The sequence below is a fragment of the Vigna angularis genome, chromosome 3, assembly GCF_016808095.1.
Source record: "Vigna angularis cultivar LongXiaoDou No.4 chromosome 3, ASM1680809v1, whole genome shotgun sequence".
NCBI lineage: Eukaryota > Viridiplantae > Streptophyta > Magnoliopsida > Fabales > Fabaceae > Vigna > Vigna angularis.
In genome coordinates, this window is record NC_068972.1 from 6,782,928 (window position 1) to 6,855,016 (window position 72,089).

General features: G+C 31.4%; 8 protein-coding genes and 1 non-coding gene across 9 annotated transcripts in view; 6 read left to right on the forward strand and 3 right to left on the reverse strand.

The window, feature by feature from the left end:
- Window positions 1-3,257: 3,257 nt before the first annotated feature.
- LOC108325600 (uncharacterized) lies at window positions 3,258-4,130 on the forward strand. Its single transcript, XM_017558695.2, has one exon. The coding sequence runs from the start codon at window positions 3,379-3,381 to the stop codon at window positions 4,081-4,083; it is 705 nt and encodes a 234-aa protein (XP_017414184.1). The 5' UTR covers window positions 3,258-3,378; the 3' UTR covers window positions 4,084-4,130.
- Window positions 4,131-9,933: 5,803 nt separating this feature from the next.
- Window positions 9,934-11,274, forward strand: LOC108325097 (protein SAR DEFICIENT 4). Its single transcript, XM_017558102.2, has one exon. It carries the CDS (start codon window positions 10,025-10,027, stop codon window positions 11,036-11,038), a length of 1,014 nt encoding a protein of 337 aa, XP_017413591.1. The 5' UTR covers window positions 9,934-10,024; the 3' UTR covers window positions 11,039-11,274.
- An 8,640-nt stretch (window positions 11,275-19,914) lies between these two features.
- Window positions 19,915-21,656, forward strand: LOC108325518 (probable WRKY transcription factor 27). The gene is made up of 3 exons (XM_017558600.2): window positions 19,915-20,532; window positions 20,642-20,755; window positions 20,867-21,656. The coding sequence occupies exons 1-3, from the start codon at window positions 20,030-20,032 to the stop codon at window positions 21,210-21,212; spliced, it is 963 nt and encodes a 320-aa protein (XP_017414089.1). The 5' UTR covers window positions 19,915-20,029; the 3' UTR covers window positions 21,213-21,656.
- Window positions 21,657-24,652: 2,996 nt separating this feature from the next.
- On the reverse strand, window positions 24,653-27,579 carry LOC108325088 (pentatricopeptide repeat-containing protein At5g52850, chloroplastic). The gene has a single exon (XM_017558093.2). The coding sequence runs from the start codon at window positions 27,409-27,411 to the stop codon at window positions 24,757-24,759; it is 2,655 nt and encodes an 884-aa protein (XP_017413582.1). The 5' UTR covers window positions 27,412-27,579; the 3' UTR covers window positions 24,653-24,756.
- A 1,577-nt stretch (window positions 27,580-29,156) lies between these two features.
- Window positions 29,157-37,135, forward strand: LOC108324184 (SPX domain-containing membrane protein At4g11810). Its single transcript, XM_017557043.2, has 13 exons — window positions 29,157-29,356; window positions 29,491-29,536; window positions 30,778-30,946; window positions 31,114-31,172; window positions 31,246-31,366; window positions 31,554-31,865; window positions 31,993-32,106; window positions 32,251-32,705; window positions 33,452-33,753; window positions 34,555-34,727; window positions 35,738-35,928; window positions 36,181-36,314; window positions 36,691-37,135. Exons 4-13 carry the CDS (start codon window positions 31,120-31,122, stop codon window positions 36,927-36,929), a joined length of 2,094 nt encoding a protein of 697 aa, XP_017412532.1. The 5' UTR covers window positions 29,157-29,356; window positions 29,491-29,536; window positions 30,778-30,946; window positions 31,114-31,119; the 3' UTR covers window positions 36,930-37,135.
- Window positions 37,136-38,553: 1,418 nt separating this feature from the next.
- Window positions 38,554-38,627, forward strand: TRNAN-GUU (transfer RNA asparagine (anticodon GUU)). Its single transcript has one exon. It is a non-coding gene; the product is annotated as a tRNA-Asn (tRNA).
- A 1,244-nt stretch (window positions 38,628-39,871) lies between these two features.
- LOC108324975 (ABC transporter G family member 8) lies at window positions 39,872-41,904 on the reverse strand. Its single transcript, XM_017557940.2, has one exon. It carries the CDS (start codon window positions 41,804-41,806, stop codon window positions 39,986-39,988), a length of 1,821 nt encoding a protein of 606 aa, XP_017413429.1. The 5' UTR covers window positions 41,807-41,904; the 3' UTR covers window positions 39,872-39,985.
- A 16,163-nt stretch (window positions 41,905-58,067) lies between these two features.
- On the reverse strand, window positions 58,068-59,822 carry LOC108325296 (membrane-associated kinase regulator 5). The gene is made up of 2 exons (XM_017558345.2): window positions 58,518-59,822; window positions 58,068-58,425 (listed from the first exon to the last, which is right to left on the reverse strand). Exons 1-2 carry the CDS (start codon window positions 59,422-59,424, stop codon window positions 58,367-58,369), a joined length of 966 nt encoding a protein of 321 aa, XP_017413834.1. The 5' UTR covers window positions 59,425-59,822; the 3' UTR covers window positions 58,068-58,366.
- A 9,969-nt stretch (window positions 59,823-69,791) lies between these two features.
- Window positions 69,792-72,089, forward strand: part of LOC108325695 (reticulon-like protein B1) — a 2,533-nt gene continuing 235 nt past the window's right edge. Inside the window, exons 1-5 of the mRNA XM_017558791.2 lie at window positions 69,792-70,134; window positions 71,155-71,335; window positions 71,569-71,710; window positions 71,802-71,871; window positions 71,992-72,089. The exon at window positions 71,992-72,089 is cut by the window's right edge and continues 235 nt beyond it. Coding sequence (XP_017414280.1) covers window positions 69,939-70,134; window positions 71,155-71,335; window positions 71,569-71,710; window positions 71,802-71,871; window positions 71,992-72,089 — 687 coding nt within the window. The 5' untranslated portion in view covers window positions 69,792-69,938. The remainder of the gene's footprint in view (window positions 70,135-71,154; window positions 71,336-71,568; window positions 71,711-71,801; window positions 71,872-71,991) is intronic.

The following is a 72,089-nucleotide window of genomic DNA, read 5'->3' on the forward strand; positions in this document are numbered from 1 at the left end:
TTATCTATTTATTTAGATTTTTTTATAATAAATATAATTTACCTCTGTGTTGAAATGTTATCATGAATTTAGTATAATTTCATGTCAAATTATGATGAGTTTATTTTGAAAGTATATAATATTTAGTCTAGAATTATTGACTTTTATTTTAATTAAGAATGTAAAAATACTATTGTAAAAGTTTAGGAATATATCATACTTTTTTGTTTTAAAAATAAATTAATACCTGAAAATTTAAAATATTAGCTGACAATCAAAAAAAGTCTAGAAACAATTCAGCAAAATAGTTTCCAGAACATTTTCTTTTTATTAAAATAGAGATAATTAATTTTATATTCTTTAGTCTTGTTTATAGAACTGTTTATATATTATGTTCCTCTTCCATCTCATTTGGATTTCATTTTCTTCTTTTTCTTACTTTATTATTTTATCACAGAAGTTATTGGGCTATACCCATCACTTTTTTTTTCTCAACCTTCTATTCCTTTTTTTCTTCACCTTCGCTCTTTTTATTTTCTCGTTTATCTTCTTTAACTCAAATTCTCCCCAATTGCAGATAAAATTCATCATTACTCGTAAATTTTAATCATATGACAGAGTATATTCAAAATGATTTGGATCTTCACTAACAGCTGTCTCTTTATGCTTTCGCTATAAAAAAAAGTTGACCAATTAAAAAAGTTTATTAATTAATCTCACAATCTTATCAATCATCTTCCTTTAAAAGCTTACCATTAGAATTGAGTTGGATTCATTATTTATTATTTTTGTTGTCTTGAATTATTTGAATTAATAGTGTTTACAGCAAATAATATATTTTAGAATAAAAGATAACTAGGAAAAAAAGTGTTTTCTCCGAAGACTATTATGTTTGCATTTATATAAAAAAAATCATTATATTTTCCTAATTTATTTATCAAATGACTATCTTCTGAATTTCATTTCTGACTGTAACGGATATTTCATAGTTAATTAAGATTCATGAAGAGTAGTTAGTGAGTGGAAGCACCTTGACGTGCAAAGACGAACATGGTCTCCTTCATCTGAATATTCCACTTCCAATCGTTGAATTATTTTATCTCAAGTTTCTTTACAATAAAATACAAAACACACTACTTTAATAATGGAATCTTATCTCATGTATGTTGAAGATTTCACATCCATCAATTAACACATGATAGATCCAATAAATAATATTTTTTTTAGAATCATTCTCGTAATTTTTATTAGCATGTTATTCAGTATGTATAATCTAAGGTTTAAATGTTTTTTTTTAATCTTATTGTTGGAAGTTCTAACTCGATTAGAGATAAGGTCAATTCATAGTTTATAAGTGGGTGCAAATCTCACCTTACAACTGGTTTTGTTGGGTTGAGTTAGGTTTAAAATTCACTTCTAACCCTTATCTTTAGAAAACATATTAACCATCTATTTGGATATTATTTTTTAATTATATATGTATTTTCTTTGGAATCTTCACCACAAAAATTAAAATATAAAACTGAATTTTGAATGTAAATAATTTAGCATAACTAAATGCAAGTTGTATGACTTAATTGGTGAATACGGGGACCTTCATCAGTACGCAAGAAAGATCACATGCAGGTATATAAAGAATGAGTGTTTATTTATACATGTGAAAGCAAACTGAATAACGAGGAGAAAGAGAGATATTAGTTTATTTGATGCATAAGCATTACACCTTTTTAAGTATATATTCATTCACCAGACGTCTCCATCAGTATCATCTTTGCTTACAACTTGTTGACTCCTACAATAATCAATACAAGACAAGAGTCAGATTAATTGGATCTGTCTAGGTTAATGCATGATTTATTTAAATGCTCCAATTGAAAAGATTCTCATTAATGTTAATTAAGCTGGTATTATGAGATGTTGAAGGCCACATAATCTGGTTTGGATTGGCTTAATAAACTCCCAAGATATTAAATAGGAAAGATGGAGAAACAGCTAAGAGAAAGGATAAATGATGTAACAGTGGTCAAACAAAATAGAAGGAAGTGAATTAAAGAAACCAACACACATATTAATACTTTAATTAGGTAGTTGTGTGATCTATGAAAGAAAATAAACAGCATAAGCAACGCACACTTCTTCATTAGAGTTATGCAAGAGTCTAAGTATTATGTTGAATACAAATAAAAAAAATTGACTACGCGAATCTATTCTTTTAAGATTTTGAGTTAGAGAAATTATTATTATTTTATTATGAATTATATTCATGTCTCATTATTAAGATTTTGAGTTAGAAAAATTAATTTCTTGTTATGAATTATATTCATGTCTTATTATTAGTTTTACATCTCCGAATGAAATCGAGTCTAAATTTCTATTTCTAAAAAAATAAAAAATATGTTTTAATTTTTTACACGTTGACAAGATAGCGCTAACAAATTTATCTTTCTTACACACGTATAGTATTACTTTATGCATATACAAATGATATAAAGCAATTTTGTGCACTCTTTAATCACCAACAACAACTACCCTTGACTCTGATCTTAAAGAAAAACAATAAAAAAAAGGTGAATCTCATAATGGAATTGGGGGATAAAGACTACCCTGCTCTAATAATCCTCCCTACTGTATAAACTAAATGTAACTTAAAAGAAATTAAATCTCCACTAACAATTTTATATACTTGTTCTTACGCAATCGTTTGAAGTGTAGAGTTCTAAGTCTTTTTAATGCATGAGACCAGAAATTAAGTGTCTACTCTTGTTGCAGTAAGTAATTTCATTCCATAATCTTCGCAACTCAAAAACTGTCTTTGGCACCTTCAATATCGCACGACAAATATCCAAAAAGAAAAAGAAAAAGGCCAGTGAAGTGGGCCAAGTGGCAGGAAGGAACTGGTGCTTTTGCTTTCTTTCTCTTGGGCCGAGCCTAGTGGGACCAAAATTGATTTCCAACATCATTTTTCCTCTTTTGTGAAAAGTAACATACGCTGCTTAACTTGACCAAGTAAACCCCGTAGAAATGGTATAAACCAATATTTCCTATTTTCGCCTTCACACACATATTGTACCTTTGGATATTTTATTATTTCTATACCGTATAAACATTATTAATATTGCATAAAATTATGCCATATACAAATCCTTTACAAAAATATCATAATGATGATGGGAGCATAGACTACCCTTTATTTCTTTAATATTGTTCTTTACAAGCTTTTTGTCAAAGCTCAGAAGAAGAATCTAACCGACCACATGACAACCTTAACTTTTCTCCCGAACAAGTTTCCCGCTCTACAATTCCCTCGAAGGTATACTAGGCACTACCCACCATTCATAGCAAAACAACATCACCAATATATACTACTCTATATATCATCATATAGGTTTGAAGTCCAACATGGGAAACTGCTTCTTTGGGGCCATGTCAGATCCTCATGCAGCAATCAAAGTCATAACATCAAACGGTGGAATCATGGAATTCAGTGCTCCGGTAACCGTCAGTTTCATCACCAACGAGTTCCCAGGGCATGCCATATTCAGAAGCCACGACCTCTTTTGGAAACCACTCAGCCAATTCGAAGAGTTGGAGGCAGGTCAGTCTTACTATCTGCTACCACTCACCAACACCAACACCAACACCAACACCACCAACAACAACAACATAGACATCCCATGTGGTGTTGGTGAAAATGTAAACGTTGTGAGACAAGGGCATGTCAGATCTCACAGTGTCCCTACAACCTCCTGCCCTGCCTTGTATAGAATGTCCTTGGACTACCAGCACCACCACCAGGGAATGGGGTTGCTGAAGAGATCCTCCATTGAAGCCTTCTCTGGCAGAAGCAGTGGTAATAGTAGCTGCAACATTAATGGTGGTGTTGGTGGTAGCAGTAGGTTTTGGAAAGTGAAGCTGGTGATCACCCCAGAACAGTTGCTTGATATTTTGGCACAAGAGGCTCGCACGAAGGAGTTGCTAGAGAGTGTAAGGATGGTAGCAAAATGTGGGGATGCTTCAGCTGCAGGTATGATTTCTGATCAGTGGAGTCTTTCCAGCACCAGTTGGAGCATTTCCTCTAAGATTGATGCCTTGGTAGGCATTTAATTAGTACATACTATATCAAATAATTGTAGCAACTTTACTTTTTTTTTCTTCTTTTTGTCTCTTCTCTTTGGCTGCTTCCTTCCATTGCTATTTTTATGCATGCATGCTTTGTATTTTGTTTCTTTTGTCACACACATCAAACTGCAGAATTTCCGAGATTTTCTTGTATGTAAGTGGCAGTAGCACGTTCAAGACACTTGCTTTTAATTAGGTTTTAAATACCAAATCAACGAGATAATAACGATGAACACTATATTTTTTACAATAATATTCTGAGTTGAACGTTCAAATGCTTTGATCTCTTTTCTTCTTCTTTTTGTTGCCGAAAGTTGCATCATTTAGTTAAAAGTGAGATTATAAATCATTAACTTACCGTGAAAGCATAATTATTTCTTATTTCATACTCAAACCTGAACTAAACAATAGTTTGAGCTGATCAACCAGATAGTAATCATAGCATAATCTGTAAATTGAAGTCATTCACAACACCGTTTCGTTTCCGCAGCAGAGAACTTGAATGAAGATAATTGTTGAAATTTTCAGATATAAAAAAAGAAATTAAATGTGGTTAAGCACAGTACAAAAGGACGTCAAAGAAGTGGAAAATAAAGTGCTTTAATTTCATTCTCCACTTCACTTTTTCTCCTTAGAACACTTTACTTCTTTTCTGTTTCTACCAGAACCTTTTTTTCATGGGAAATTCAGTTCAACGGGAAATGTGCACTATTATTCATCAATACTGAATTTATTTGTTTGCGTATCAATTCAAACATCTAAGAATATATAAAGAGTAAGAAAAAGATTTACATTCATTTCACAAATATTATAGGAATAAAATAATTATAAAAAAATAAATTTTTAACTTTCAAAAAGTATAAAATAATACAATATAAAATAAAAATAATATCAAATAAATATAAAAAAATTATATATGTGAAAATATAATTTTTTTTTATAAAAATAAGTACGTATATACATAAAAAATAATTCAACATGATGATAAAAAATATATAAAAAAGTTGCTGATGATATATTTTAAAAATAAGTCTACGATTTAAAGTCCCAATCCAACATTATATCCGAATATCAGTAATATCTCATGTTTAATTTTTTTCTTTCTGCCAACAAATATCTCAGTAGAAGGACAATGAGTTTATCTACAGCCACGACAAAAACATATTTGTAAAATAATTTACCAGTTGAAAGATATAAAGTGACGAGACCCTTAAAAGTTAATAAAATATTTATATAATTAGTAAAAGTTAAAGGTCAAGCAGTGTTTAAGCTGGACAATAGATTACGTCAAGAAAAATCCTCGTAACATTATTGTCTTGTCTTTGTCATTTTTTTACTTCAAATACTTGCAACTTCATCTTAAAATAAATTTTTTATCTACAATTCGTCTGTTATATGAATGGATATCTATTTTAAAAAAAATTCAAAAAAAATTCGCAGATTGCAATACCATAAATATTAAAAAATATATATTTTATAATTAAAATTTAAATAAATTATAAAAAATATATAAAATTTAATATAAATGAAATAAAATATAAACAAAATTTAATTTTAATTAAATTTAATCTTAAAAATATAAATTAATTTTATTTTAAATTAAATTAAATTAAATTAAATATAAATTAAATTCTTATTTTTAATTTTTTAAGTGTACCCACATGTTAAGTAGTATAATACCCGCACTCGATTTATTTATAAGTAGATATTAAAATATCCGTTACTCGCAACCGGCAAATACTAACTATCGGTCATTAATTTTATTTGTGGATATTCGCATACACATATTTTTTATCATCCCTAGTTGTACATTACATCAATTCACTTCATTCATTGTTTTAAATAAATGGACAACTTTGGATTTCACCTTTAAGCACTCAAAATTTCAAGGCTAGTGCTTCAAGTACCCCAAAATTATCAACCGCAACTCCACATTAATAGGAAAAGATTCAAACACCTTTTACCATTGTGCTACACCACCATTGTTCGTGTCATTCTCATTGCTTCCATGATCACCACCATTAATGACGAAGAAAAAAGAAAAAACACTATTAAAAAAGAATAAGAGAGAAATTGCGCAAAAAACTTGTTTTGAACTAGTCTGTCCAAAACATATTTAACGTGTTTCATGAATTATTTTCAGAACACATAATGTAAGAATGTTTCAAAAAAACTCGTTTTAAATATATTATATATATGCATTTTGGAAAAAGTTTTAAAATTTCATTTAAGACAACTTATTTCAAAATGCATTTCATATCTTTTAATAATTTTGTTCCAAAAATGTTTGAAAACTTGTTCTGAAAAATTTAGGATACATGTGATCCAAAATTTACTTGTGTAAAGGATAAAGTGATTATTTTGAAAATTTGAGAAGTGTAAACAAAACAATAATGGGGTGCAGAAAGTAAAAGCCTATTTTGGTTCATCATTGTTCCTTACAAAAGTCAGAGGATATTTCATCTTATACCTTCAACCTCTCATTCTATACCTCCAACTTTCTAAAATAAATTCATTTTTCACCTTAATAAACACTTTTTTTAATTGTTTCTCTTTCTTAAAGTCATTCTCCAGTCTTAATATTAATTTAATTTAATTTAATATTTAACATTATTTAATATATATTTATATCTTAGTAGTTATTAAAATACAATTTTTATTATATAATAATTATATTAAAAAAATAAACATAAAAACAATTAAAATAAAAATTGTAATAAATTTATCGGATATCATATCCGTACCCTAAGTTAACATATATTCGATTAATAAATTTATTTAAAATTTTGTTTTTTTTTAATTTAAATAATTATTTAATTTAATTTAATATTTTAATGTAATTTAATAAATTTAAATATGTGATTTTAAATATTATTTTTATTCTTATTATTATTACTTTTATTTTAGTTATTGTTATTTTAATTTTTTTAATAAAACTATTATAAAAATATAAATCATAATTTAATAATTATTAAAATGTAAAAATATAATAAATAATATTAAAACGTTAAATTAAATTAAATATTTATTAAATTTTAAATAAAAAACAAAACTGTTAGCATGTTTTGCGGATATAAACAAGTTTTTTAAATTTTTAGTTTTTAATTATTTAATTTATTTTAATATAATTTAATATATTTAAATATATTAAATTCAAATTTAAATTATTGTTATTACTATTTTATTTATTATTTTTATTTTAATTATTTTATTTTTATTTTTTAATATAATAATTATTATAATATAAATCATATTTTAATAATTATTAAAATATAAAATTATATTAAATAATATGTGAATTTTAAATTAAATTAGAATATTATTAAAGTGTTGAGATATTTATTAAAATTAAAAATAAATTTTTGGAAATTAAAATGAGATATCGGGGTGTAAAATGAAACACACAAAAAGTCATATTAGGCCTACCTAGGACCCATAGAAACATAGATCTATTAAATTTTCTTCGAGTGTTTTCCAGTTTAAAATAAATATTTTAAAGTATGTAAAAAACAATTTTTATCTATATTTTACGTGTTTACTAGCCTTTTGTTTACTATTATGATAAGTTTTTTTTTTTCAATTTCATTCCATTATTTTGAACTTTTCTAATTTAGTTGTACTCTTTTTTTAAAATAAATCAATGTAACTTTTTTTATCACATTAACAAGAATAACACTGTAACAATTAATGAAATATTATAATTAAAATTGACTTAACAACATAAATGTCATATAATGATATGAGTAGCTAATGTTCTATTATCATATTATGAATTAGAAGAAAGCAATTAAACTTACTCGATTTTTAAAATAATAAAATTAAATTAAAAGCATTTAAAATAGTGGTATGAAATTAAAAAGATTATCATTATATAATAGATTAAAAATGTTATTAAATCCATTTTATAAAAATAAATAAATCTTCAAAGTTTTTAACATTTTCTTGCCATTTACGTAAGCAAATCAAAAGAAAAATTATGTTATTTATAATTTATTGTTATTATTAAGTTAATGTTCAAATTTAAATCATTGCCTGTTGATTTGTGAAAATGGGTTAGATCTACCTATAACCCCATTAAAAATTTGTTTGTAGAAGCAAAAGCCACGATATATTTCTATAAATGGATAAAAAGATAATTTAATTCTAGAGGATAAAAAATTATTTGTTATGACATTTCATTATTTTTTTTAGGTTTAATACCCAATTTTGTCCCCAGTTTGGTTCGGAAATCTCAATTTAGTCCCTCTATATAAAAGTAATTGTAATGGATCCTTACTTGTAATTATGTGAGTCAAATTAGTCCCTTCCGTTAAATATAGGCAAACGGAGTTAATGGGCTGATGATGTGGCAGTAGTCACTAATTAGGTGTCTGAGATTGTGCTTACGTGGTGTTAGGGCACCTCCAGAGACCCATTCCATTCCTCACCCAGATCCAACACTCTCCAGAGACCCAAGGTCTCTTGCTCTGACCCATAAGCTCAGCGTCGCCTCTGCCAGAACCGGCCACCGCACCCGCATGGGGTCCAACCTTGCCCTGCTCTTTCTTCGGCGCCGCGGCGGCCTTGAACTGCTCGGCCGCGATCAACTGCGACGGGTCCTCCGCGTCGTCGCCCAATAAAACAAAGGGGTTGGCAGTGGCCATTTTGAAAATCAGCCCCTCTCAGGAAAATCCCACAAAGCTTACTTCTTTTGATAGCACAGAAAAGGTTCATGGTTGATTTGAAACAGAAGATGAAGATGAAATGGGAGAACGAAGAGTGAAGTATGGGTTTTTGTTTTGGTTTCTGAGTTTCTGAGTTTGGTTGACTGCAGCCACCACCCACTCCCTTTTCGCCTCTGCCTCTGTTCGACCTCGCTTACATTCACTGAATTTATCCTGGGAAGATGGGGCAGTCAAATTTTGTCTTTGATTCACTTCCCAATTTGGGAACCTTCTCTTTCAGCTTCCCCTAAATCCAAACCTAGAAAATTTCTGAACCTAGACAGATCTTCTTCCCACCGAAAGTGTAGTAGCCGTGGGTGAGGTGGCCGCCGGAGGGGAGATCCAAACCCATGATGCGGTCGTGGGGCTGGAGCAGTGCAGTGTAGGCGGCGAAGTTGGCCGGAGAACCAGAGTGGGGTTGGACGTTGATGCCCCACCAGGAGGGATCGAGATGGAAGGCCTCGAGGGCGCGGGAACGGCACAGGTTCTCAATCTGATCTGCAACTTTGATTGGTGGCTATGGAGGTGCTCTGTGAGTTTGGGGTTTGGGTGAACGGAGGTGATGAAGTATTTGTATGTGGAGTGATGAATGAGTTTGGAATTTGTGGAGGTGGGGGAGACATACGGACGGAGAAGGGAGAGAACTTCCCGCGTGCGACGAGCGACGGAGGAGGAGAGATTTCGCCTCGACTGGCGACGGCTCCGGTGGCTCGACTGGCCGATTTGGCGGAGGGCTTTTCGCGGTAGACAGAAGGAGAGTGTGTCGACCTCGCGCGCGAAGAAGAGAAGGCAGCGGAAGAGGCGCAGTGGCCGGTTTGGCAGAGGGCTGGATCTGGATCTGTTCCCCAATTAAAAAATCATTTCTGAATAAAATCCTTTCTTTCCTAATTTATTTCCTAATTAACCAACACGTAAGCATATTTTTTTGACACGTAATCAATAAGTAGTGCCACGTCATTAACCCATTAACTCCGTTTAGTTATACTTAACGGAAGGGACTATTTTGACTCAAAAATTTAAAAGTAAGAACCAATTTCAAATATTTTTTTAAAGAGGAACTAAATTGAGATTTGCAAACCAAATTAGGGACAAAATTGGGTATTAAACTTTTTTTTTATTTTTTAAGTTGACCTAGGTAGATTCTGGGAAAGTGTCCTAGGTTCCAAACTCAATCATAGAAACCCTTACTGGTCCTGATCACTTGTCTCCTAACAACTTCTTCAATGGCTGCCACCAACAAAGACGAAACCAGCATCCCCAATGCATCTTCTTCTCCGATCTTCATATCCGCAGATAGCTTATGCAGTATCCTCACCCACCAAACTCTGATAAACCATTTCCGATCAACACTCCCTCAAGCCTCAGCCATTCTCCAAACCACAATTCGCCAACACTACCCTCTCTCTTCTTCTTCCTCCCTTCTCCTCATGCCCTGTTGGTCCTCTTCCCCGTCTCTCCCTTACGTCGGCGTCAAACTTGTCACCCATTTTCCGCAAAACTCCGCTCTCAATTTACCCGGCGTGCAGGGAAGCTATGTCCTTTTCAGTTCCACCACTGGCCAAACACTAGCTTCCATGGATTCCACCGAACTCACCCTTTACCGAACCTCATGCGTGTCTGGCTTGGCTTCCAAATACCTAGCCAGACAGGACAGCGAGGTTCTGGTTATGGTTGGCGCGGGTGCCCTGGCACCGCACTTGATTAAAGCCCATCTTTCCGCCGTACCCAGTTTGAGAAAAGTCTTCATCTGGAACAGAACTGTGGAAAAGGCAACCACTTTGGCCGACAAACTTAAGGAAAATGAGGAGTTTGCTGGGGTGAGTTTTGAGGGTTGTGGGTGTTTGGACGAGGTTGTCGGATTGGGGGACATTGTGAGTTGTGCGACGAATTCCGAGAAACCCCTTGTGAAGGGGGAGAGGTTGAAGGCTGGGGCTCATTTGGATTTGGTGGGTTCCTTCAAGCCTTCGATGATGGAGTGTGATGACGAAGCCATAAGGAGGGGAAGGGTGTTCGTTGACAATGAGGCCGCGATAGTTGAAGCAGGGGAGCTGGTGGGGGCTTTTGAGAGAGGGGTCATCAAGAAAGATGAGGTTGGAGGGTGTTTGGTGGAGCTTGTGAGAGGTGACAAGATTGGGAGAACCAGTTCTGACCACATAACTGTGTTCAAGTCTGTTGGATCTGCTGTTGTAGATATGATCGCTGCACAGTTGGTGTATGAGACTTACATAAGGAGCTAGGTACACTATATTAGTTGTGTTTGTGCTAAATAGTTCGATAAGATTTATGATGTTCGTAATCGCCATCGTGCAGTGCTTCAAAGAACTTTAAGCGATTAGATAATTAATGTTTATAAATGCTTTTATACATTGATATACTAGTTGCTTTGAGAAAACAATAATATACTAATAATTGTAACATAAAAGTTGTTCTTTTACAATGGGAGAAGTTGGGCACTGTCCATGAATCATGTCAACTATGGCATTGCAACACTTTTCTCATTTATGAATTCCTTTAGAATTACTGTGGGAGTAATTTGCCATCTTATTGGCAGTATAATGATAAACTTTATGCCTTATTTCACTATACAATGTGAAATTGCCTTATGATCATATTGTTCTCAGTGCGTTAGAAGTGAAACTTCAACAGGTTTTGTGACTTTGGTTCTGATGTAAGAGAAGGCAGTTTCTCCTTTTATCATATCTATCCTTCATACGTTATGCGAGAATGGATCCTCTCAAAATTTTCGCATAATCATAACATATTAAAGTTTTTTATCGATCTTGTTCTTCATACAAATTAAACGGGTGGAATCATATATATATATATATATATATATATATATATATATATATATATATATATATATATATATATAACAATTTTGTATATTTAAGAAAGGAAATAAACACATTTCACATGATATATGGCCGTATGAAAAGCGCCAATTTCCAAATCTACGAGTTGCAATTTATCTTCTAAAGTCAGGCATCTCAAGGTGTCATCAAACTACCAAAATCAGATGGCCAAATACACAAAAACACAATGGAGCCATTTCAAAACTTGGTAAACGTTGTTGTGTTTAGAGGTACTGCGCATGTAACGAGAACACATGTCACAGAGAAGTGTGATTAAACTTTGTACTATGAAAAAATGTCAGCATTTGCACTTTGTTCCTGAATAAACCCTTGGGTCTAACCAAAGGTTGTTAACGCAGAAAAATCGTGATGCCTGTAATAAATTCAAATCAAATGTGATGATCAACTTCACTGCAACAGTATACATAATAGTATAAACATATATATGCTTGTTCACAGAAATGCTCTGTTATGGTTTATAATGAATTTGATTCATTCCAGTATTTATGATAAGTCATGATTCACACAAAGGTGGAATCTCATTACAGTACTTAGGCCATGATTCACACAAAGGTCTCCCACTCGATAAGGACATGTTTGTATTTGTAGTCAAACATATAGGAATGTATCATCGAGGCAAAAACGTGATTTTAAATATCCAAGATACTTGTTGCCAAATATTATTTTGTGGTAAGGTGATGATTTTTGGCAATAAACACAGACGAGCTCCCAATCTGAGGAGTGACTAATGGGTTTGAATCATATGAGTTACATAACTTACTGCCCAATAAGTTTACACCGTAGAACATGGGGGAACAAATTCTATGATAGATATATCAAACAGGGACCTAGATTCCTTTTTAGGTGCTCCACCCATTATAGCTGTTCTACTTTCTAGCGACTAGAAATGTAGAATGCAAAGCATGAACTTATATCTCTTAAAGTACTTACAGTACTGAAGCTTTTATAAAGGGTAGATGCGTGTAGTGCATGAAGCTTCCACGTAATGATGTCAGATGGAGGTAAATAAGTAAAAGGACCCTTTCCAGAAGTTGAACATATGACCTCAGTACCTTGCTATTGCGCCAAAACCCACCCTTGATACTAAATTTTCGCAGAGAAAGAACATAATGCATACACAAATTTTGGGTTGACTTTTAAAAGGTAAAAGTTTATTACTTTTCAATTATTGGTTTATTATTGTCAACTGTGAAATATTATAAAATTGTAAGCAGATTGATGGAATGAAATGTTGGATGTGATGACAGATAGATGGAAGGGGAAGCAGATTCGATGTGTCATTTGTCAGTTACTGCATATCTACCCTAAGAAAAAATTTCTAAGTAAAAAATCACTATCAATGAATAAGAAAAAAGTGTATTTCGCAGCAGGAAACTCACCAGATTTCCATGTGTTGATAACACCTGAGAAAATCACTATTTTCAATATTCTCCACCTCTGCTGCATTATTTGTGTGTGAGTGATAAAAAATTGAGCACATTACTGCTAATAACGCCAACATTTTCTCCTACTTGGAACGAATTTGCTTACATGAACTGATTGGATGAAGTGTGTTCTGAATTATGTTCAAGTCTTTGGATCTAATTATGAATCACCAACAAGCCATTTACTTCATTGGCACCAACAAATGAACAAACCAGAAGCCAGAACACACTTTTTTCTGAACTTTTTTTTACCTTAAAAGTCACCATACTTCTTATATTGAATTTCGAATCACCTACCATACTTCCTAGAGGCCTTCTACAGAGATTTTTGAAGTCATAGAGCTATTATTGTTTTTCAACTCTAATGCAAAAGAGAAAGTGCAGACTGATAGGAAAGTAGTGCATATCTTTCCACTACTATATGATAATGACCTCGCCTTCGGTTACTTTCACGTTTATCGGTCAAATAATGCAAATCTGCCCAAATAACACTTTCATAATTTTCATCATTGTTCGAGTCCTCTTCCCATTCCCACTGCACACAATACTGGAAGGTGTCATTATTTATATCAGCTCATACACTCTGTTTAATTAACTGATCTTGTATGAGAGTAAAAACATACTAAAATGTAAGGATTCAAATATTTCAAAAAGTTAATAAAAATATAAATTTCTCTTTTGATCATGCCAGAGTGGAAAAAACATCAAATCAAAATAAGTTTCTGCTTGTATGATCCTTAGCTATTAGTTATTATAAAAAATGAGGAAACTAATGTAAAAGTTTTATTTGGATGAGAAAATATTTATTTGTGTGAAATAAATTATTTTAGTTATCTAATTCATTGCAGATAGTGAAAGGGTGGAAAAGTGAAATGATAGGATGACACGTGTGTAGTGAGTGGGAAGTACTCTGGTTATAGTGTATGTGTTTAGTGAGTGGTGGAATGGCCAAAGGAAAGGACTGTGTTCCTAATTCTCTTGCTTTCCACGCTACAACCACCTTCCACTTCTATTCAATTGTGTTCAAAGAAAGTGGAAAATTTTATTAAGTTTCTATATACCTTTTTTTTTCGATAAAACCATTCGAAAAAAAATATTCGTAAATGAACTTGTCTGCCCTTTATTTATTTAATATTTAGGTTGAGAATTCTGTATTCAGAATCTATTCGGTAAGATGAAATAGAGTTAATCATGTTGGAAAACTAGTTAGAATTTACTTCTTTTAATATTGATTTTTTTTATCCTATATTTCATTAATTATTGGGAGAAAATTAGAAAATCTTGTTAAAATTTTACTCTCTAAATTCTAAATTCTAGATTTCCTCTTAGCCTTTCAAATAAAGAATTTACCAAGAAAAAACAACACAAATAAAATACATAAGAAAAGAATTTTAATATATAAGAAATTTGTATATCTAAGATTCTTTTATTCATATTATATCTCGTCTCAATTATCATCTAGATAAATCATTAATTTTGATACTATTAGTAAGTATTTTAAAAAGAGAAAGGAAAAAATAATATCAATAAAATATGAGGTCGATCTACATAAAGATTGATATCAATTTTTTCATGTTTAGATTCACATTTAAATTTTAAAGAGTAGTATAACAACATTAATTATATTTAAGAATTTCATTCCTCATAAATTACATTTTAATTGATTCTTTTGTCATTTGTCATCAGTGTTGTTATCTCAAGGAGTAAAAACTGAATTCACAATATAAATAACCAATAAGTCTGTTATAATAAATAATATTTGGTAAGGGGAGTTCATTTACCAAAACAAAATTAAAATAGATCTATTATGAAAAAAATTCTACTAATACACTTTGTTTTTACTTTTACTTGGTTAATAAAATCCCATTTTTTATGCACGGGAGATTATTGTAAAAAAAATGAGTGATTAAAAATGAGATAAAAACAAGGTGTGATATTGATCATGAAAGTAAGTAAATAATAATTCAATAATATTTAAAAAATATTTCTTAAGAAAATGCTTTTGAGTTATTTATAAATAAATAAATGTAAATGTGAGGTAGATGATAGTAGATCTTGACATATTTTGTTGTCCCATGTGGTTCATTAGCATGTGTTTTTTTTTTTATCAATTTTATGTTTGAGAGAAAATATAGTGAACTTGCTATCTAAAGGTGAAAAAAAGTTAGGTTGAATAAGAAATTTTTGAAATGGCTAAACTTATTTTACAGAATTCAATATTAAAATTTCATGTATTACTTGTCTTTTTTTTTTATGTTTGCTCTAAATTTTCTTCCAAAATTTAGTTGAGTCATTAGTTTACTTAAAAGTTATTTGGTTTAATATTGTTTAACAAGAAGAATTTATCATCTTAGAAGAGTGAAATCCCGTCCTCACACTCTTCATAAAGTGTCAAATGACATCTTTTGGTGTTTAGCGTGAAACATGAACATGTTCTTATGAATAATTTTGTGAAGAAAATTTAGTGAAGTTAAAAGTCAAAGTAAATTATTAGGTCATAATTAATATTTTTTTTTCAAATAAACTTGACTTTTAAAAAGGAATTTAAGGAACAAGTAAAGTTATAAGACTAATGGAGGTTCCTTGTTTTCAACAAAACAAGATTTAGTACTTCATCACATTCACACCTATTGCTTTTTTAAATCATTATCTTAATGCACTCCATGCTACTTTTATTTCAGATAAGGCCACTTTCTTAAGGTACTTTAAACTTTGGGAATTTGTTTTTGTGAATTCTTGAAACAAAAGACTTTTCTTTTTTGGTAAATACAATACTTCTTATAGTTAAAGTTAGTGAAATCTGTACGTAAAGATGACGATTGAATAAGTAATTAGTGAAAAAGTGTGAACTTATTGTTTAAAGCATAACAAAGTTGCATGTTTTGTGGTATTAGAGTCATAAACGATATCAGTCTTAGGATCTGAAAAATCTAAAACACTAGTTTATTACCAGGTTAAGGCATATGAAGGGATGGAAATGTGGAAAATAGTGTTTTTGGTTTTTGTTTGTTGTTGAAGTGTAAGAGAAGTTTTGTAGGGTATTCCATTGACCGAACCTGCCAACCAAACACGTACTAATTAAAGGAACCAACGATGAAGGGCAATGGTTGAAAGATTTCATTCTTTTACCTCCAAATTTTGGACCCCTCCCACAACCAAGGGCACAAATTAATGGGTTTGCATCAGATTTCATAGTGGTGGTCCCTTACAAAACTTCTTCTTCTTCTTTTCATTTATTTTTAGCAGTTACTGTTATCACTGAAGAATCATTCAGTTTCACTGTCATCAAAGATGCCTCAGAAATAATTAGTGGCTTCTTTCTAGTAGCTAGTAACTTTGATACTGACCTATGCCCTGTAAACTAATAACACGTTAAAACCACACTTTTTCTACTCAAACAATTTACTTTCCTTTTAGGTCAAAACACATAAACTATTTTTTATTCTTTCCTTCGCTTCTACAATAAAAAGAGCTTAAAAGATATAAATTGAAAAATATTTTGAAAAAGTAATTTATTAATAATAAATGACAATAGAAATGCATTTTAACTTTTGAAACAACAACATTTAGGTGACTTTTGTTATTATACTTTATTAACTTTTTTGTTAATTTCCGTCAAAGGATTGCTAATCATTTTGTTTAGGATTCAATATGTTTTAGTTTCAATAGGACGAAAACTTTTTCTTTTAAATAGAACCTTTATTTATTTTTCATCCCTTTAAAATTTACATTTTCATCATACATTGCTTTACTATGTAGCGTATTTTTTTTCACTTTATTTCTTTTATTTTTCTTTTCAAGTTTATATGGAAAAATAAAGCGGTAGACATGTCAAATTTATTTTGGGACCTTAGAATAGAAAAGGATAAAAATATATATAATAAATAAATTATATGTTGATAGAAAGAAAAGATTAAAAAGAATAATTTTGAAAGAAGGAGTGATGTGTAGATATAATGAAATGGTTTGATTCCATTGTAAGATGAATGTGTCGATGTATTATGTTTGCCCAGAAATTAAGTGGAGATTCAACGATTTCCCAAATTTAATGGCTATGGTTTTTGTCACTTTCCAAACCCATGTATTCTGGAAAGCTGCAATCTTTTCTGTCAACCTTCAAAGGGACACACTGACCGATTTAGCGCGTGCATTTCGATTTCTTTTCTTTTCCTTTTTAACTTCTTTAGATGTCACCACAATACACACGTTTCTAATATGTAACTTTTTTAATTATTTATCTTCCATATTTTATACATATATATATATATATATATATATATATATATAAAAGAATTCTCTCTTTTGATGTCCATTGTTTAAATAATTCCTTTTTTAAGTTAAAATATTTTCTTCAAAATTTAATATTTTTTCAATTTAATCATCTTTTAAACTTAATTATTTTTTAATTATAAAACTATCTTCAAAATAAATAAAATGTATACAAATTATTTACATTAAATTCTATAATAACAATGATAATAATAATTTTATTATAATATATATATATATATACGGGTTTGTTAATTTTCGCAACTTATATGAAAATTTAGTTGACAAAAATATTTTCATATATTATCGATTTTAAGTGTTAAAATCAAAGGTATTTTAATAATGTCTTATTTTCTTTTATTTTTTATTTTAAAATAAAAATAAAATTATTAAAATATTTTTATGTTTGAAGTATGTCTTTTTTTAATATATAAAGATATTTTTATCAACTAAATTTTAGTATAAGTTAACAGATCCATATATATATATATCGGTTATCTTATATATAAGTAAGTATTTGTCGATCATATCAATATATTATTTTTGGACAATATAATAAAGATTATATATCAAATAATTTTAAGTAATTGTATCTAAACATGTCTAATCTGTACGACATGTAACTATTATTAAATAGTCTCACCAATTACATGTCGATTTAGCAAAATTAATAACTATAACACATTGACTATCCTGCAATTATGAAACACTCTTGTTATACTAAAATAATGTAAATAATATCCAAGCTCATGCTTATGTAGGTAAAGATCCATGAACACTATAAATAATATCATAAATTGCATTGTGAGAAATATGATTTTCATTTTTATTAATTATATTTCATATTCATTATATGATAATGAAATTTCAATTGATATATATCATCACGTCTTAAAACAATTGTTAAGTGAACAATTGCTTCCAATTGTTTTAGGGTACTTATCACATATATGTTTTACTGTTCTGGAATAACATCCATCGCCTAGGTTCTGTTCACTTGGAGGAGATGATTTGGAGGAGAGTGAGTTAATGAATTCGAGTGTAAATTTTTTGTTGTTTATTTGAGTAGATTTGAAGGTGAGTGAGAGTTAATTTAAAAGTAAAGTTTACAAAGATTAGTGTACACCAATGTGATAGATAAAAAATATTGTTTAATTGATATATATTGAAGATTACCAAAATATCCTTAATAGTAAAAATAATATAAAATTGTAATGGTTAACATTATATATAATTGTAAAAATTATTATAAGAAGACAAAAAAATAAAATTAATTTTAACATAAAAAAATTGTATTATTATTATTTTATTTTGTTATTATTATTAAATAAATTTACAAAAATAAAAAGGGTTTAGCTTGTCATGAAACCAATTCTTCATAGGGCAAAGAAAACAAACGTGCAGGGGGCAAGAAAGGTTTTCAATTCATATATCCTCAAATCTCTCCTGCACAGCGAAGATGAAAAAATCCCCCATCCCCCAAATCACCTCTTTTCTTTGCTTCCAAATACGTTCAAATGAACATGAAAACAATCTTAAATCCATCTGTGCTAATCTTTGTAAACAGTACCGTGACTCCAAGTGAACAAAGGCTAATGATTAATTCAAAACCAGAAAGAAAATTAAAAAAATTGTTGTAGAAGAACTAATTAAATAAAAGAGATTGTATCCTATTGAATATACGTGTTAATCCTTTTTCTCGTCTCTTGAAAAGAACGATTTTGCATTTGATTTTTCGCTGACGAAGTCGTTTTCCTTCCTTCTCCTATATAAGAAGTTAACTTGAGTATTATAGTGTAAATTCAACTTATATCTAATTGAACATCGAACATTCAATTATGTTATACTATGTTTCATACAATATTATATATGTGTATTTTGATATCAATTTTATAAACTAGTATACATAATATTTTGGATCATATTTAATATGTATATACGAATAATTCATTTGTATAGTTAAAATATTTTTTAAAACATCAAAATAATCATTGTTTCGACAAAAGTATATTTCCCGGGTTTGTTTATATATTAAAGTATAACATGAATAACATTTGTTGTCTAACTTCAACGAAAACCAGAATAGATGGATATCACAAGTTGTGGCTCAGTTATAAGTCATGTCATGCAGAAGAAGATGACACAGAGTGACTCCAACGCGACAGAAGGGCGCGTGAGGAGCCTGTACGTACCCTCCACGCTTCATTTGATGCAGTGCCCAATCAGATCCCAATGCTGTTTGTTAACAACTGTGAATGTGAGTGTGAGAATAGGACACGAACTTTCCCACTCAGATCATGCCATCAGAATCATCATCATATCACCCTTAACTTAGGTCCCCCTTTGACATTTTCACAATGTCAATGAAAAAGCCAAAATTTTCTCTATTTTATTTTTGGACATAAAGAAAAATACCAACTAAGCAAGCAAAGCATATCTGTCTAACTCCCCCAACCCCTACAAAGTTCCTCTTTCACATATAATCTCTCTCCCTCTTTTCAAATTTTCAAGTATAAATAATTAATTGCCGAACTCAGTCAGTGCTCCACCAACCCCTCTTGCTTCTTCCTCTCCCCTTTCTCTTTCCATTCACCCAAAAGTCAGCGCCATCTTTTCTGCCCTATTTTCTTCCAAAACTCTCTTTGCCCTGCATACATACATGGATGAGGACTGGGATCTCTTTGCCATCGTCAGAAGCTGCCAATCAGCTACCAATACTTCCACCGCAGCAATTCCAGAAACCACCACCAATACTACTTCATCTTCTCTCTTCACTTCCTTTCTCAAGGAAGACAGATACGATGCATTTTCCTTTCCCAATACAGTCCAACCCATACCAAATGAGTTTCACCAGCTACACCAATTCTTTTCACCCTTTAACCCCACCACCACCAACGCCACTACCCTCAGTGCTCCTCGCATCAATCCTAATTCCCCTTATTTTGCCCAACAGGAAAGCCAGCAAATTAGTGACCACCTTCCCACTTTGCCTCATTTTTTGCCAGAACCCTCCACTCCCAGTTTTAATAGATTCCCTGACCATCAACAACAGCAACAGAATCAACTACAGTTACTTCAGAAACAGGAATTTCATACACCCCAGAACAATTCACCCACAGTTTCACCAAACGCACAACCTCAAACACCCAAATCAAGAAAAAGGTATCAACTTTTTCTTTCTTTCCTTTGCAACCCAAATAATCCAACTTTCAAATAAACACCTATAAAAACAGTATATTTACATTTACGATTCCCTTTTCTTGTTTTGTAGAAAAAGCCAACAGAAGAAAATGGTGTGTCAGGTAACCGCAGATAAACTCTCAGCAGATTTGTGGGCGTGGCGAAAATACGGACAAAAACCAATTAAGGGTTCTCCGTATCCAAGGTACATCACCTGCATGTACTCATAAATTAAAATTCTCTTCGAACTTTCCATTCAGTTTCTGATTGTTTCTCGGGAAAATGCTAATACCTAATTACACACACATATTCCTAGGAATTACTATAGGTGTAGCAGCTCCAAAGGTTGTATGGCTCGAAAACAAGTTGAACGGAGTAACACTGAAACCGATGTGTTCATCGTTACGTACACCGGAGACCACTCGCATCCCCGGCCAACCCACCGGAACTCCCTCGCCGGAAGTACCCGAAGTAAAAATCCGACAACGAATCCGCCGGCTTTACACGGGTCACTCTCCTTCCAAGCCGCCCCCTTTTCTTCTTCTTCTTCTTCTCCACCACTCTCTCCAACGTCGCCGTCGGAAGATCCACCAGAAGCCGGCGATGTTGAACCTGACCAGGACATGGAAACCGACATGGACGATGACGGTGACATCCGATGACCCCATCACCGCCTGCTTGAGCAACAAGTTTTGCATCGAAGTGACGTCGTCTCGTACTCTGGCTCGAAGAACAAAACCTGTTTGGTTTTGACTTATTGCGAACCAGTTTCAAATCATGTGCTCTTCGGATCTCCTGGACCGGTTTCAGTTCACGTGATTGCGCCTTTGAATTATTACCTTCATCGATGACCGTAGGATCATGATTGTGTGTGGATAGTCTAATTCTAATCCTTCAAATCGAAGCCGTCACAGTTGGATCTTTGGCGTGGTTTTGTTCCTCGAGAATCTGCCACCTAAGATGAGCCACGTGGGTAATCTCAGGCCTAGTATCTGCCACGTAATTTTATACTTTTTATTCATTAAATTGTATTTCTTCAGTAAATATTATGAAAATGTTTGTTATTAATAAAAATTAAAAATGATTAATAAAGAGAATAAATTTATTGTATAATTAAATTCAACAATGTAAATTGAATAAATTACTTTTTTAATACGCACGATTAGGTTGAAAGCTTCTTATATTAATATATATTAAGAATGAAAATAAGGAAATATCAAATACGTTGTTAAGAAAACAAAACAGAGATTATTTTTTGATTAACAAGATTGGTGAACATGTCAAACCTAGAAGTTTCTAATCATCATGAACACGGCAAGACATGACGCCAAAGCACATCCAATCTAAAATTGATACGAAGTTTAATCTCAATTTCTGTGATATTTTTAATCGTTATGATTCCATTCGTGTAAATAAGATAAATACAAACGTTTCATACCCATCCAAATGAAAGTTATGGGTTTCAGCTTGATTGTGATATATTCTTGAGACCAAATTCTCTAAAGTTTTCAATTATAAACATGTTTGATACATGGATTTTAATATAACTTGGGTGAAACCTAACAAGATAGGGTCAAATGTTGAGAAGAACCAAACAAGAAGGATGTGTTGAAGAGAGTGAACGTGATACATGAAATGCTTTTGTTAAATGGTTGTTACATGACGCAATGCAACACGCGCTTTAAGTCTAAATATGTGAGTTGTTATATGACCAAATGGCCAAGTAAGGTATAATTAATTAAGGAAAAATTGAATTGGAGATGATATGGCTCTCTGACTTAGTCATACTCTCACGTGCACCTTCTTCAGTGTTTACTTTATATTTTCAACACATCAAGCTAGAGTTTTCACTTTCCCATGTGTGCTGAACAAAGGGAACATAAATATGCGCCTCTCTCAAATACTATAAACATTTAAACATTTGAATAAGGAATCATTCTCCCTAACAAACATTATTATGAATTTGAAATTTAAGGGAGTCTAAAGTTATAAATTAATTGATAAAGTTATAAATTTATAATGTTAATATTTTAGAGTCAAACGTATTTGGTTTAACAAGACTTTCTTAGCTTTGTGAACTTAAAATGAAGATATTCTGAAATATATTTATTGGTGTAAATATTCAAATATTAACTGGATAAGTGACAAAATCTTGGTAGTTTGATTATATCATAATATTCCTTAATATCATATATGTATAGAGTATTTGGTAAATAAGATAAAGTGTTACATTATCACAAAAGAATGTGCCTACCATCAAAGCGTATGACACACCTAAGAATAATGTTGATACCTAGAAGGATTTCATCGAAGAATCAATTCACTCTCACGCTTTAACTTGGTTTTTTCAGCGGGGTCAAGGCAATGACAAGGAAGAAGAGGTCAAGGAAGAGACCATGGAGGCTTTGTGGGACAATATCGAGCACAATATTAGACCAACAAAACATGATATTTTAGATCTGGGGACCTGAGCCCGTCTAAATACAATAGCCTTTTCAAAGACAGATTGTGCAGCATAGTCTACCACTGCACAAATGAAGGGAAACATTCATACCATCGGCGAAGGTTTCGTTGAAAGGAAAGCTCTTGAGCAACACAAAAAAGATACCAAGGAGTATCAACTTGGTGAATTAGTTTCCAGCATGGTGCATGCCTCTCGTAACCTTTATAGATGAAAATTTTTATATAGGTGACCCAAACTAGGACGACTTGAACTAGGACGACCTGGTGGTCACCACGTAAATCATTGCTAATTAATGAGTTTACAAGATCATTATCGAATAAGGGAATTCAATCGACATCCTATTTTGACATGCTTAAAAAATTGAACATCTCTATCAACTTGATCCAACCTTAACTGGAATCTTTGCTAAGTTTTGTTGGAGAATGCATCTACACCTAAGGCTATATTGATTTGTTGACAACCTTTAGAACACTAGAAGCTCATCATAACATAATGGTATTATACTTCATAGTGGAAGCGGACACGTCATACAACATCTCGATTGGACGAAAAACAGTAAACAAACTTAGAGTCGTTGTGTTTATTCCATACATGATAATAAAGTTTGTGGTCAAAGATTACTCAACCATTATCACCGTTGAAGGCCTATGCTCAAGATCTTAATAAAAATAAAAATTATGTTAAAATCTTATATATAAATTGAGCTTATATTTTATTTATGTCTCTCCATTAATTATCATACGAAGATGTGAATAGTAATTAGATAATAATCAATCCAGAATTATTTAAATAAATGAAAGATGAAATTAAGTGAAGAAGTATCATTATTACATACATGAATAAATTAATATGCAGTTCTTTCTGCTTTATTCCGAAGAAGAATTTTATTATAATTGTGGCTTTGAAAAAAGAAAAGAACATTGACCTTTAATAACAAAGATATATAGTTTAGCAGGCAAAACTCTTATGTTTGAATATATTGTACCAACAAACCTTTTAAAATTTATAGAAAACGTAAAAAATCTTGTGTAATTTATTTAAGCGAATCTTTATCTGTTCTAAATAATAATTAAGTAAATACAAGTTCTTAAATGCAGTATAATTAAATAAATTATTTACGATTGATAAAGTGTTACAAAATTACAAGTATTCTCCTAGAAACAATTTTTGCTGGAAACGATAAAACTTTTTCGAATATTTATTGCAATTGCATACCAAAACTTAATTTTAGGCCACTAGTCGTGTCAGCTGGTTGGTGATAAATTCTCATTTTTACTCTAACAATAACAACAAATACGATTCAGAATCCTAGATGATCAATTTGCAGCTAGCAATTTTGTTCGTTGTCAAAGCTGAAGATACATTTTTTAAGATAAAATAAAATTGATCAATTTCAAATTACTTTAATTTTAAATTTTATGTGGAAAGATAAATACTAATAATATACTCTTTACAGTGTCTAACGGGGATCTTTACGATGAAGCTTACGAACTCAACGTATCAAATTGAAAAGATAATAAAAAAAAATGAATCCTTTTAGAGGAAATGAAGAAAAAAGATATTTTAGCCTTAGCCCTCGATTTTGTTTCATTCACATTGCTAGAACAACGTTTTCAAAGTTAAAAGCAGCGAATTACATGAATAAAAGGTTAACATAAGTTATTTGAACAAAACCTAAAAAATAAAATAACATGTAAGGATCATCCACGTAACATGCCTAACAAATATAAAAAGGAAATGTTTCAACACTTTAAGGAGTGACCTCTACATGAACACTGGCCTTCCTTAAAGAAATGGAATCGTTTCCTATCCCTCACAATTATCTCCCTATCAACAAATTCTGTCAGATGCATTATAAAAGAATGACAGTGATTGCAGATAGCATAATTCTTGTTTAAGCGTATTGGAGCCATAGTTGGTGTAGTAAGAACACCAAATGCAAGGGCTAATTGCTCTGGGTGGTATAACTTATCTTCATTCTCTTGGTATGGATACCCTCTATTCTTCAATTCAGTTATAAAACACTCTAGCTTTTCATGAATCTCACCCTTATCTATCTTCTCACTTGCAGAAAAGACATGAATCCTACCTCTTACCTCCATCCAACAGTGCCTGGGGCTTCTTCTTAAGCCTCTTTCTCTCATCAGCTTACGAGTCTTGTCGCCGAAATCAGATAGTCTGGCATTGTCATACAAGCTAGCAAGCAGCAAATATACTGCAGGATCACATGGATCAAGCTCAAGACATCTCCTTGCCATATCTTCTCCCAGTAGCACATTTCCATGTAATTTGCAAGCATTTAATAAGGTTTTATAAATTACAGAATCTGGCATGAAAGGCATTGTTTCAATAACTCCCATAGCTTCCTCTAGGCGACCACCTCTACCGAGGAGATCAATTAAACACACATGGTGATCCAACTTTGGTGTTATATCATATGTTTTTTCCATAGAATAGAAATAATCAAGACCCTGATTCAATAAACTACCTTGGCTGCAAGCAAACATCAGTGATGAGAATGTGAATGAATCGGGCTTAACTCCCGCTAACCTCATGTCATCAAAGGCAGAAAGAGCATCGAATACATGACCATTTGATGCCAATCCAGATATCCAACCATTCCATGACACTGTATCTGGCTTATGTATATCTTTGAAAGCTCTGTATGCATCGTGCATGCTACCACACTTACTGTACAAGTGAACAAGGCTATTTGAAAATGAGATACATATTTCGAAACCTGATTTTACTGAGTAACAGTGTAGCTGCTTTCCAGTTTCCATAGTGCCTAAGCTAGCTGCTGCTGATAAAAAACTTGCCAAGCTAAATTCATCCATCTTAACGTCATCGTTGCACATGTGAGCGATGACTTTTAATGCCATTTCGTGATCTCCCCTTTGGTTTAATTTTGCTGCTAAACCTGTGTATGTGATGAGATCTCTATGATTCATCTTGTGAATAACTGACCATGCTTCATCTGTCATTCCTCCTCCAGCATAAGCATCCACAAGAGCATTCCCTACAGCTATGTCCATGTCTGCTTTTGTTTTTATGATATGTCCATGGATTTTCATTGTTTGAAAAACAGATTTCATTTTACTGCAAGCTCCAAGAATAGCAGATAGTGTAAAGGAATTTGGTTGCACTCCAGCTGCTTGCATCTCCCCGAACAACTGAAATGATTCTTCTTCCAAACCATGTTCTGCAAAACCAGCTATCAAAGAAGTCCAAGAGATGACATTTGGTGAGTTTATCCCTCTAAAAGCTTCCACACCATTTGCTGGGGTCTGGGAGCATTTCATGTACATATCTACCAGTGCATTTCCAACAAAAATATCATCCTCCAATCCGACCATGATGACCAGTGAATGAAACTGTTCCCCTAGCTCCAATGATAAAATTGAGGAGCTAGCATTCAATAAGCTAGCGTGTGTAAAATTATTTGGTTGAGTTCTAGACAATCTCATATCAAGAAACGCATTAACGGCCTCTCTAATCTGAAAATTTTGAATGAATCCAGAGATTATGGTAGTCCATAAGTACACATCGCATTCAGGTGTCTGATTTGAGACCTTAATTGCATCTTCCATCCGCCTGCATTTTGCATACATATCAACAATTGCTGTCTTCAATACCAGATTCGTTTCCACACCAAATCTGATTAACTGTGCGTGCAGTATTTTCCCACAACCCATTCCCAAACCAAGAAAAGAAGACACGCCTAAGAGTTTGACAAATGTGAATCCATTCGGATAAACTCCCGCTTCAATCATTTTGACGTAGACTTGTAGTGCTTCACTCCATTTATTAGTCTCCACCAATGAAGAGATCATGGTTGTCCAAGACACAACATCACCATCCGTCACAAAGGTAAGCAATTTGTGTGGCTCCACAGTACCATCACACTTTGTGTACAAATCAATCAAAGTGGTACCAAGAACCGGATTCGGCTCCAACCCAAGCTTAACCACAGAGGCATGAATTTGAGCCCCAAACTCAAACTCTCCCAAGGCAGAACACGATCTTAAGGCACTGGACAAGGTGAACTCATTGGGGCATTGACCAGAACCTAGCATCATGTCAAACAACTCGAGGGCCTCAGAATGATACCTGTGCCTGGTGTGAGCAGATAGAAGCGTAGTCCATGACACAACATCCTTGTGAGGCATTTCATCAAAGAAATGGCGTGCCGGTTCAACTCCAAAGCATTTCGCATACAAAGACAGCAAATTGTTGCTCAAATACAAGTCATGTTGAAGACCCACTTTGATCATTGTGCTATGGACACATGCTCCCTCCTCCAGGGTCTTTGAGTTGCATAGAGAGAGAACCTGCAAGCAAGTTTCTAGGAAGCGGCATGGAAACAAAGTGTTAGCAATTGTTTTACTACATAACATCACGACAGACCGTTGTTGTGGGGAGATACATTCGTTGTTAGCAACAGCTTGTTGCCAGCATATGCTTGGAAGTTGGAAGTAGCATAGTTAATAGACAGCCTTAAACGGAGTATGAAATAATGTGATGGAATGTCCAGGTGGGTCAAATAAAAGAAGCTCCTCTCAGGATCCAAGTTATGGAATTCGTAAATCAACCACACCCACTCGGTATTAAAAACAAATGTTATTATTTTTTTTTTCTAAAATAAAATATATTTGTATTTAGCATTATTAAGTTTTGTTGAATTAATTATATCTTATATCTTAAATAATGATAAATTTTATCTTTAAGGTATTTTAATTTTTATTTTAATTATTATTTCTTCGATATACATATATACTTGCTAGTTTTCGGATAAATCTTTCAGACGTGACTAAACAAAAATAAAAAGTTAAATACAATTTTTAAAATTTAAATTACAAAAAATTTCAACATATACTTTAAAAGATCAAAATAGTTAAAATAAATTTAAGAACATATTAATTAGAATAAATATAATATTTACGTTACAATTTAATTTTTCTTGAAAATTAACTCCCATCTCTGCATAGAAAGTTAAAAAAAAATCTTTTTCTTCACAACCTATCTTTTGTGAGATATTTCTTATTAAATATTTTTTTGTTTCCATATAGCACAATGTCATTATCATTAACAACAACACACAAGCAAGCGAGAGAGGGTAAAGTTTTAATATTTTAAAGACATACATATATTTTCACAATTCATAAAATATATCATATAATTCCATCAATATATATTTATTCATTTTAACATATATCAAAATCAAGTGTCTGATGTTTAATTCATTGCCTACATATTATATATAACTAACACTAGTATTATAAACATTTGATTTTACTTCTAAAAGATATATACACTTAACTAGATTCACAATTTTTTCCTTCATCTACACAAAATTGTCTCATAAATCAAAACTATATAATTGACACTCATTCTACTCATGTGATAACGTGAATTTTTAATGGTTTGCCAAACACTTTTTTTTTTTACATAATATAGACTTAATCATAAAATCTTTCTTCAATTTTCAGTGTAAGATCATTTTCTTTATGTAAAATTGACATATCTCAATTTCAATATACAACATAAACATCTCATTATATAATTTTCTCTCTTTACATCACATGCATATTACAATATAACCAACATATATTCTTATTTATATGCACTCAATTTATATTACATCCTCCATTATAAAAAAAAATTATTTTTGGAGAGACGCATAATTATTCTACACTGAAAAAAATGGTATGCCTCTGAAGCTAAGTTTGTGCCTTTAAGGATCGTCAAGTGGTTGATGAAGAGTGAGAAGAGATCTGAAGTAGGTTATAGCTATGTATAAATTTTATAGATTATACCAATATAAAAGTGAATAAGAGTATTGAGTTTAACTCTATTATCTGAACTTACATAAGGTTGCAATATTGACGTCATATATTAAAATGAAGAGTTGGTTTCAAAAATGAACTTCATCCTGTTAACCATCAATGGGTAATAATGGAAAAGTGATTCAGAGTTTGTTAAATATATATTTATAGAAATAATATGAAGTAAAAATTAATTTAAACTATCGAATTTCTGAAGGGTCTCTTGCAGTAGTTCTTGGAATTAGAAAATACAAAATTAATTTTTAGAATTTTGTTGGTAGTATAGTCAGATTAATTAGATGATAAGATTAACCAACTGTATTGAATGGAAGCAGGTGTTTCTATAGATAGTATGAAAGAGATAAAAATATATGGCAACAAATTGCATTTGCAAGAGTAGGATCCGCTTCCTTTGTGTTTGTTTGTTAGCATTTTACACTCTCACTCCCCTTTTACCTTTTCTTCCTCATCATGATGTTGTCGCTTCATTTTCCTTCTTCCTTATTCTTTCTTTTCTGTGAGTATTGAATTCCATTTTCTTGTTCTTCTTTCTTTCGATTCTCCTTCATCCAATAATACAGTTCTTTTGCCCATAACCGAACTCTATGCAATCTGTCAATGGACATTTACTGAACAATTTTCTTTTTGTAGATTTTTTCTTGAAAAGACGATCGCAAGGAGGATCTTCTTTTTAAAGGTAAAACTATCCTCTGTTGTCGATTGATGTTTGATTTTTTTTTATTGCTGTGATTAACAATGGGAAATGTCTTACCTGTGTTTTGTTGGCTGGGGTTTTAGGTTTGAATCAAAGAACTGAATTAATAAGATTCACAACCACTTTTCCCTGAATTTTTCTTATTCATCAGAATCAACCAGCTTCCACTCTTAATTTTTGTTGTTTTATGAAAGAATGTTACTAGTCTAAATTCAGAAGAACGTGATTTCCACGATAAAAATAAAATAGTGATTATTAAATAAAAAGAAAAATAACTTGTATTGATAGTATAAAGAAATTTTTGCTTTTTCTTATATTTATTATTTTTTATAATAATTATCTTAAGAGTTATTATATCTATTATAATTGATGCTTAATTGGTTAATTGTAATTCTTTTTACACTCACTGTATATAAACATCATTTTATTAAGAAGATTAATGCTTGGGTTAAAATTATTTTTAAATTTTGATTCTTAATTTTATGTACACGGCTAATCTTAATAAATAATCTAATAAGAATGCTTCATGATATTAGTATAATATTAGCTAATAGGATTCTGTCGTAATGTAATATAGTCTTTTTAGTATAATAAGAGTATGTTTGGACTAGCTTCATCGTAAGTATTTATAAATAATTTGATGTGGTTACTCAAACTATTGTAAATGTGGTTACTCAAACTAGTTGTGTTATTCTATAAATGTAATGTGGTTACTCAAACTAGCAAACATGACTCATTGTAAATTTGAAATTATGTTACCATGAGCTTGCTAACCAATTACTTTGAAAAAGAAGTGTTAAACAATTATTATATTCTTCTTGTAGTATATGTTTCTTTCTCTAGTAATTTTTTTTACTTTTACTTTTTTAGCAAGTGTAGTATAGTGGTTAACATTAGTCTATTTAATGTTTATTTAGAAGTGTAGAAGAGAAAAACAAAAGTAAATTTAATTTTTCTATAAATTAAAATTGACTTTTACACAAATTAAAAACAAAAAATCAGAAAAAGATGAAAGGACTTTTATAGATTGGTCTATGCATAAGTTGATTTTAGTTTATAAAACAGTTAATTTTAATTTTGTTTTCATCTTTTCTTTCCTAGAAAGAATTCATGGAATTTCTTCAAATATACTGTTACAATACTAGCAAGTATGTAAAATGGAATACATAAGAATTTAATCTTACTATATCAAATTGAATCCGTGTGCTCTCGGTTTGATGCAGATGTTTAATAGACGGTTTATTCATATGGCTTCTTATTCATCACTGAGAGGGGACAACGTTGCTTGTGTTAATATGGATGCTTCGACATTTTTGTACTGGCAGCGAACATACTAGGCTACGAAGAGAGCAACCGAGTTATAGCTCCATTGAGTAACGGTACATTGATTCGGTACGTAGGATTCTATGTTGGTGTGAGTTGGGCTGATGTCATGGTGTGCATCTGATTTAAATATTCATTGTCAACCAAGCTGCTTATGATGTGCAATGCTTTGCTACTTATTATGATTATAAGTTGTTCTTATTTCACTTTGGATGCATTCAACCCTGCATTTGCAGAGAGAGATGGTTGCCTTCGGAAAAAAGTTGAAAGAAAGACAAATTCAAGAATGGCAAGGGTATGCTTTTGCCTGTGTTATCTGCCTATGGTTTCATTTTTACGCAGGGTCATGATGTTGACTTTTAATTTAGATATTACATAAACTACAAATTAATGAAGAAACGAGTTAAGCAGTATGCTCAGCAAATACAACTTGAAACACTAGATCGCCGCCATGTACTTAAGGATTTCTCAAGAATGCTGGATAATCAGGTCCGTTCCCATCGTTGACTGTTTGATTATTATTTTAGTCAGTGACCTTTTAACATTGCGAAATTTGAGTCTTTTTAATTAGTTCTAGCTACTCAATTTAGATTCTGGTTTTGGATATATGGGTAAATGGATGGTATTCAGTCTGTTGTGTTGTACTGTGTTTCACTCACTTCCTTTGTCAATTCAGATTGAAAAGACTGTCCTTTTCCTGCTGGAACAACAAGGGTTTTTAGCAAGTAGGATAGCAAAGCTCGGAGAGGAACATGAAATTATTCAGCGGGAGCCTCGTTTAAGCAGAATAGCTGAACTACGAGAAGCTTATAGAGCAGTGGGACTAGAGCTATTGAAGCTTCTCTTCTTTGTGGAAGTCAATGCTGTTGGTTTGCTTAAGATATTGAAGAAGTTTGAGAAACGCTTAGGCTACAAATTTACTGATTACTATGTTAAAACTCGGGCAAATCATCCTTACTCCCAGCTACAACAAGTGTTCAAGCATGTGGTAATATGTTATATCCAAACACAAATTTGCATTTGGACCTCTGCTGAATAAAATGCATCATTAACAAACTAAAACTTTTTACTTTCTTCCTACAAATGAACATTGACTGACAGATCCGAACCTGCAGGGAGTTGGAGCTGTTGTTGGAGCTTTATCCCGCAACCTTCATGAACTGCAGAAGTATGAGGAAAGTCAAGGGAGCTTCGTATCAATTTATGATCAGCCTACTCTTCCCCTTCAGGTTTCTTCTACATTGACTTTGTTTCCTCATCTGATGTTAAGTCTATTGTTTTCCGTCAATGTTTTCAGGAAAGTTTTAGTAGCTGCCTCGGAAGTAACACAAGTTTGGTGATTTTCTATCATAATTACTTGATCTTATTTTCAGGATCCTGTTATTGATTCAATAAGAACAGCGGTTGATAGGTTAACTAACTCAACCAACTTCCTTAACTATTTGGGGAAGCATGCACTTATTGTGGATGAGGAGCTATCAGCACCTGTTGATGAGCATGTTGATGATCAAAAATATCATTTTATGTCTCTTTCACTAAACTTAGCAAACACATTTTTATATATGGTCAATACATATATTATAGTCCCTACTGCAGATGATTACTCTATGAGCCTTGGAGCAGCACCAACGGTTTGTGGTATTGTGATCGGGTCAATGGCAGTTGCACAGGTGTTTTCTTCAGTGTACTTTAGTGCGTGGTCAAATAAATCATACTTCAGACCTCTAGTATTCAGTAGCATAGTTCTTTTTCTCGGCAACGCCATGTATGCCATGGCATATGATCTTAATTCGATATGGGTTCTCTTATTTGGTCGTCTTTTATGTGGGTAGGTATTTTTGTATCTTTTATTTGCTTTCATTACATGATACATAAGTTTTGATTTGCAGCATCATTTTAGTTTTGGGAAATATTATAACACTGTTTTGGGTCTAGTATCATAACCATTGTCGGTATCCAGAACAAGGCTCAAGGGAAAGATGAATTTTGATTGTTGTTTGCTAATTAGGAAACTTTGTATACTTTGATTTCCATGTTAGCTTCCAAAATTTGTTCTATTTCACTTGTATAAAGAGATAAATATGTTTTTCATCCCCAAACTATTAATGAAAATTGTATTTTTTGTCTTTACAAAGTATATACTAATTTTGTTCTTGCACTACTTTATAAAAGAATGTAAAATGTTCTCAAGAGTAAATGGTAGCTGATGCATTAGAGTCTATCTGTTCTCTGCAATGCTCTCTCACTGTAATTCTTTTTCTGATGGTGACGGGCCTAAAAGTGAACCTGGAGATGATGAATTTGGTGGTAACTGTCCCCACAAGCACAAAAAAGAGAATTGCAATGAAGAAAGAGTTGTAGTAACCAGAAGGAAACTCCAACGAGTATTTGATGCCAAGAAAATTTTATATTCTTAGTATAAAAACATATTTAGCATCTCGTATAAATATTGCCTACCATCATGAATTATTGGGGCCATTTTACGTTTCCCTTAATACTGAAGCTATGGATATGTTAAGATACTAGTCACATTAAGACTTAGATTCATTCATAAACGTCTGATTTTAATTGCAGATTTGGTTCTGCCAGAGCTGTTAATCGACGTTATATTAGTGATTGTGTACCTACAAAAATCCGCATGCAAGCATCGGCAGGTTTTGTTAGTGCCAGTGCTCTTGGAATGGCCTGTGGTCCGGCATTAGCTGGCTTACTACAGACCGAATTTCGGGTTTTCAATATTACATTTAATCAAGACACCTTGCCAGGGTGGGTTATGACTATTGCTTGGCTCCTATATCTAGCGTGGTTGTCGATCACTTTCAAGGAACCTTCTCGTGGGATTGAAGAGAATCATATACCCCATCAATCCAATACTGGTACAGAACTCATATTGCATCATCCCTTTGCTGATTATTTATATTTTTCTGCTGTGTCCTTACAAGACTGTTTGTATGCATTAATCCTCTGATTTCATTTCTGGGTCCTACTATTTTTTATATTGACTGGATTTTTTGCCCTCTAAGTGATGACAGTCAATACTGAAAATATTTCATTAGTGAAACTGCTATTCGTTTATACTTTTGACCACTGTCAAAATAAATCTAAAACAATAAAATATCACTTTCTTCCACGTCAAAGGAAATGGAGATTGATGCATATATTGAATTATTTAGCCAAGATTTAGTTTTATAATATCTTTGTCTTTTGCTTCATACCTTCAGAAGCACATGTATTGTCAGACCGGAGCCTGTCTTCCTCAGAAGCTTTATAAAACTTTGTTGTTATACTGCTACCCTGTGTAGTATTTTTTGAACCTTCTAAACACCACGATGACGTACTGAATAGATCAAATAAGTATATGTAAAGAAATTGGCAATAGAAACTGAAAAATCGTTGGGAAATATTTACCTGAAAGGCTATCTCTAGTGAAATGGTAAATCTGCTGCCGAAATGTAATGTTTATAAATTATGGAGAAACATAGGTAACACATCTGGCACTAAAGACTAACGAGCCGTCTCTAAAAATTAGAGCCTGTCTCTGTTTCCTGGAGAACTCAGAAAAACATCTAAAACCACATTTTCCTTACTTTATCATAATTCAAGGGTTATCTATATGTTTGTTCTTTCTTTTAAACTAAAACAATTGAAGATGACAGTTCTTTTGCTTGTACTAATAGAAAACAGTGCACTTGAGAAAGGCTTAAGACATCCATTGCTCATCAGTTCAGAAAATAAGGTAGATGAAGATGCTGATCAGGATAATGATGATAGTGAAGAAGCTCCAAAAGAATCTCGTCAGCCAGCCAATTCAATTGGAGCAGCATACAGACTCCTTACACCTTCTGTAAAGGTTTGAGAACAATTCTAAATGTTACAGTTTCAACTCATAAAATGTTGGATTTCCATCATAGATTATGAGAAGCATACGTTTTAATCTCTGTTAAATTTAACTTTTCATGTGACACACCAATACCCCTGTCATAAAATTTGTCAACTAGGCACGTAAATGAATTTCCTTTCATTTATTGCGAAAATGAAACTTAAGAGATGACCTAATTTATATGAATTATTACTTAATAACGAAGTAGCAATAAACTAGATAAAAATATTAATTGGATATTTAGGCAACCACGGAAGCATAAAAAAGGTCAGATGGAAGTTGGTGTTTAATATCTTAGTAAGGTTTATACTGCTAAGTTTGCAAGATGGGCACATTCTAGTTCATAATGTCAAAAAAGATTATTTTGACGTCGAAAGTTTCTTGATATAGTGAATTTTTTCATTCTTATCATAAAGTGATATGAAATCATTTTATCTCAAAACAATGTAGAATTTTTAACATATCCTTCACACTGTATATCCATCTTGTGAGTAAAACTAAACATCAATGAGTAATCCGATAACTTGAACGATGTGGAACAATAAATCCAATAAATATTAAATTTCACTTAAACGGATTCTAACTTAGCTTTGATGTCATGTGAAGACAGTGGTAACCCAAAGAAACAGAGAAGGAAGGCGCTGACAAGATGTTCGAAGAAAAGCAAGCCAAAAATAAGAGCTTGCAGAGAGAACATTTTATTAAGAGATACTCACTGTTTCAGTACATCTAAACAACAGAAAAGCTTGAATATAAAGGATAAAGGAAACAAGACTAACTGAAGCAAAACAGATCTAAAAAGAAAAAACGGAAAGAAGCCATCCTGCGATATCTCTATCACATTCAGCTTATTGTTGTTTTAGATTATTTAGAATTGTGAAATCTTTGGTGTACTGTTTGTTTGATATCACAATTCACAAAGTTCCAATTGAAAACCAGATAAAGGTTTTTCAGCTGACCAACGTTATGTAACATCTCAGGTTCAGTTATTGATATATTTCATGCTAAAATATGCAATGGAGATTTTACTATCAGAATCTAGTGTCGTGACGACATACTACTTCAATTGGACAACAAGCACGGTTTCCGTTTTTCTTGCTTGCCTTGGCTTGACAGTTCTTCCTGTCAACATTGTTGTTGGAAGTTATATAAGCAATATGTTTGAGGACAGGTAAAGTGTAAAAAACCTATGCTTCATCTGATTATCATTCATAGAGCTAAACTATGATCTGGAGTATGCAGAAAGATGCATGACAAATTAATAACAGATTTTGGATTTTAATACTTGAGAAAATGATAAAAGCAAGTTTAGAGATCCAATCCAAGAGATAAATATTTTCACTCATCCACTCATAACATTAAAATTGTTGATACTATTCGTCTACACACTAAGAGATCCTCTTTCTATTTGATCGTTTTGTAGGCAAATTCTGATCGCATCAGAAATTATGGTTTTCGTAGGCATACTCTTCAGCTTCCATGTAATTTTTCCATACTCTGAGCCACAGTATGTCTGTTCAGGGCTGCTTATGTTTGTTTCTGCTGAAGTACTTGAAGGTAAGATCTTAGATTCTTATCAGTGAACTCGCAGGTCTGCTTTCCAATTTATGATGGTGGAGATGCACAAGAATCATCGTGTTATGTCTCACTATGCATAATGATTGAATATGATAATACTTACCATCATCAACACAACGTAGTTTAGCCAGCCACTCTAGCATGTGGTTATCAATCAAATGAGATGTATTTATTCTCTCAAATGCAGAAGTGTCTCTAGAAATACCACAAAAAAAGGACTAAATATTGAGAACATATGGAGTACATTTAGGTTTTAAAAAGTTAAAGAGCAAAAAGCATCTGAATATGGAACATGATGAAAACATATTGGGGTCATTGATTGTTATGATGTTTGACAATGATTTATGCTTTACAGGCGTCAACTTGTCACTTCTTTCACGAGTTATGTCATCAAGGCTTTCTCGTGGAACCTACAATGGAGGGCTTTTGTCCACAGAGGCTGGGACACTTGCACGAGTGATTGCAGATGGAACCATTACTCTTGCTGGCTATGTGGGTGTGAGTAGGCTTCTCAACATCACCCTCATTCCTTCTTTCCTCATTTGCGCAATTTCCATAATTGCAACTTGCTATACCTACAATTCTTTATATTGATTTGGCCTAAGCAACTTTTTTTCTCCCTTCAAATTTTGATCTATCAACTTCTTCTAGCTCCATGAGGTAGTGAAAGAGTAGCTAGGCTGTCCAAATGTAAATTCTTCAGTTCCATGGATTCCTCATGTATCATCCCCATTATTACAATGGTATTATTATTCAGAATACATACAATATAAGAAAAATCCCATTTTTATTACTATTTTTATACTGTGCACTTTACATTATTTTTCTCCCTCAGATATTAATTTTTTAAATGTTTTTTTATTTCTTAAACTTCTTCTACAAATTTTAAAAAATATGTAAATTTGGTCATTATCTTAACTTTGTAAACGATAAAAGTTATCACTAAATATTAAGTTTGAAGATGACTAAAAATTAAATTCGTATATTTTTAGATTTTGGCGGATTGAATTTATGAATTTAGAAATATATAGACAAAAGTCAAATTAAATTATATGAACACGGATATAAACATTCTTTCTTTTATATTTTTCTTATCTGAATCAATTGTATATATAATTTAAAATGATTTTTCTCTAAATGATTGTGTTCTAATTAATATTATAAACATACAAAACATGAAATATTTGTCAATAATTCTATGAGGATTTTGTATACGTTTAGGAATCACGTGTTATATGTAATTTTTATTCTATTGGATAATAGTTGATCAGTAAAAGTGTCATCCATTGAGTCGAGTCGACTCACTATTGAACTAACTTAATTCGGACTACTTTTATCTGAGTTAAGAGTGTTGTCATTTTATACGACCTAATATTCATTAAAAAATAAATTAAGTGATTGATTCATTTAAATATATTTTATTTTAAAATTTGGTTTATATATTTATTATAAAAAATTCAATGACATTATAAAAAATTATCAAATTTATTAACTTTAGTCTCCAGTTTATATAAGTATAGTATTGATACTTTCACTAAATATTAAATATAATTAGAAAGTGAAATAATAAAGAAAAAAAAGTAAAAATTAAACTGTTAATTTATATAATTGAATAACAAATAAATTAAACATTCATATAATTTGAATTCTCTTGAATGAGATTCTAATCATAAAAAATAGAATATCAACTTACAGAAAAAATAATGAATAATTATAATAAAAAATTATTAAAAATACACAAAGAGTTGTTGTAATAAATTATAGGTCAATCCACTCAAACTCATTTAGTTAAATTTAATTTATCCTATATACAAAAGAATTATATTTTTGTATACGGATGGGGAGAATCCTATTATCATATCAATTCATATTTATTATGGTTGATAATAAAAAAACAAAATAATTATATATTTTTTAATTCAATCTATCTCAAATTCATAGTATGTGAGATTGACTCTGAGTTTAAAACCATTTTTAAACTTTATTTATAGGTAGATATGCATAAACCGAATTCATTGGCTATAGAAGTTTATAAACAACGAAGAGCTGAATAAAGAAGCTCGTTTAGAAGGTATTACTTTATTCACGCAGCAATCAAACACTGAAAAAGTTATGCCCATATCCAATCCAAGAAAGGACCTAAGATGAGTTAAAAACTCATTTTTGTAGGACATTTATCTTACAATTAAATTAAAAAAATCTAACCTATAGATCAAAAGCTGGAATAGCTCAGTTGGTTAGAGCGTGTGGCTGTTAACCACAAGGTCGGAGGTTCAAGCCCTCCTTCTAGCGATTTTTGTAAATTTCTTTTTTATTCTATTAAACTAAAATTACTGGTTAGGGAAACTTGAATCTGTCGACATGTCTGGTTTTTTCCCTGACAACCTCAAAACTTAGATCACCCCATTACTTTCTTGGATTCTGGATGTTGACAAAAAAAATAAGAGATAAATAATTAGTTAAATTATATTTATATTTATATTTGTATCCTTATGAAAAAAGAATATAAATGAGTAATTTCCTCAAGAGCAGCTCGTGAACTCCATTTTCTTAAAGTCAATAATGGGATGAAATCTGATTATGTGGGATCCACGTAATGTTTCAACTTGCATCGATGAATATAGTATTTTTTTTTTCATCTGTCTTTTCTTCTGTATTCCTCTGTGTTCAAAAGAATGCCCGTGTTTGCCAATTTATACTATTAACACTGCACCAATGCAATTTTTTATCAAATATAGCACCGAAGCTTAATGCTTAAACAGTTTAATCAAATAGCACTCTATATAACATTTTTCTAAAAATATACATTTCTTTATAGTTTGTTCTTAATTTGGCTGGTTGTCCAGTAGTGTATCTTAGGCGAAAAGTGACATAAGATATCCAAAATTTTATTTGCAACCCCCAACCCAACACTGAACAAGTTCACGGGACCATGAATGAAGAACCCGTGATCTAAACAATCTTGCTCACAGTCACAGCAGACAAAAGAATAGCAGCAACAAAGCAACTTAGCCACACGACAAAACTTCTTCCATGATGACAACGACCCCTTTGGATTCTTCCTCACTCTCTCCAACCAAACGCAACCCGTGACTTCACCAAACTTAAACAAATCCAACTATTCAAACGATAATCTAAGACCTTTTGCTGTTATATATTCGGGCTGTTTCACTCAAATGAATGAAGAACCCGTTAGGTTCTTCACAAAATTTTATCAAAATTAACAATTACGAATATCATTTTGAATCATATTTATGATTTAAATCAAAGAGGGCAAATTACAACGTGTGTCAGTTTTTTTGCGTAGCCATCCATCATGTGCCAAAAGTTTGAAACGTCGCATTCTTGAGGTACATTATTGTGCTGTGTCTTAAAGAAAATGAAATAGGACACACTTGTATTAAATCATCCAATTATCCAAAATTACTGGGTTCTGAAGAGAAAGGGAACAACTATATCTAATGAAGAAATGAGAATATTGGAATAATTTACTTTAGATGAGAACGAAAAGTACACTTCATATCTATAAATCAAACTTTTTCTGTGGCTGTATTTCCGATTATATACTTCATAGAAACCAAATAAAACAAAAACAGTTCATACAATGAAAGAAAATAATACAACGTTTGGTCATCGTTTATCGGTCTCTATTATGTTTTGGATCTCGACACCCTCCGAATCAAAACCAAGAAGCAAAGCAAACGATACAATAAAAAGAAACCGATCAAGATGTAGACGTTGGTCCACCTTTCACTCTCTTTGAGCCCTTTCTTCTGTAGCACGTCAGCCCCGGTGATCATGCACTGCTCGTTCTCTTGGTACCATATCAAACACTTTGACACCAAGCACGAGTACTCGTTGATGAGAAGAGCGTCAAGAGCGTATTTGTACATGGACAAGAAGTGCATGAAAAGCCAGTACTTGGGCAGGCTATCTTTGGAGATAAAGTAACCAGAGAACAGAAAAAACGCTGCCAGAAGCACCGTCAAGAGGGAAGTTCCGGCAATGTAGTTGGGTGCAAGAGAGCTCAAGAAGAGCACGAAGGAATTTGCCATGAGAACTATGACCCAAATGACCAGAACAAAGTAAGCAAAAGAAAGCCATGAGGCACAAAGGCCAACCAAGAAGTAAACCGGGATAGAATATATAACAGCAACAACGAACAAGTAGGGCAAGAAAACAAGCGTATTTGCAATGAGATGAGAAGAGAGCCTATAAACCCCACTGGAAGTTTCTCTTAATATGATAGGCCTCTCGTTGATGAAGATGGGAAGGGTTTCGGTGGTGGAAGATAAGAGAAACGTGAGAGTGAAAGCAAACAGACCAAACCTTTTCTCGATCCCTTCTTTACCAAAACCTATGTTGATATAAATAGTTCCCAAAACAAGCCCCACGAGAAGCGCTTCGGCAGTGTTGGTCAGAAGAAGTTGCCTTGTTCGGTAAATAATCTTCCAAAATCTTACGTAAAGAGTGTAAATCTCGTGCACCCTAGAGCTTTTATACATGATGCTCTCTCTACTGCTCCCTGTTCGTCCACCACCGGGAACCAAATTTAGTGAACTTGAACTTGAACTTTCGGGGGACTCGGGAAGACTGGGTGGAGTGAGAGGCTTAACCTCATTCAAAATCTCCATGGCATATTCCAAGGCATTGAGTTGCTGAGGGACGGTGTAGCCATTAGAGTGCAAGAAGGCCTGTAAGGTGGCAACGGTTCCATGATGAACGACGGTTCCTTTGGAAAGCAGCAAGATCCTGTCAATGCAAGAGAGGATCTTGAAGCTGGGTTGGTGGATGGAGAGGATGATGGTTCTGTTGCGAGAGAGGCAAGTTTGCTTGAGAATCTGCATGACTTTGAAGGCGGAAGTGCTGTCAAGCCCCGAAGTGGGTTCGTCCAGGAGTAAAACGGCAGGATCGTGGAGGAGGCTGAGACCGATGGAGACCCTTCTGCGTTCGCCACCGGAGAGGCCATGGGCGAGGCGCGTGTGGGCAAGATGGGAGAGGCGCAGTTGGGAAAGGAGTTGGGAGACGAGGGCGCGAAGGTCGGGGACGGAGGGTTTGAGGAGGGTGGCGGCGAAGAGGAAGGTTTCGGAGACGGTGAGAAGAGGGAGGGAGTGGTCGTGTTGGGGGACGTAGGAGGAGAGCTTGCGAAAGGAGGAGGGGAGGAGAGGGGAGGAATTGACGGAGAGCGTGCCGTGGGAGGGGAGGGTTCGGGCGGCGAGAATGTCCAGGAGGGTAGACTTCCCGGCGCCGCTGGGGCCGACGACGGCGAGGATTTGGAAAGGGTGGGCGGTGAGGGAGACGTCCTTGAGGATGTAGGCTGGAGGGGTGGTGGTGCAATGGTTGAAGAAGGAAGGAAGTTTAGTGGAGGAGGATTTGGTGTAGCATATTGAGGTGGCGGTTAGTGTGTAGGTTTTGGGTGGTTGTGGTGGTGGTGGCGGCGGTGGCGATGGTGGTGGTGATTGGTGTTCCATGGAGGGGAGTGATCAGAGTGAGGATGGGTGGTGAGATGTATGAAGGATGGGTTAATTTCCATTCGAGTGTTGTTTGTGAAGAGAATAAGGATAATATAGAATGAGACAAGGAAAAAATAAGGAAAATATTTTTTTAATAATTTTTTTTCACAATTTTTTTTTATAATTGTGTTAGTTTGTGATTAGTTGTTTAAAAAAACTAATAAATCACTCACAAATAATTTATTTAAAAAAAATTGTTAACGCATGATCCAAAAAATAATTAAAAAGGTGTTGTGGTTAAGTGTATTGGCTTCTCTGTTTCCGTTATATTTTATTCAACTGAGAACAATTAGTAATGATATAGGTTGAATGTTTATATTAACAATATATGAGAACCCTCAAATTTTTACTTTCCTTTTTTAAGTTTTGGATTCACTTTTTTTATAATATAAAATAAGTAATTTGTCTAAATATGGGGAATTAAAGGTTAATTTAATTCTTGCAGACATCTATTATTAGTATATTGAATTATTCTTGTTACACTAATGTTATTTATCAATGCATATATAGTATTATTATTGTTTTATTGTCTTTATTTTATTTAGAATCTTAAATAGGTCTTGTTTTTGTAAAATTTGAATAATTAGAAGTCTGCCGTGAAATTGAACGAACAAACAGTCGTTTAATCGTGTGTTACGTCATAGTGGCAATGTCCTTGAGGAGAAGCGCAACTTCACACTCCGTCTCCCGAAGCGCCACTGCCACTCTAGTTGTGTATGAGAAGGAGAAGGGGAACACTGATTACTGAAGTGGTTATCGTAATAAGTTTTACAGTATGTTCTTTCCTAAAGCTGATTTAACATACGTGTTTTCATAATTTTTAATATTAAACTACTTTTTAATTCTACATGTGACTAGTGAAAACACTCTCATGTCACGTAACTCACAATTAAACGATGGTTTGTCTAATTTGAAGATTAAACCATTATTATTTATTTCATTGCTGCTTGTTTTAGAGCAACCAAATTCATGTTAAGATAATTGACATTGAAAACACGCAAAACTTTCGTATAAAATATCTTAATCTATTTTACAATATAAATATCATGTTTGAATTTGCTATGATTATCCATCATCACAATAAAAAGTTGTGATTATATTTTAATTTAGGATTTAAATTAAAAATAATTAATTAATTCTAAAGAATATTGAACAGATAATACAACTTTCAAGTTTTGTGGCTGTGAGGAAAATTTATTTCTTTTTAGTAAAACAGTATATCAACTTTATTATTTACCCGGTCTACTCTCATACTTGTTTATTGAATGTTTTATTCTTAGTTTAGAGGATATATAGATTTTTTTACAATATTTTAACAAAATATATTTGTAATTTTCTCCTTGAGTTTATGATACGTTATTATAATAACAAATAATTAATAAATTAATAATAAAATTATATATATATATATATATATATATATATATATATATATATATATATATATATATTATGTCACAATGTTGTGAAAAAAAAAACTTGTGTTCTTTACTTGAATTGAAATCGTTATAAATAGAAAAAATATATTATAACATACTATTTTAACTAGTATTGTCAAAATGAATTACAATCTGCGAATCAATTTGGTCCATCACGGGTTTGAGTCGGGTTGGGTTAGGTTTAAAAAAAATGTAATTTTTTTATGCGGGTTAGTTTTTTAATTATTTATTATTTTGTGTTTCAATATTATTATTTGTAACATCCCGTTTATATAATAATCAATATTATATAATAAGGACGTTAACATTCAAATATAGAGAACAGTCGGAATTTTGACGTGTAATTAAATGTGAGAAATTACAGTCATCCAAAAATAAAAGAAACTGAAAATTTAAACTTGAACAGTTGAAAGGATTAAACACTACGAGTGTTTAATCAAGAAATTCTAAGAAGACTACTCCGCAACATCAGCAACCTCCAGCTCTTGGTCCAAGGAAACTCCACGACAAGATCTGCTCCCATCCAAGTGGATGATCATCGCCAAAGAAACATACCCAAACAACACATAACGAAAACAATGCAAGGGTGAGCTAGATATAAAAGCATGTTATACATATAGCATAGGTAATTAATATAATCATACTTAGATTCGTATAAAAGAACAATTAGAGCATACTCATTAAACCACAATTCACCCACTTACACGACATGCAAAAGTCATTCAAACATGGTAAACTAACATCACAATACTTGTTACTTTATACCCCGACTTGTTACTTTATAGACCGACTCGTCCGGACTAGAATGTATGTAGAGCTGGGGCGGGTTGTGCACTTGTGATGGCCCCTACTGCTTTGCAAAGCCATTGCCGAGGGGTTTCACCCGACCATACACAAGGTTAGTCCGTTACCGCGGAATAGACCTCCAGTGATAGCGTCTACCCTAGGACCTCCCACTACTCCCACCACACGCGTCAATCCTCTCTAAGTGAGAATGAAAGACCGTTGGAGTGTTAGGGATAACCCCCCATATGGAAGCCTCTTACATTCATTCAATACACTAACCGATCCCACCGAGAGATCTTAATTTCCGATTAAATCCTACTATTTTAAATCTCATGATATTTCTTTTGGATCAACAATGTACATCATAAACCACTTATAACCATACACTTCCAACCAATCTGGATCACATGAAGATGCATTCATAAATTGTAACCGAAATATTTAATTAACATAACTTACTGGATGAGAGAAAACATAACAGAAAATATCACCACAGTAAATCCAACCTATCTCTTCCATTCACGTAAATCACATCACAGTATATATTCCAAACATTCCTCATACCTGACAATCTGTTAAGCAAACAACAATAATCAATCCAATACACCTTACCAGACAATAACAGTCCTAAAAGAACCACTAAACAACACAAAACCCCGTAACTCATACTTAGACAAAGAAAATGGCTTTGAAACCATCACCAACAGTTCCGGAAGGGTTCAAAACCTCCAAAACGACTTAAGAAACGTCCAAAACGGACACCCGGAACCCCAGAAACTATCAAAAACAAAGACGAAACAATTTTCTGCGAACACCTCGCGCCCGGGCGCCATAAGAGGGGCGCCGGGCGCGACTTTCTGCGAGACTCTCGTGCCTGGGCGCCACCGGGGGCGCCGGGCGCGAACCAGAAGTCGTCCAGCCCCATACCAGTTGACAGCAACCATTTTGCACCTGTTTTGATCAGTTTGATGACTCTAACAAGTCACAAATGACTTACCTAAGATATCCCAATAGCCCAATTGTACTCAAAATCCTTACTTCCCAAAATCACTACCTCACTTCCTCTCAAAGTGACCCAAAACTCTATCAGCTTGTTCAAAACAGTGTATACTTTCCTTACCTTCCACTTGATCACCCTCCAACATAATACATACATCAACATACCAATCTCAAATATCATTTCAACCCAACCACATCCACAGTCACAAATTTCCAGCATACAGTTCATACAACTCATAGAAAAGATCTAGCTCCCCTTACCTCTTGAAGACTTCCTTTGTGAATCTTTGAATCTATCTTCTCCATGACTTGCAGCACCAAGGTTTCTTTCCCACTCCAGCAACTATGAACTTCACCTTCCTCACTAATTTGTAGCAAGAGTTTTCTCTCCCATTTCAGAACCCAGTAACTCATTTTATCTCTTACGCCTAATGCTTTTCTGAATGGTGCCAAAGTGAGAGCAAAAATCTGAACGTGTTGCTCCCCATCCTCCAAATAAAACAAACTCTTCCCCTTTCCAGGCAATTGGTGCTTCCCTCCTTGATTTCCTCTCCCAAATTCCTTTTTAAAATAATTGCACTTCAATCATACAACAAATGGGTGTCCCCACCACTTAAAAAAATTTTGAAGTTCTTACATTATTTAGCATTTTTTTATTATATTGTAGACGAGCATAAAAAAAAGATGTTTATTTTAGATTTATCTGTTCAAGATTCTAATATTATAAATGGGTAAGTGATACAAATCAATATTAAAAACTTATTTGTTCATCTTTTGTGCTTGTTTTTTGATTATGTTTGGATTATATGATATTGTTATTTTTTTAATTGTCTTTTGAGTTTAACATCATTTTAGAGTTAAATTTATTTAGATTTGGATTAAAAATATATATAATTTTTTTAATTTAAAAAAAAATTATAATTAAGTGAGCTAGTGAGCCAATCCGTTTTGAATTTTTTCAGCTTATTAATAAGTGAGTCGAGTTGGGTTCACTCACTAAGTGACCAACCCGTGATAAGTCAGGTTGAGTCGAGCCACGTTACTCTTTTGACAGCACTAATTTTAACACACTTTTAAACTTATTTGGCACATTATTTTTCATTCTTCTATTAGTTAGTGTGTGAACCTACCATTATAGATAATATGATTTTACACTTTTCAAGTTGTCTCACCTTCTACTATTTTACACAGTTTAATAATATTTAAAATTGTTAACCTTATTACATAATTAGAAAAGTAAATTAACCGAATTTCTCGTCATGATATAAGGTGCTATTGTTTTATGCATGTAATATGAACTTTTTGATCCTCCAACAAATAAAGAGAAGGGAAAACGCATGTTTAAGTTGGTCAAGTAATTTACTTACAGGATTTAATAAATTTTCTTGAAATGTCATTTGAACTGATTTTTTCTTCGATTCTAATTAGGGGCAACATCTGGTCGTTGATCGAGTACTGTTTATTCGAGCATGTTGTTCTGTTAAAGTCACAAGTCACATTTGACGAAAGGTGATGAAACCCTACTTTTTTTCACGACAGAAAATTAATATTTTATTATATTTTTGGAAGTCATACATATTTTTACACTTCATTATCAACTGTCTCGTCCGTGACAATGCATGCATACATTGCACATGCATGGGTGCTTCATTTCGAAAAGCTTCTTTATTTTCTGAATCGGAGAGTTGTCAAGCATTTATTTTTGGTCACTTCAAGGTCTAAAAATATGCATTCAAATTAACTAAGGTAGTTGGGTTTTTATTTGTATATTTCAAAAATATGCATTTAAGTATAAAAATATCTATAGGTTTATCACAAAATAATAAAAAATATCTCACTATGAAAATATGAAGACAAAAGACTCAACCTAAAAAGAATCCTAGTATGAAAAAATCGATTTATTATTTTTAATAAGAATGTAAATTTAGAATATCTTACATAAATCACCTTTAGGTGCTATCAAATAAAAACAGTGCGCTAAACAGCAAAAGTCGAGAGAGAAAAAGTTAAAGTGTGAGGAGATTAAAGAGGTTACTTATCTTCGGTCGTAGACTACATCTTCTTGCACCCCCACAAGTACTAAGTGTACCACAAAAACTATTAAATCCACTCCCACCACAGTAGAAAAAAACTCTAACATCTTCCACTGCATCATAACACCATGGCAGCCATTTCCATCATCAACGGCGAATATAAATTTCATATAGAGAAATATAAAAAAGATGCATAACATATATGAACTTTTTCATTATGCAATCCCATAGTTTCTTATCACATTCCATAGTTTAGAAGAATATTATTGGAGTTTTCTTTTTGTTGATTTTTAATTAGACTTCAAAACTGTTGAATAGAAATTTTAGATTGTAAGAGTTAGAAAATAAAACTGTGTTTCGTATTTTATAATCCATACTTATAAGAACTCTATGAATTGTTGGGTTAGTGAGAGTGTTGGGTTTTTCTAATCCGCTAGATTCTTCGGGCTCAAGCCCACAAACATTCTCACAGGTCAATAATGGACTTATTGGAATCACTTCTTTGGAGACAAAAAATTGATAAAAACATTTAATTTCAGTTGGACGATTGAGGTGTAACTTACTTAGATTAAGGATTTATGAACAACTTTTTTTCATAAAAAATTCTGGAAAATAAAATAAAGTTTTTCTATAAATTTATGAACAAGTTGAAATATAAAATTTTAAGAAATTATATGAAGTAATTTTCATAAATTGTTTTATATATAAAATAATTTTAATCTATAAAGACTTTTTATCTCATTCTTTATTTTTTTAAGATATTTGTAAGAAAATGTATCCAAAGAAATATTATATTAATACTTGATATAGTCCATCTCCAAAATGTGGACCCAATTCGATTTGGGCTAGAGCACACACTCATCCATCATCATTAATATTTATTCGTACAATCACATGCATGCAAACCCAAAGTCAAATCTATTATTATTCATTCATATAAGCTTTTAATAACTAAAAAACATGTCTAATTTTAAGTACGGTTTGTCAACAGGGGGTTCATACAAGTTTTTTATACATAGAACAGTTCACAACTTTTCGTAAATTTAACTTGAAACTAAGGTACAGAGTAATTAAACTTAAAATTACAAAATGGTTTTACGCAATAAAGGAAATAAGTTTATTCAGTATTTTTTTATTGAGAAATTAAAAGTGAAGGGTTTTATGAACAATTTTTTTTTTACGTTTTTAATAAAACTTTTATATGATAACTATTGTTGGACTTTTGGGTATCGTCCAATAATATTTATCCCCTCGCTGTTTAAAACCTTGTTTTGTTATGAGTTAAGTTTGGACTATAAACATGAATTGAGTTTGGAGATTTTAATTAATGATCTAAAGTTATTTAAGTTTGGTAATTAATTGAACGGTTACGTGCACATGGATTGTTTAATCTCGAGATGCATGGAAAGACGAAGAACTCTAATAAAAGGATTATGTCTCACCAACCGCTATTAGGAACGACAATGTACCAAATGCACTATGTTTTCTTAACCTCGAATCTAACGAGAGACATGCATTTGGTGACATGTGGAATAGTCTTTATTGTTTTACGTTTACATGCTTTGAAAAAACTTCCCTAAGATGCAATGAACTAAAACTATGCAATTCAATTCCCAATCACACTGTCTCCCAAGGATGTCATTATCCAAAACAGGAAACATATTACTGGAAATTGGATTCAATGATTTTCCCATCCAAATTTATTTTTATCATCTTAATTACTCAATGAAGGAAAAGAAATCTGGTGAGGAAACATAGCAAATCTACCATTCTCGGAGGACAGAAACACTGTTCTGTCGATGTTTTTGCTGTGTTTCTGGGTGCATGGCACATTCTTTCCTCAAGTTTTAAGGGAATCTACACCCTATTTCTTAATTTCTTAACTAATATTAGGCTTCTTAAAATGGTTCATGGAACCTAGCTTAGGTATTTGTGTTTTATTCTTTCTATGTCAGTTTCGAGCAGACAATGAAGCATCGCATTATCCCCTGCATAACATATCGACCGTTTTTTTTCCTTTCTTCTTCAACCCTTCCCATCGATAAACATATTTTTCTCTTTAGCTCTTTTCTTTCAAAATTCTGTTTTTCTTAATGGAATTATTATTGAACTTATAAATAAATGTTTGATCTTACACACATTTTTACTCATATGTCTACTCTTGGTAAATAGAATAATAATAATAATAATAATAAACAACCGTTTGTCAATTCTCTAATAAATATTTTGATCTTTATCGCTAAATTATTATTTTTCGCATTAAATAAATATAATGGGATTGAGAATCATGAACAAGTATTCTAACATTTTTTTATAGCATTTAATCTTTATGTCTTTTATGAACATTACTTTTGAGATTTTTCTTTCAATCCTTAATTATATCGAGACTTGTAATTCTATTTTTCCTGATCCAATAACATAATTCTTGTAAAGATGGATCTTTTTGTAAGATGATAATTTTCCAAATAAATTACACTCGAAAAAATTTCACATTTGCTTAATTTACCCTGTAATCAAATCAATTAACAGAGAGTTATAGTTTAATTTCTTTTAATGTAGTTGAACTTCAGAATAATTTTTTTCTCTTTTGGTTACTTTTGTTATCGAGCTTGAGTAGAGGTATGTAACATCCCAAAAATACAGCAATAAACTATATATTAGACTAATTTCATTAATAATAATCCAGAATCAGTCTTACACTAAAGTCGAGCGCACGCTCATGACCGAACGGCCTTATAGAAAGGGTTACAAATTTAAGCCGTACAAGATAGGCAAACCTGACCGAACGGTTTACAAAAGAAAATACCGAACGGTCATTCTTAACACAAGGGAAGGTGATCGAACGACCACCTTACAATAACTAGGCAATGAACCAAACGTTCCTACCGCTCGATCCTTACTTCAACTTCTTACAAATTTTCTTCTTCCAGCGCCTCTTCCAGTCGCTCGTCTCCTTCTGCTCACGTCCACACGGATGATCATTGCAATGACAAGGACATACGACAAAACCAGAAACGACAGGAAACGCAGGGTAAGCTTCTGTAATTTAATTCAAGTATAAACATACATTTCTCACATTCAAACACATAAGATACATTTCAACATATGTTTCAATCAAATTCTATTACTAGACTGACTGTCCCGACTGTATGAAATCTGTGTAGCTACGATGTTCGTGCACCCGGGTGATGTAGTAACTGGAATACTCTCATCAGCTGCCACCCGAGGTTAGTCCTATCTGTCCAAAGTACCCCTAAGGACTAGGACCTCCTGCCGTTCTCACACATGACATACCCCCTCTACGTGAGGACGAGTACTCACGGAACATCAGGATGAATCGACAGCTTAGCATTACCACAGTCATACTTTACAAATTCCAATATTCATACATGATTCGTTCCTTCCCGGAACGCTCGTTCATAATTCCAACACATTTCATTTATATCATATTCTTTTCATCTTCCATTATCAATTATCTCAGTTTCATCTTTCATTAATCCTCATCTCAATTTCATCTTTCATTATTAATCATGTCAATTTCCTCCTTGTTCAAAGATTTATAAAGACACCAGATACCGAACGTCAATCCTCACTTAGAACGAGGACGAACACTTGAGGCGAGACAGATAGGTCTCCAGTTCCAGAATAGAATAAGACCGAGAGGTTTACTGTCGGTTTGAGAGAGAAATCGAGTGTAATAGATATAGCAATGAACGAATGAACCGAACGTTCATTACAAAGTGAATCAATTATATGAACTGACTCTTGATAACTCTGACCGAACGCTGAAAAGACCTCGCCAAAGGCTACGACTCTATGCTGGAATCAATCAGTACAGACACTTCAAGACATTTCAATAATAATACTCAGAAGAATTCACATGAAGAAAACCGATCGCTAATAAATACTTAGTTTATTTGAATTTACATCAAAATATCCGAATGCCAGTAAATGACCGAGCACGGTAGAGAGAAAGCTCTAGTCACGTTGGACGAACGCTATTTTCATCAAAATAGATCATAAAAGAAACGTGTACGAGCGCTTGGTGTAAGACCGAGCACTTCTCCGTAAGAGAGCTTGGTGTAAGACCAAACACTTCTCAGTACGAGCGTTTGGTGTAAGACCTAACACTTATTTAGGACGAACACTTGGTATGAAACCAAATACTACTAAACTGAAAGAGAAAAGGCTTGATAATTATACTTATATACTACTGGGATCGTGTTTTCGAATAATTACATATATATCTATATATATAGATACTTAAATTTATAACAGGACAACAATACACAGCTATACTTGGCCGAACGCTCAAGCATAGTGGTTTGAAATACAAACGCTCGTTCTCAAATAGGATTCTTTCCAAATGAAAGAATCCACCACCAACCAAATTCACTAGAAAACCGAACGGTCCAGGACCGTTCAGTACGAACGTACAATTTCTTAGGGGAACTCATATCAGGATCATTTATATTCCAACTCATTTATTAACATATAGTTTCACCACTTTATACATTCATATTTCATACCATCCAAACATAGAGGTTTCATATTTTTCATACATCATAACATAACTCAGACATACTTCATTTCCACTCATTAAATAGACGAACGTTCATTCAATCCAATCATAGCAACCATCATACATCAAAATCATTCAATTAACTAAACAAACGTTCATACAGTACAACAACATACTAATTAAATTAAATAAGCTTCCCTTACCTCTGAGCGTGACCGAACTTTCCCAGACGCAGAAATACAATTTCACCACTACAGGTTCTTCTACCGTTAACGCTCGACAATTTAAACTACACCAAGTGACAACCCGACACTATTCAGAACCACTCATTTTACGAATGATGATCAACACACGAACCCAGAACTGGGTTTGCATGTTTAGGAAAATGAACGACAGAGCGAAGAGAAAGACTTACCAGCCCAGCTTCACAAACCGAACGGTTTATCTGGAAGCGCTTGACGCCGTAAGTGCTTCTACGGTGCCGGAATAGTGATCGGAGGAGAGAAAGTGAGTGTTTTCTCAGAAAGAAGATGAAGAGGATGTAGAGAGAAGGAGGAGAGAATGGGATTCTTCAGGAATCTGAAAAGAGGGTGCATGCATAGAGTGGGGTAGATTTTCTGAAAATTCAAGTTTTGCTCCACACGTCAGAACGAACGTCCCCTCTTCAGTCGACACCTGTTTTCCACTAACTGATTTTCAGATCCTCTTCGCTTGACACCTGGCGTCCGTCATCTGAGTGTCGAGCCTCCCTCTTGACACATGAATTCCACTAACGATACGTGCGTGGATTTTACTGGTTCTGACAAGGTATATGTAATAATAAATTTAATATACTATCTATTTTGTTATTATATGATGTTATTAGTTGAATATGTTTTAAAAAAAATCCACAAATATCCATAAATAATAAATATTTAAAAAATAATAATTTATACATTTTTAAATAAAATATAAATAAAAATTAAAAAAATATAAAATATAATTTAAATTAAATTAAATTTTAATCTTAACTTTTTATGAGATAACAAATACTGAAATATCATTACATTTATATGTGTTATATTTATAAATCGATATTAAATTATTCATTATCTTTTATTAAAAGTATTCTTTGAAGTATTTACTTATTTATAGAAAAATTTCAAATTCTGAAAATGAAATAAAAGAATCTAAAGCCATTTAATTTAAATTTCAAGTTGTAATGGTATTTTTTTACAATGAAGAGTTTATCATTACTGTTTTGTGAATAAAATTATTTGATTATCATAGGTAAAATTTATAATAAATTATATTGAATATCTTACATCTTGTGACATGTTATATTGAAGTACTAGTTGATATCTAAATTTATGTTCGGGATATATATTTCAATTAGAGATCATATATCTTATAAAATGAAAAAAAGTTATAATAAATATAATCAAGTTATAAGAATAAAAAATTAGACTAATCATTTTACTTTATACGAAGGGAGTCTCTGTTATTTTGTTTTTGAAGTGTGAAAACTACTGCACTCTTTGTTCTCTCAAATAGTTATCCGTATAAAAAAAAAAGTTATATTTATTATTATATATTTGTTTTTGAGGATGGATTTAAAAGAGAATTAATGACTGGATTTGACTGAAAAGTGGAGTTCTTTGTTCTAAAGTATGAAGTTGTAAAAATAAAGAACTTTCAAAATAAAATTTATGAATAATTTTATGAATGTGATAAGTAAAAACGTATTTTAATGATAAAATTATTAAATTAGAGTTTTATCTATGATTAAAATTAATATAAAATAATTATAATAATTATAATAATAATAATTAAAATTAAAATTAATATTATTATTAGTTTTAGTATTATTATTATTATCATTATTACCAATATTGTTAAAATATTAATAATTATTATTATTAATATAATTACTATTACTATTATTATTAATTATTCACAAAGTTTAATAATAATAATTATTATTATTATTTATTTTTTCAATAGTTTTAATTTTACAATTAACATTAATATTAATGATGATGTTATTATCATTAATATTATTACTAATATAATTTATATTATTATGATTATTATTATTCCTAATCTCGTTATTTTGAGGAAATGAGAAAATCTTGGATTTCCGTGAAATTCATGGTTTAAAAGCAAACACCTGTGCCACTATAAAATCAATTCTCATAAACAATACATTTCATAAAGCAAACATCTTTTTTGTGTTTTTAGTTATAAGTGACTTATAAAAATATTTAAAATCAATGATAAAATATTGTTGTTACTTAATGTACTATTCGACATAAAAAAAAATAATTTTGTGATAGTGTATTTAGAAATTGAAAAGAAAGGATCTTGTTTGAAGAAGTTCAGACATTGTTAAAATTGATGAGATGTTGAGAAAAAAGAAACAAATTTTGATATTTGAGTTTAAGAATATCTGATTGTTATTGATCGGCAGCAGATAGTGAAGAAGAGAAACACATTCCATAAGAGTGAGACGAAGGGAGCAGAGAAGTGAAATCGGTTGAAGTGTAGAAGAGAGTGAGGGGGCCACGTTTGGTTAATTTTGGAATGCTTCTGTTGTCATTAATGATGCCTTGGAAATTTGCAATACACATTTTGACCTCTGTGCAATTACAAAACACTCTTTTTCTCACCAACAACCACACTTCAAACATCAAGATCTTATATCCAACCTCCATAATGTCTCAGATTTAAATTTGAATTTGCAGTCTGGCTAATCATGTCATACCAGTGCCACTTTCCATGCCTTTCTACATACATAACATTACCACCAAAAACCCTACTTCATTGCTTAATTCAAACACACAATCATGCAAACACTATCCTCTCTCTATCTATCTATAGTTACATATCCATTCCTTTACTTATTTCCAAATACCTGTTTTCGCAACTACCATGTTAAATGTAGTGTATGTTTTATTAAAGTTATTTTATAGACAAACAAAAAGGCATACTTTTTTTATATATAATCAATTAAAGCTTATAACGAAATCTTATCAAACTACTTTTTTATATCACTTTTGTTGTTTCCATGTTATCTCTCCTACATGATTTTATATAAAAGCGACTTTAAGATTATTTTTATTTCTTCTTTTTAGTTTTTTTTAAGAATTTTTATTTATAAAAAATGTTTAGGAGATAATTTATATTAAAAAATAAGTGTACTTTTTTTAAGTTTATATTTTTAAAATTTTGTATAATGTTATCGTTTTCTTTTGCTTTTTGCTTATTTTACTTATGTGAATGATTATTTGCTTTTAAATTGGAGTTGGTAGTGCTAAAAATTAAAAATGATGGTAGGAGAGTTTGTGGTCCAACTCTTCTATTAATATTTAGAGATATAAAATTGACTTAGTAGTAAAAGTTTATACCCTAATAATAAATTATAACTTTTGGTTTAGTGTTAAATACTCAATCCAAATCAGAAGTTTTATTTTCAATGAAAAGAGTTTGATGCTTTGGTGGGAAAATTGGTGAAGGAAAAACATTTAGCTTAAAAGTGTGGTCTATCAAAGCAATGACCATGACTAGAAAACCATGACTAAACCGTTGCACAGACTTAAAATCTCAACCTTTCTATTTTATAAATACCATTTTTAGTTGTTGTCTAAACTAAAAAATATTGTGTATTTGTAAATGACATGTTAAAAAGTGAATTTTAAGACTAACTCAATCTACAAAACCGATTTCTTAAATCAGAATCTAATTTCTATCTAAGGACATATGGGTTATGGGCTCACCACATAACTATTTTTTTTTTCTTAGTTGTCTCGTGAGATTTTTTTGATTAATATAAAATAATATTGCAAACCATCTAAATTGATAAATAAATTTTATTACTTTAATTAAAAACATGTCCATTAGATAACAAGAAACTATCATTCCTACCTACATCAATTACGATGACAATAATATTTCTTAATTGTTATACAAGATGACATATAAGGATGGTGAGACGGAGACAAAGTTTCACTATCTCATATACTCGTCTCAAAAGAAAAAGTTCATCTTTATTCCTATTGGATAATGGATATATACTCGTATATGTGTTCATACTTAACTTTTTATCTTTTCAATATCAATTAATTTTATAAAATAATAAAATAAATTTGCAAAGGAAACATAATATTATCAAATACTCAATATCAAAAGGACGTATTTCTTTTTCTTCCGTATCAAATATTTATAAATAGATTATAATTATATAAATTTCAAATTAGAGTACCAACTAAATTTAATAAGACCAAAATATTTATTAAACTTGCAAAGTTAATGAAACAAAGTTGATAAAATTTAAAAATATTTTAGAAAATTACAAAAAATAAAAGAGATATTCAAATTTAAAAATATTTTAAATATTCCTTTGTTCTCATTCTTTAAATTATAATCAATTATCTCTTTTTATACACCAATAAAAATTATAATACATATATGGAATGAAATAGCATAAAGAAAAAAATTAAACTAATAATAATTGAAATTTAGTATGAATATTTCATCTTTTGAACTTGGATATATGTTGGATGGTGATAAGCCAGATTTATGACCATGTTATTAAATTATTATGTTATAATAAATAATTCTTTTTTATACAAATATAATGATAGAATTACAGTTATAATAATAAGTTAAAAAATAAAAATAATTATATAAAAACATTAAAATAACATTTTACATGATAAAAATAAATAATAAATAAAAATTAAAAAATAAAATCAAATGTGTATTATAAACCATTTAATGTATCATTAAATAAAATTTTATAAAAGAAAACAAATATATAATTAAAAAATATGGTAAAGATAAAACAATATCTTATATAAAATCATTTCTTGTTTTTATAATATATTATAATTGTTGAAAGTCTCACATCGACTAGAGATAAAGCAAAATTATAATATATATAAGTGGGGTGCAAACCTCACCGTATAAGTCGGTTTTGTGGGGTTGAGTTAGGCTTAAACACCACTTCATGATATCAGAACGGAATGCAAACCTCATATAAGCATGTTTTGTGGAGTTGAATTAGACTTAAAGTTCACTTCTTAACAATAATTATATAAATACATATTATTAATTTCACAAAATAGATAATATTAATTTATTTTTGAAAAATATAAGAACAGTTTGAGAAAGTTAAAAACATACATAAAACTTTTAAAGCATACTTTTGAATTTCTAGTTTTGGGAAAACTGAAAACTTTCTCTAACAGGAATTTATGTAAAGGTCATGACTTTGCTTAAGTATTGAACTTTAAACAACTATCTTTATTTTTTGCTTTTTCACTGGCGTAGATATTTTTTTTTCTTTATTTTGTTTTTACTATGTAATTTATTTAAAGTATACAAAATTTATATTTTAAATTTTACTTTGAAATAATTTTATTTAAAATTAAACACACAAAGATAAAAAAATATCTGTGGGTACAAAAAGAACTTGAATGTATTTTTTCGTTGGTATAACCCGCTTATTGCCATCTACTCCGTCTTCTCCGCAATAAGCTTTTTACAACTTCTCTACATTAAAAACGGTTGTTTAGTGTAATAATAAAGTATTTAAGTATGATAATCAAGTTACTGTTTTCTCAATCTCTCAAGTGAAGTGAGATTGTTATATTTTGTAAAAAAGCTATATGTATATGATGAAATGATTTTTAGTAAGTGTCATAATCTTTAACTAAAACAAACAATGGAAGATTTATATTTTAAAGACATTTATAACACTTTTATTACGGTAATTATTAGTGAAATGTCCCAACATTTACAATAAATCTTGGTTTTCATGAAATCAAGATCATATTATCAAAACATATTTTTTCATACGTAAATTTAGAAATAAAACTATCACCTGTCTGACTTTAAAACGAGAAAAAAAAATATAAGAATTAAAATCTGTGAAGTAAAAATCCGTGCATATTTTGACAATAGCCTGCAACAGATTAAGTTAACCTTTTCTACACATTAATACTAAAGAACAGGGTTACACAAAAGTACAAGTGATTATTATTTAAATAAAATTTTAAAAATTAAAAATGATTTTATTAAACTTTAGAACAGAGTCCATACTCTGAAGTTCTGTGAAAGAAAGAAGTGATGGTGGCAGGGCACTAGTTTTTATGGCAGTAGTGGCAGCCAACCATTCATTGCTCCTGCTTTCAATGTGTGTTCGTCCTCTCACATTTCTCAACATTGCTTTCACTCAATGCATTTCTGCCACTATTTCACACCAATTGGCACAAATATGCTGTGCGCATTACAAAACAATGATGACAATAATCCATAAGGAGTAAGAATTTCCATCTGATCAAACTTTAGTTATCATATTCACCCCTGTATTTCCAAAAATAAAATTTACGCCATTTCTATTTAGCTTATATGCACAAATAGCTACCACTCCTTTGGAACAAGAATTGAGATGAAAGTCATGTCAATAATCAGAAAATGAAGTTGGCTTGAATCATTTGATGGCATAGAATCAAAATGAAATAAACCTCAAGCAGAGTGCAAAGAGCACAGACAGACAGAGATATAGTATAAGATCCCTTTGATTCTTCCCATAATGTTGCTCCATTAATTTACACTCATCACCACCAGGGGACTCTCCAACACTACCTAATCATCACACCTATTCCACCCTCCATATTCCTTTTTCTTTCTTTACAAACTACACTAAAAATACAAAATTACACATTTTCTCTTCCCTTTCACCACAACATCTGCAAAGTTACACTTTTGCCCCACCTTCTCCGTCCAATGACTTACTCACCGGATACATTGACCCTTCTGCAAAAAATTCAAACTACGTTACAACTCATTCATAACAACAAACCCAATTTTCACTTCAAATTTTATAACAGCCAGTAATGTTAAATTACCTCTCGAGTTAAAGGACCTCTTGCAATGAAGAATGGCGCTTTGAATCCCATCATGCTGCAGCAGCGTATCATCGCTCCTACTCGCCGGGGAACTAACTCCGGCCACCGCGGACGACGCAGACCGACTCTTCCCCAAATGTTTCGAACCCACCCTCATCCCTTTCCCCTGTTTCTCCATCGTCGAAGAAACAGAGGCCACCGACGGCGAAGAAGACGGCGACGTCGCGAAACCTTCGCCCGGGAATCTCATGTTATCACTATACCTCTTGGAGACTTTCACATACAGAGGCTTAATCAGTTTTAGATACTTCCGCAACACCTCCTTCGAGAACCGCTCCGGTTTCGGCTCCTCGCAGCTGTAACCCCGAACCTTGCTCCCGAAGCTTCTCGTGCTGTTATCCCTGCTGAGATTGGGAGACGATCTGAAATCTTCGACGCTGAGCTTCACCGCGAATACCTTAGCCTCGTTTGCAGAGTGCTCCGTTTTCTGCGGAGGAGCTCTGTTTCGCTTTCGGAACATGAAGATTCTGAAGCTTGGTGCAGACCTGAGAAGCGCAATGGGGGATTGAGGTTTGGATATAGGCTCGATTGGGAGGACCTTACGTTTAGAGATAGGTTCGGTAGGAGACAGAGGTAGCGTGGTTTTGAACGGAACGTCGTTTTCTGTTTTGCCCAGTTCGTCTTTGGAGGGAAGACTTTTGAGTTCGGTTGTTGTGGTGGTGGTTCGTTTAGGGTCTTCGTCGTTTTTGTTGTTTTCTTTGTTGTCGAAATCGGGTAGCGTGAGCTCCAAGTCGAAGAAGGAGTCATCTTCGTCGGATTCAGTGTCGGTTTCGACGACCAGGTGGGGTTCGGATGTAGTGGTCATGGTGGCGTGTCTCCAGAACTTGAGGAAGTTCAGAGCGTCCATGAAAGGAAAAGACTCAACAGTGGTGGAACCAGAAAGAGTGTTCTGTTGTTGTGAGGTGAGGTTGAGTTTTGAGTTTTATAGGGACAGTAAGGTGAATGAACTATAAATAAAATAAGTGTTTCAGAGAGAGAGAGAGAGAGAGAGAGAGAGAGAGAGGGCGATAGAGAGAGGATGGTTTAACTTTTCGCTTCGTTTAATGGCGCTTGAGTAAGCATTGAATACGGTGCTTTCTTGGGGAATCAGAGGAGATTAGCTTTTGCTTTTTCGGAGAGAAACGTTTTGCTTTTTGTTTTCATTTTCCTCCTCTCTTTTATTTTATGTTTCTTAAAATTGATTGTTTTGTTTGTGAGCATGTGGGGGGAGAGAGAGAGTGGATAACAAATTATAAAAAAATGAAAAAAGGCACTGAGTAATGTACAGTGCCTCTGACCTCAGACCTTGGACTCATACAGAGTCATGAACGAAGCGTTTCAGTCTTTCATCAGAGTTCCACAGGTAAATTTGAAAACTGAGATTTGTTTGGCCCACTTCCGATCCCATCAAAATGAATCATCAAATACTGTATTATTCTACTTCTAGCTATACTATATCTCTGCCTCGCTGTGATGCAATGTAACTTTGGATTAAGATTTTTATTTATATGTTGGTACAGAGCCAGAATTATTATTATTATGAAACTAAACCAAGCAGTTCAGTTAAAATCTGTGGCTGTTCTGTGAATGATTATAAGAGCATTGGTTAAACTATTTATTGTAATTATAGTGCATGCAGGAGATGCGGTTTGAGATGAAGAGGGTGGAGGGAGGGATGGCGATAGGAAACTTCCAAAAAGGTGGAGTGGAAGAAAAGGAAAAGAGGGGAAGAAAATGAAAGAGAAAAGGGTTAAAAAAGAAAGGGTCATAAAAAATAGAGAAATGCAGAGCAAAGGAAACGTAAGGGCTATCAACTGCTTTACCTTTCTTTCTTTACAGAGAGAGGAATTAAAAAGAGCTGGTGCAAGTCAGAAAATTGGGTTCTTTTACAAGGCAAAGTCATTAGGTGCAAAGCTAGAGCACGCATGTTCTGCTGCTTTTAGGACCCCATCCTATGTGACTACACCTATCTTTGAAGAGGTCCAAGTCTTTGTGCCATTGAATGGGCACAAGGGTCCAACTCTTTTGCTTCAAAAGGTTTGACTTCTAACTCCGTTTCGCTACCATTCCACTCTTTTCTTATTGGCTTCCACACTGCTTACAGAAGCTCAGAAAAATTCAGCCAAACTCAAAAACAACATTTATAAATAAATTAACCAGCTACAATTTGGATTTTGCCAGAAAAAAACATTATGAATATTTGGACTTTTATGAGTTTGGTGTCCCTGAACTACGCCCGTAGAAATGTCAATTCAAAGGAATTGTCTCTAACTAGGTAAAACATCATTCCTTATTTAATTAGCAGCACCATAATTAGTGGGCCTTAACTTAGAATTCTAAACCTACATCCCCAAATCCTGATGTTATATGTATGACTATTTCGAGCACATTTCCAAATCAATTTGTACACCACAGCTAATGAAAACAATGTTCAAGCATAAGGCCTACTACCTGCCTGAAATTATTACAACTTGAAATTTTTTTATAGTTCTTTTCTAATGCTTGGCAAATTCTAAGGGATTTCATAGGGTTGGTCCCGTATCTAGTAGGGGTTATTAGCTGTTGCGACACTGTTTAATTCAATCACAGACAAAATATAATGAACATAAAAAAATGGAAAGTATCTGCAAAATCTCTTATTATAATTATAACAACATACTCCTCAACATCAATCATTAATTGAGGAAAGGTAGAAAAAAAAAATTCCCAGAAAGTTAAAAGATGAAAATCATGATATCATGTATAACCAATAAATACTGTTTTTGGCATAGCAAAAGAAACCATTTATTAAAACAATTTTAATGCATTGTATCATTGTATGGACCTCAACTGCATCACTACTGTCCTACATATCATAACCCTAAAAGTTTTATCATGTGTGTATACCTTTGGAAAATATGCTGATCTTGCGTGGTATGGAATATTTTGTGGTCCTGCTCTTAAATTGTTTAAGTTTTTTCCCTCAAGATTCTCTCTGATCAGTGACAACGGAAAATCACTTCCTTAACTGTTTATCAATCTTTTACACAGCCTTACGATCTTCACTACAAACAAACCAAAACCACAACCAAACTCAAATTTACATTTGAAAGGTACCTTTCAAGTTTCAAAGGTTCTGAGCCAGAATATATACTTATAGTGACACCTAACCCGGGAAATATATATCCGAAAACTATGTTTTTAGTTACAAAGGTTCAGAATCTATAAAGAGGAAAATAATGAAATGATTCATAAGACTGTAATACTTCTGAGAGATAATCTGATATTCATTTGACTTGTAGTAGTTTAAAAAGTATATTTGCATGATGGAATTAGAATTTGGATAAGAACAAGGAAGTGTATCTACAGGGTAAGGTGTGTGATGTCACAAAATGTTTTATTTTTTCTTATCCCCTCGTTTCTTGCCAATTTCAAAAGGAAACCTGTCTGGTTTATGGCTTGCACGACATGAGATTGATTCCTCTTACTTCGGCAGAATTTACTGCTGAGTCTACGAAGATTGAATGTATATTTTAAACATACTATATAATGATATGATATCACTAGGACAATTTGTTTGTTGTTCTGTTTTCTTCAGTGATTTGTTTATTTTATTTCTTCAGAACGTAGAAAATGAAACACTCTATGTCTGTCTCATTTTTTAAATCTTACTCAACATAATTTGGACTCAAGGTTTTTAAAATAAAGTTGCTAGTGCTTCTCTTTCTATAGATGCAGCTGAAGAAGTTGCTTTCTTTTGATGACACTGTTGTTGGTTGTTAAAGTAGCTTCATTCAACAAAAATGGTGTGCTTATGATGTGTGGTTTGGTTTAACTCCGTAAGAATAATCAAACACACAAAACTGTTATTTTCTTAACATATTGTCTGTCTGTTTATGTTGAATTTTGCAGGTTGCACCTTATCTAGAACACACATGTGTACGAAGTTGTAATTGGCCTTTTGTCTAAACGGATGATCGAAGAAGTTAAATTAAATGGGTTAAATTTGAATGCTCAGATTGAATTTTGAATTTTTGTAAAATTTAGCATAGTTCCAAATTCTTAATTTCTTGTTCACATTGATGGGAGCCAGTGTGACACTTTGTGTTGGTTGTGTTCTGGTGGTTGGGGGTGGCACTTTCTGTCGTTATTAGGACAATAACACTTGAATCAATTGGTCAAATGATTCTTCATTGCAGAAATTTCTAAGTGGGGTCTTCATGCTCCATGCTAGCGGGGGCAGGAACAGGATTTTCCACCATAAAGTTTTGTGTGGTTTTCAGTACCAACCTAAAATAAGAAATCAGAAGCTTGCCAAGTCTTGTAGAGAAGTTCATGTCTTTGCATGTTCATATATAGAAAGGAGAATATAGCTATAGTATTCTGTGTATGTATCATTGTGACCTCCTTTGACCGGATACTGTGAGAACTTAATACCTTGTACTTTTCCATTTAGATTAATGCCAATTGCATTACTGATTTCAGATGAACATGGTTGTGGGTTATGGAAGATAATGTCATTGTAAAATAAGTAGATGAAACACCAAATTGTGCAAATTTTTTTTTTACTTTTTTATGAGTTATCAATCTTCTAGGCTCATCTCATTACACCAGAGGTAGTTGGAGATTTCTTAATTTCTTTTTTTTCAGAACCTATATAATAATAGTATTAATATAAGGTCTCTTGTTTATCCAATCAAGAATTTCTCACCACCTTCATTGACATAAAACAAGCAAATGAAAGCTCATTTTTTTGACTGTTTCACAATGGATAAACTTAATTCTATTGCGGGTAAAAAGGTGACACTGTGAATCCTTAAATGATAGGTAAAAAGCCAAGTGAACTTACCCACACACTCACACCTAATAAAGTTTGACTATTCAAAACCTTAATAATTAAGCCTTTGTTCAGTCAGAACTATGAGCCAAAATTTGCCAACTTTTTTTGGAACTTCAAAATTAAAATTTGATGTTTATTTAATACCCTCAAAAGAGTTATTCTTCTTCCAATAAAGTCCTTTCAGTAATATATTTAAGAATCAAAATGGATAACAAAATATGGGAAGGAAAAGGGGAGAGAGCATTGGAGTGACAGTGAAAAAGCAAGATAAAAAATGAAAGGGAAGAGGTAAATCCTCTTCTAAGTTGACCACTTTTATTTCAATGTCTCTTACATGCACAACCATGCAGCATTACTATGGCTGCATGTTTTTGGGGTACCCCATTCTTACTTTTAAACTTTCACCATACCATTTTATTTTACCCGTCTTTAAAACTAAAACTAAAACCAAAATTTGAAAATTATATTCTTAACTATTTTGACAGAAAGTGCTTTAAAAGTTTTTTTTAACAAAAATATCACGTGTTTCTTTGGCGAAAGTATTTTTAAGATTTGTATTTCTTGTCTCCTTTAATATTTTTTTTTCTTTATTTTAAAATTAAACTTAAATTTTTTTAAACAAAATTATCAATTGTTAAAAGTTACATTTTATGAAATATAAATAATCTATACCTATATTTTTTAAAAAAAAGTTCTCTTTTTTATGTTTATATTTGTTTTCTAATTTTTATCCTTTAAATATATTTTTTAAAATTAAAATAATTATTTTATAAATTTTACTCTTTAAGATAATTTGTTTAACCATTTTCAATTTGGTTATTTATAAGCACAATTATTTTTTGAATTATAAAATTACATATAAAATAAATAAAAACTATTTACAATAGAATTATAAAAATTATTTATATGTGTTTTTCACTAGTTTATGATAAATTTAATATATAATTTATATATTTAAGATAACTTATTTATTATAATTGTATAAGTTTTAATCATAAGATAATTTATATATTTAAAATTACTTAGCTAATATAAAATAATTATTTATACCAGTGCGTATAAATGGTGGTAATAACTATGTCTAATTTAATTGAGGATCTATGCCTTCAACCGGTAAGGTTTATATGTTAAGTAAGAGTGTTTGTTTCCTGAATGAAATTATATGTATCAAAACAATATTTCTGAAACATTAATATTTTGAAGAAAGATGTGTTATAAATGTTTAATATATTTGTTTAATATATTTTTTTAATATATTTAAATATATTGTAATACATAAATACATATTTAAAATACATACAATAAAATTAAAATAAGAAGTTAGTTTAATAAATAATTTCAGCTTCTAGGAAAATATACTCAAAATGCTTTTCTTATTAAAACTAAGAGGTTAGTGTCTCGAGCTTGAATGATTGAAAATAATTGTTAAGAGATTTTAGCAAAACATATTCCAAAATGAGTACATGCTTTATTTCTTGGTAACCACTTGCCAAAGCTTTTAGCTTTGGAGGATGACTATTCAGTTCATAAAACAATAATGTTTTTAAGAGTTAACAATAAATTATATATAATTTTTTAAATATTTCTTTTAAATATGTAAACCTAAGAAATAGTTATCCATAATATTTTTTATCAGCTGCGTATTTATGAAAAAATTTATTGGATTTTGAAAAATAATAGATGACTTATTCATTCATAAACTTAAATAAATAATTTGATAATTTTTTTAATAGATAAATTAGCTAAATTTAGTTATGAATAGATGACCAATAAATAGATAGTTTGTTTTAATTCCCTAATCTTATCCACCTAGAATAAAATAAATTGGTTAAAAGCATCGCTTTATTTTGTTTATCATTAACCAATGCCTGTTTTCTTTTTAAATGTCAAATGGTAGCATATGAGTTTAGCAATTTTGGGCATCCGAGGAAATTCCCCCCCTAAACTTTCAACGAAGCCCGAGCCCAAGCCCAAGCCCATCATTTATGTCAATTCCCGATTTCTCATTCCAATGAGTTTCCTGAAAGAAAGAAAAAACTTTACCTGCAATGCTCCAAGGCCAAGCGAAGAAGAAGGAGATGAAAAACTTAGGATTAAATTAAATAACCTATAAGGTCAGTTTAGAAATTTCAAATAAATAATGGGGTGTATAAAGAAATTTTATGGGTGCAGGAAGTAATTATCTTTCATCAAATGGAAATTCAGGCCCGATGAGATAAGAAAAAAGTTGAGTGTTTCATCTACACGTTCAAGATCTCATCCTGCACCTCCAAAAATTCCACTTTTAACCTTTTGACATCTCATTATTATCCTACACCTTTAACTTTATAAAAAAATTTACTTTTAATTTTAATAAATATATAGATATATATTTTTATTTTTTTTTAAAATGACTCTACAACATCTTAATAATAATTAAATTTAAAATTCTAATATTATTTAATATAATTTTATATTTTAATAATTATTAAAATATAATTTATATTATAATAATAATTATATTAAAAATATAAAAATAAAATAATTAAAATAAAAATAATAAAAAAAAGTAAAATTATATTAAATAAAATATTTAATATATTCAAATATATTAAATTATATTAATATATTAAATTAAATTAAATAATTATTAAAATTTATATATAAAATAAAATTTTAAAAATCATTCTTTATTGGATATGGATATCCGATTCATAACTTATCGGATCTATATCCGATTAACAAATTTTTCAAAATTTTATTTTTTTAAATTTTAATAATTATTAAATTTAATTTAATATTTTAATATAATTTAATATATTTAAATATAATTTTAAGTATTATTTTTATTTTCATTTTTATTCTTATTTTAGTTATTATTTTTCAATTTTCTTAATAGAACTATTTTAAAAATATAAATTATATTTTATTAATTATTAAAATATAAAAATATAATAAGTAATATTATAATTTTTATTTAAGTTTAATATTTATTAAATTTTAAATAAAAAGCAAAAGTATTAACATATTTTATAGATTTTAATATATAAATAAGTTTTTTAAAATTTTCATTTCTATTTAAAATTTAATAATTATTTAATTTATTTTAATATTTTATTATAATTTAATATATTTGGATATATTAAATCAAATTTATTATTATTATTATATTTTATTATTTATTATTATTATTATTATTATTTTTATGTTTTTAATATAATTATTATTATAATATAAATTATATTTTAATAATTATTAAAATACAAAATTATTTTAAATAATATTTAAATTTTAAATTAAATTAAATTAAATTATTATTAAGATAGTGAAGATTGTTTTTAATAAAAAAGAAAAGAAAATAGAAAAATATCTATTAAAGTTAAAAATAAAGTTTTGAAAAAGTTGAAGGTGTAGGATGAGATGTCAGAAGGTTAAAAGTGGAATTTTTGAAGATGCAGGATGAGATATTGGAGGTATAGGATGAAACACTCAGAAAAGTTAAGAACATAAGATTTGATAAAAAAAAAAAAAGGATTTTGGGGCTAAGACTTATATAAAATTGGCGCAGATCTAATTAGCAGACTTCCTTCAGTAATCTATACAACTTCCAAAACAATAAACTCATCTGAGCTTTTTCTTTTTTTCTGTGGTTGAAAATTTTTATTTCTATTAAAATTTGGTTTCAAGTGGTATGATTTATATTTATATGCGCTTTTACTGTAAAAATAAGTTGAATCTGGAACCTTCTTTTGTTACGTAAAAATAGATAAAAAGATAGCGGTTGAGAAAATGCAGCATAAGAAAAATCATAAGAAGCGCCTGCGTTATTTAAACTAAAATAAATATAATAAAAACTGAGATATAAAAATCATTACTTCAAAGAATAAAACCTTTTGGGTGTTACTTCCTACACCACCACACATTGCTTCTTGTACCATCACACTTTTTTTAAATTCTAAAATTATCCTTTATATCTTAAAATCTCCTACACTCCTCCTTTTTCCTTGAACGGACGTCGACATCCGTTAAAGAAAAAATTCTTCAACGGATGTGGGACATCCGCACATCCGTTTAGTTTTTTCTTTTAAATTTTTAGATTTTTTAAGTTTTTAAATTAATATATAAATATTATTTAATTTTTTTAAAAATTATTACTTAACTATTTATAAATAAATTTTATTTTATTTAATAAAATAATTATTATAATTTAATTTATATATTATTATTTTAAATAATAATTAAAATACTTTTAAAATTTTATTAAAATGGATACGAATGTGGTAACATCCGTAAAATTTTTTTCTTTTTAAAGTTTTTAGTTTTTTATTATATTATATTTTAAATTAATATATAAATATTATTTAATTTTTTTTAAATTATTATTTAATTAATTATAAATTAATTTTATTTTATTTAATAAAATAATTATTATTAATTTAATTTATGTATTATTATTTAAATAATAAAATAGTTTTTAAAAATTTATTAAAATAGATGTGGACAATTCATGAAGTTTTTTCTTTTTAAATTTTTAGTTTTTAATTTATTATATTTTAAATTAATATATAAATATTATTTAATTAATTTAAAATTATTACTTAATTATTTATAAATTAATTTTATTTTATTTAATAAAATAATTATTATTAATTTAATTTATATATTATTATTTAAATAATAATCAAAATACTTTTAAAATTTTTTATTGAAACGGATGTGGCAATCCGTTAACGGATCTCGCCACATCCGTTGAAGATTTTTTTTTTTAAGTTTTTAGTTTTTTTAAGTTTTTAAATTAATATATAAATATTATTTAATTAATTTAAAATTATTACTTAATTTTTTATGAATTAATTTTATTTTATTTAATAAAATAATAATTATTAATTTAATTTATATATTATTATTTAAATAATAATCAAAATACTTTTAAAATTTTTTATTGAAACGGATGTGGCAATCCGTTAACGGATCTTGCCACATCCGTTGAAAATTATTATTATTATTTAAATAAAAACAATAAATTAAAATATAAAATATGTGAATAGACGGATGTCAACATCCGTTGAAGGTGAAACGGATGTTAACATCCGTTTTAGAGAAGGGTAAAATTGGGATGAGATGGTGTAAGAAGCATTCGGTGATGGTGGAGGAAGTAACTGCCATACCTTTTTAATAAAATGATCCGTGCTTTTATTTAAACCCAAATTATCATAAGAAAAACATGATAATAAAAAAAGGATAATAAAAGAAAATAGTGCTTATATTCATTCAGTGGTATTGAATTGTCTATAAAAACTTGAAAGATAAGAAAAAAAAAATCAAATTTATACTCGAGTAATCATCTATGACTAAAGGTATCTTTTCCCTCCAATCTTTTAATATTACCACGATTTCAAACAAAATTCGTATTTGTGTTGATTTTTATCGATATTTAGTTTTTCTTTTTAATCATTTATTGATAAGGACAAGGGTTAAGTTTCCATTAATTTGTTTTATTGCAATGGCAGACAAAAAATCATATTTGTTATGATGTTTATGTTCTTTTCTCCTCTTCATTTTATTATTGGATAAACTTAAAAATTAGTTTCATTAGATTTAATGCATGAATAAAAATATCAAAAGTATATTATAAAAACACAAAAATAACTCAACAGCAGCGCGTGGAATTTTTCTAAAATTATGATTTGAACTTTTGTATAACTTATTTTAGGTAATGACAAAAAAATATATTCTCAGCAGCAGATATTATAGTTTTTATTTTAATATCTGCATTTGAAAAAAAAAGAACTCAACCTATATTTTATATTACAAACGAGAAACAATTTTTTATTTTTATACTCGTTTGGAGACCAAACATATACGTTATCATACCTGCCCCTACAATTTTCAATTTGCTCATGACTAAAACCAATTATAAAGTTTATTACAATAATGGAATTTATAATGTATTTAGAAATATCATTGTATATAAATACAGTACTTTAAAATTTAATATTTTATTTTTAAAATTTGTAACGAAACAAAAAGAGTGTTGAATGTACTTAAGAGATATTTAATCAAAGTCAAGTGCATGAATTAAAAGAAAAAGCAGATGAGCATTTCTAATTTATGAAATGACTATTTCATCAGTAAAGGTATATTTAAACCCAAACAAATATTAGAAAAAAGTGAGATAGAAAAACAATTAATTGACACCATAAAAACTTTTTCATAACGAGACACCTAATGTAGCCTTAATTTAATTTTTATTGTGTAACATCAAATTATCATAAACTTGGAAAAATTATATTTTCATTAACCATGCGTGTACTTAAACTTAAAATAATATAAGAAAAAGTGAAGATGTATAAAGAAAATGAGTTTAGGAAAAAAGAAAAGAAAAATTAGGGTTCAGGGGTGTTTGAATTGTGAAGAGGTTCAACTGAAGTGGAAGAATTCCGTTATTTATTCCTAACCACAGTTCCGAGCTTGAGACTCGGACTCAACAACCCACGAAATATAAATGGAGAGGGTTCAGTGAAACTCGGTTCTCTCTTTCTCTCTCACCCACTCTTTCTTCTCTTTCCATTATTCGCATATCCATGGCGTCAGTGGATACGGATTCCTTCGTTGAAAAGATGGAAGAGAAGTTCCACGATAACAATTCCGATTCCGAATCCTATTCCGATTCCGACGACGATCACGCCAATAGGCCGCCGCTCAAGGCCTCCGGATCCAACGTTTACCGCCTCTTCGGCCGAGAACAGCCCGTCCATAAGGTCCTTGGCGGTGGAAAACGTAATATGCATTCATTCTTTTTTTCTTTTTTCATTTCTCGTTATTATCTTCCTCGTTACTCGTCAGTCACTCATCGCACGTGTTTTGTGTTTGATGGCATGCGATGAAAAACTCTGATTACGAGAGTCGGATGTGATCTGAGGCTGGCATTAGAACGATGCATAACGATCTTGTTTTCTAATTGATGATGGCGGTGTTCTGATAGTAGCATTTGATATTGATTTCATCATTTTCCGCAAGCCATAAATGCTTAATTAGACATTTACGGGTGTTTCATTTATATTGAAAATTTAGTTTGTTCTTGTGCCGTCTAGGTTATAGTAAAACAAATTTAATGAACTATTTGTTAATTTCATTAATTAAAAGATATTAGCTCTGTAAACTATAATCTAATTATAAATTGCTATATATAACTTGGTGTTATTAAGTTTTTGTAATAAATACATGAGATTTAATTGATTGGTAATGTAACGTTAACGTTATCTTATTTTTGTAAAACTTACATATTACATTAAGTTATTGTAATTTTTACGTCGTTGATATTGTGTTTAATTTGATTTTGATCGAAATCTAGGTTAGCTTTCATATTTTTTTTCGAAACTTTTGGAATAAGTTTGCTTGTAAAGGGAGATGGAGCACTGTGTAAAAAAAACAACATGAAGAATGCTTGATGACTTTTTTGGTATGTATTAATTGTAATTATAAAGATAGAAGATATTCCTTGACAGAATGATTTTCTTATGTTCCATTGCAATCTTTTGTTCAAGGTTGTTTATGAAACCTTTTGACATTTTGCTTTATAATTCGGTATTGCTGCAATGTGACATTGGCTTTTGATGGCCTACAGTATTGTGCGAACCTGGAACACACACAACTCAAATTGGGAAGGGGTTGAATTGGAAAATATCTTTCAACTTCGCGTAGAACAATTTCCTCCTAATGAATGAAAATCTATTTATTTTCTGTGAAAAATCCATTTCTTCTAATCATTATGTTGCCTTACATATCTCCCTTTTGCAGCTGCCGATATTTTGCTATGGAGGAATCGGAGAACCACAGGAATTGCACTTGGTGCTGGCACTGCCGTTTGGGTTTTCTTTCAGATGATGGAATACCACCTGATAACTTTCATTTGCCATTTATTAATTATGTTTCTCGGTGCACTTTTCTTGTGGTCCAATGCATCTGTCTTTATCCACAAGTAAGCCTTTGGGAAATGCTTATATTTATTTATGCTGCTTTCGTCGAGTTAGTTGGTGGCCATCTTAAAAATATCAGTGAAAAAAAAATCAGAAATATTCTCTTAACAGTGTTACATTTTCACTCCACGTTTTATGAAAATATCAAATACACAACTGACTCCTGTTAGTAAACCACTATATCTTCTATCTTGATTTGTGCACTTCCATTTGGTCTTGAAAATTTCTCAACTAGGTCTCCACTGCACATCCCGCATGTAGTAATTCCCGAGGATTGCGTTCTTGAGGCTGCTTCTGCTATAAGAATTGAAATTAATCGAGCCTTCGTTCTTTTGCGGGAAATTGGAACAGGGAGAGATTTAAAGAAGTTTCTTAGCGTAAGTTGATTTCTCCCTTCGTTCTCACGTGTGAATCCGGTACTTTCTCCTGATAGTATCAACACTGAGTTGTCTTTTTTCGTGTCACCAGGTTATTGCTGTATTATGGGTTATCTCAGTTATTGGGGGTTGGTTCCACTTCTTGACCTTATTTTATCTATGTAAGACTTCATGCATAACTTCCATTGGTTCTTCCCCTTGTTACGTGTCTTTATGTTCTATGCTTAAAAGAGTGTTGTAATGGTATTATCCTAACACTGAATCCGTTTGATGAGATACAGTCTATTTGTCACTGTTCACATTGCCACTGCTGTATGAGAAATACGAAGATCAGGTTGATGCAATGGGTGAGAAGGCAATGATTGAGTTAAAAAAACAA

Coding starts and splice junctions, on each gene's coding strand:
- LOC108325518 (XM_017558600.2), top strand. CDS start 20,030: ATGGATGAGGACTGGGATCTCTTTGCCATCGTCAGAAGCTGCCAATCA. Junction 20,533..20,641: donor ACACCCAAATCAAGAAAAAG/GTATCAACTTTT, acceptor CTTGTTTTGTAG/AAAAAGCCAACAGAAGAAAA. Junction 20,756..20,866: donor AAGGGTTCTCCGTATCCAAG/GTACATCACCTG, acceptor ACATATTCCTAG/GAATTACTATAGGTGTAGCA.
- LOC108325088 (XM_017558093.2), bottom strand. CDS start 27,411: ATGTTATGTAGTAAAACAATTGCTAACACTTTGTTTCCATGCCGCTTC.
- LOC108325296 (XM_017558345.2), bottom strand. CDS start 59,424: ATGGACGCTCTGAACTTCCTCAAGTTCTGGAGACACGCCACCATGACC. Junction 58,426..58,517: donor GAGGTCCTTTAACTCGAGAG/GTAATTTAACAT, acceptor AATTTTTTGCAG/AAGGGTCAATGTATCCGGTG.
- LOC108325097 (XM_017558102.2), top strand. CDS start 10,025: ATGGCTGCCACCAACAAAGACGAAACCAGCATCCCCAATGCATCTTCT.
- LOC108324975 (XM_017557940.2), bottom strand. CDS start 41,806: ATGGAACACCAATCACCACCACCATCGCCACCGCCGCCACCACCACCA.
- LOC108325600 (XM_017558695.2), top strand. CDS start 3,379: ATGGGAAACTGCTTCTTTGGGGCCATGTCAGATCCTCATGCAGCAATC.
- LOC108324184 (XM_017557043.2), top strand. CDS start 31,120: ATGGTTGCCTTCGGAAAAAAGTTGAAAGAAAGACAAATTCAAGAATGG. Junction 33,754..34,554: donor ACCCCATCAATCCAATACTG/GTACAGAACTCA, acceptor TTGTACTAATAG/AAAACAGTGCACTTGAGAAA. Junction 34,728..35,737: donor TCCTTACACCTTCTGTAAAG/GTTTGAGAACAA, acceptor GTAACATCTCAG/GTTCAGTTATTGATATATTT.